At 45.0% G+C, this 60,948-nt stretch overlaps 1 protein-coding gene across 1 annotated transcript; it reads right to left on the bottom strand.

Moving 5' to 3' along the window:
• Positions 1–1,465: 1,465 nt before the first annotated feature.
• CIMIP1 (ciliary microtubule inner protein 1) lies at positions 1,466–18,359 on the bottom strand. The gene is made up of 4 exons (XM_083619288.1): positions 18,175–18,359; positions 13,457–13,538; positions 12,428–12,526; positions 1,466–1,814 (listed from the first exon to the last, which is right to left on the bottom strand). The coding sequence occupies exons 1-4, from the start codon at positions 18,219–18,221 to the stop codon at positions 1,659–1,661; spliced, it is 384 nt and encodes a 127-aa protein (XP_083475414.1). The 5' UTR covers positions 18,222–18,359; the 3' UTR covers positions 1,466–1,658.
• Between the last annotated feature and the right edge of the window lie 42,589 nt (positions 18,360–60,948).

Raw genomic sequence — 60,948 nt, 5'->3', positions numbered from 1 at the left:
CTTTCCAAAGGCTCTGAATCATTTCTCAGTTATTCGGAAAGAATGTTGAGAAGGTCAGTTTGCTTCTGAGGGGTGCGGAACAAGAGATTAAAAGAAAGCGCTTGCAGGCAGGAAGAGGGAAATGGCTCGCTGCAACTTTTCTAGAAGGCTAAAGTCACCAGCAACTGACCCTGCCACTTCCGCCACCATGCAGGAGATTTTCTGCTGGGCTGATAATGCAATAATAACAGCCACAAAGAACCATGGGATTATTGAGAAGGTGCTGCAGAAACAATTCATAACTTGCTTGGTGAGACGCATGGCTCAGTTTCTGTGTGTGCTAGGTCATGTGAGCAAGCTGAATAGAACAGGGGTAAGTATATTGCGTGGGACGCGGGTGGCGCTGTGGGTTAAACCACAGAGCCTAGGACTTGCTGATCAGAAGGTCGGCGGTTGCTCGGTTCCTGCTCCTGCTAACCCAGCAGTTCGAAAGCACATCAAAGTGCAAGTAGATAAATAGGTACCGCTCTGGCGGGAAGGTAAACGGCGTTTCTGTGCACTGCTCTGGTTCTCCAGAAGCGGCTTAGTCATGCTGGCCACATGACCCCGAAGCTGTACGCTGGCTCCCTCGGCCAACAAAGCGAGATGAGCGCCGCAACCCCAGAGTCGGCCACGACTGGACCTAATGGTCAGGGGTTCCTTTACCTTAAGTATATTGCAGGAGCAATTCAAGTGCACACCACAAATTTAGGGGCTCATCCACTTACCCCTCTGCTTTCCACTGGGAAAACCTGCCATTTACCGCTGAATGGGAGCAAACGTCAATTGGGTTTTCTCTGGATTGACATGTGCTCCGATTTAGGGCTAAAAAGTGGGTTTCCAGGAGAAAGCAGCAGGGCAAAGGCAAAACTGCTGGGACCCATGCCTAGATGAAATGGGACCAGTGAGGAACCACTCAGACCCATGCTTTCTAGCCACAGGGCAAAGAGGAAGTGTGTGCAGTTTTTGCAGTTAAATTGGATTAAAGTTCTCTGTTGCTCTAGTGCAACAAATCCACTTAAATGTGTGTGGGGGGTGACTTTCTGCAGTTAGAAAAGTGGAAAGGAAATGCACTGAAAAGCTGGATGAATTAATAATTCCTAGGAAGACACAGAACACTCTACAAGCAATTTGGATGAATGCAGAATGAACTCAGCCTCCCTGAAAGCAAACTGAAACAAGCGCTCAATAAGGACCTAAAGGTTGAACCACCATGTAAGTTTTGTGGAAGGAAATTGGGATGAATTCTGAATAAACAGGATGGCTGAGCCAGGAATTGCTATTTGTTCTCAGAAGAGGACAGTCAATTCTATTAAACACTGTTTTGAGCTCCTAGATGATTCTTCTTCTTCTTCTTCTTCTTCTTCTTCTTCTTCTTCTTCTTCTTCTTCTTCTTCTTCTCCATCACAAAGAACCACCTGAGTTACAAAAAAGCCCCAAAGAGCACTTGTCTGTTGTATACTGCTGATTTTAATAAAACACCCCTAAGCCATGCATAACCTCATCGTTAACCTTCACTTAAAAGTACTGCTGAAATGGTAGACAAACACATTCTTAATACGTATGTTCTCCTACCGAGTAGGAACCTCTGAAAAGCTGGTGGAAATAAACGTGAGGGAAGCTGACAGAGGTGGACAAAGTCAGTCAGTTGGTTCATTTGGCCACTGCACGTCCTTGTAAAAGGCACCTTTGGTGCTTATGATCTTAGAGTAACGTTCAAGTCCCAGACCTGGAACCGTGGATCTCCAGCCTATGAAGCCTTGTGTCGTCTGAGGGACAGGAGGAGATGGGTGAATCTGAAATGGAGGTAGCATGCAATTTATTTAGTTGGCCATATACATATATATATATATCTGTCCCACCTTTCTTTTTTTATATAAATATTTTTTATTAGATTTTAAAGAGTATAAACAAATAACAAAATACAGTGGTACCTCGAGTTACAAACGCCTCAGGTTACAAATGCTTCAGGTTACAAACTCTGCTAACCTGGAAGAGTTACCTCAAGTTGAGAACTTTGCCCTGGCACGAGAACGGAAATTGTGTGCTGGCGGTGCAGCGGCAGCAAGAGGCTCCATTAGCGAAACACACCTCTAGTTAAGAACAGTTTCAGGCTAAGAACGGACCTCCGGAACGAATTAAGTTCGTAACTAGCGGTACCACTGTAAATTAAGAATCCATATAAAGAGATTACTCTGATTCTCGAGACTCCCCCCCCCCCATCCCCTCCATGGGTCCTAGTGACTGTGTATCTGTTATGTACTGAAGTTCTCACCCTGGGCCAGCAGGGGGATACTGTAGATAGTTTTCACTCAGGTCCACATATGCAAATAAGGAATTGAAAGTGACCTTCAGTGATTGGATAGTTACAGAAAGTTGTTACTGTTGCTTTGTAGTTGAGCTCTCTATAAGCAGGTTGGCTGAACCCTTCAGCCCAGTTCTGTTCTGGGCCTGTGAATAAACAAGAGCTGTTTGAAGAATCGCTGTGTCGTTTGATATGTTCACCCACAACTTAAAAGTATCAGTTCCTTATCCAATTTTTTTTATCCATCTAAATTGCCCATAGTTTTTGTTATTTTCCAAGTGTGTGGTCAAAATCCTGCTAATGTTTTCATCTGTTTACAATGGTCTCCTAAATAAATTATAAATTTATCCCATTCTTTTTTTTTTTTAAAGTTCTTGTCCTCTTGGTTTCTGAGCTTCCCAGTTAAATTTGCCATTTCTGCATAGTCCATCAACTTGGTTTTCCATTCTTCCCTGGTTGGAATTGTTTCTTCCTTCCATCTCTTTGAGTATATATCCCAGCTTCTGCGCTACAAACCGAACTCAAGGCAGTTTCTGAGTGACGATAGGAAGCTCTACAAAATTCAAAATAACCCTAACACTAGGAGAAATTTGATCCCGCACGTAGGGCAATCATTCCATCAGCATAAGCATTTCCACTTGTCAGATGGAACGATTCCCCCCTCACCTCTCCCTGCATGCTATTCTGGGTGTCTTCCCAATCCCCCACCCCACAAAAAAACCCAACTGAGGATGAGTGAGGCTGCACGAGGAGAGGGGGAAGCCCTCTTGGGCTAGTGTAAGCCCTTGTGGGACCTGTTAGCTGAATCCAGCCCTATAAAACAAAACAAACAATGGTAAAACTGATGCATTGGTTTCTTAACTGCCTTTTCCATATGGCCCCAAGGGCAGGTTATGTACATAGATGCAACAGCCTGGTGTGTGTGTGGGGGAAGTATCACCCCACACCAAAGAAGGCCTGCCATAATCAAATGGTCTAAAGAGCAAAGCAAAGAAGGAGACCAGATCAATATCTCTTGGGAGGCGGTTCCCGAGTTTAGACACCGCAACGGCAAAGGCTCTCTATAACACAACGTTATATTCTACATCCACTGCACACTGAGGCTTTTGCTACCTAGACTGTAATGTTATTGGTTTAACCTACTCAGATGCTTTTAAAAGAGGATTAGACAAATTCATGGAGGAGAAGACTAGCCAAGATGGCTTCGCTCTACCTCCAGCAATGCTTCTGAATTCGGGTTGCTGGAAACCACAGACAGGGAGAGGGCTCCTGGGCTCAAGTGTGCTGCTTGCAGACTTCCCACAGGCATCTGGCTGGCTACTGAGAGAACACGATGCTGGACTAGATGAGCCACTGGCCTGATCCAGGAGGCTCTTCTTACATTCTTAATGATTGACAGGTCAGTGGAACCAAACAGTAATTACCGTATTTTTTGCTCCATAACACTCACTTTTTTCCTCCTAGAAAGTAAGGGGAAATGTCTGTGCGTGTTATGGAGCGAATGCCTACGGATGGCAGGGGGATCTGCTGCAGTCGTGAGCAGAGGATCCATGGTTCCCCTTCCTTCCCTCCTCCGTGGCTCGCTTTGCTCGCTTTGAAACAGCAAAGCGGGAGAAGAGCCACTGAGTGGGGAGAAGAGAGGGACAGAGAGCCTGGTTACAAAGCACGGATCCACATAGATCCTCAGGATTTTTGCACTGGGTCACCCCAAATTCACCATCAGATCACATAGCATGTCCATGGCTACAGCTTGCACCAAAAAAATCACGCACCCACTGTTGTCTGGGGCCGCAGTGGTGCAAAAACGTGGTTACAAAGCATGGATCCACATGGATCCTCAGGATTTTTGCATTGGGCTACCCCAAACTCACCGTCAGATCACATGTCTGTGGCCACAGCATGAACCACAAAAATCATACATCCACTTTTCGTTTAGAATATTTTTTTTCTTCTTTTCCTCCTCTAAAAACTATGTGCGTGTTATGGTCGGGTGCGTGTTATAGAGCAAAAAATACGGTAGTTTTATTCAAGCTCTATGCACAACAGGTCTTCCCTCACATCATCTGGTCCTACTGCACATCTTACACCCCTGAAAAGCACTTTTCCACCAACTAGTTTCGTTCTGAACACAAAAGCTCAGGGCAGACTGATTCTGCCTTCTTCCCCAATGTGTCCGTTTGAAAAGGGATGGAGATGGCCCCAACCATGAGGCCTGTGTCCACACCTGCCCAGTGCCATTGTATGTGGGCATAAACCAAGATCACATTTACTGCTTCCTTCTTCATTCGTTCAGGGAGGAAAAGTGTGGAGAAACTAATTGAGGGAAGGGTTCTCAAATGCTTACCACGTCCACCTTTGTGGATGGGAGACTCTGAAGTCTCATGCATGCACGAGTCTGTATTGAGAAAAACGACTTATTTGTGCTACAAATGGGTAAGTGTGTCTACAGCCTCTTGTCCCCCATTCTTGTCCCTGCCAACCACACCTCTGTTGGCAAAGGGACAAGGATGAGCTCAGGACTTGAGTACAAATCTCAAACCACATATTTGGGTAGAACTTTGTCTATTTCTTTGTCCTTACCCCAACTGCAGTGAACTCATTCTTCAAGCGTGGATTTTTCTGCAGCCAAAATGGCGGCTGCTCTCACACAAGATGGTGGGCATCGGCTTGTGGGGAATCTTAAGGTCTGCATTCTTACAAAAAATTATAATGGTGGGGGGGGGGGATATCAAGGGAGGGACAATCCACAGAATAGCCCAAGGAAGATTTGAGCATGTTCAGTGGTTGCAGAAGTCAGACGGATTGCTGAGATGAAGAAAACCAGAAAGCCAGGGGGGAGATGGAATAAAATTCAGCTACCTGAAAAAGACCCAGCTGGTTCTCTGGAACCCTAAATAGAAGCACCCCATGGTACAAAATTTTGCTGCAGTTCCTACTAGTTTATACTCAAAACAAACTGTTCCACATAAATAAAAGAATACTGACAGCCCCCGAAGATTTAAATAAAAGTCCCTACAAAGCAGCTGAGCCTATATTTCTGGCAACGATGGGATTTAATTCTGCAAAGTGCTGAATTAATTGGAAGAGTGTTTAGTTTAATGCCACTTTTACAGAAGACACTTAAATCAATATGGATTTCCCATGTCTGCCTTATGCACACGTTAACACTTAAATGTTCTTGCACTCTTTGGAATATACCATTACAACTATTTTCTTCTGCAAGATGAAAAGATGGATACAGGGTTTTTTGGGGGGCGGGTGGGGGAGTTGGGCAATGTGCACCCACCTCCAGATTATTCATATTTAATTCCTAACATTTCTAGGGGGACCACCATTAGAGTTAACTATGGCTCTTTCACAGGGTATATGCTACATTAAGCAAAATCACAACTCCAAGTTCAAATACTCCCTGTGTGAGGAACAAAAAGGCCTCCTTAGTGCCACTTGTGAGAAGACGACACTTGGAAGCCACACAGTTGCTGAGGAAGAGTCTGTCCCACTGAGGACGGCAGCTGTTTTAAGGAATGCCAAGACGAAAAAAGTTTCTTTCGTAAGAGCGTGAAATGCAACGGGGGCCCCCTGATACAGAAGTCTTGCAAGAACAATATGATGCCTTCTCTTCCGGTCAAAAGAAGTACTAGATTGGGGGGTGGGGGGAAGCATTGAGTTTACCCACAACATGGAGGGAGTGTGTCTGCATGTGACCCCGCAGTTGCCTTGTGGGCATGAAGTTGTAGCCATTAACCCATTGAAAATCTGTTTGTACAAGTCAGTTTTGACCCTCAGGGGGATCAGAACGAGTGCTTAAAGAAGTAGAGAAACAGTAATGCGTTTAACTCTAAAGGTAAATATTTAACTAGTCTATGTATATATGAATAGGTAATGTATAATCCGCTCTTCATGAAGATCAATCCCATAAATATATGTAATACGTAAAAATATAACAATATGAAAAAAAGAAGACCACACCAACAATAAATCAGATTTATATCACAGCACTGCAAAAATGTATGTATGAAGACTAACCTTTCAAAGGTTAAAACATTCTTCCTGACTCTTCAGGACAGCTGTTAACATTTATGTGGAAGCAAGAACATAGTGGCTGCGTCCGCACATTGTGGTAAGCCATGGTTAATTATTTACTGCAAAGAATGGCTTGGTTCCTCTCCCAGCATGTGCAACAAACCACAAACATTGGCTTAGTGTGATGTTTGAACCTGGGATTATGGTTTCTCCCTGGACAAACTACACCAGAAGCTAAGAGAATAATATAAAAACACACAAATAGCCTAGCTGAAAGAGGTCAGTGGCCCATCTAGGCCAGCATCCTGTTCTCACAGTGGTCCACCAGATGCCCATAGAAAGCCCACAAGCAGGATCTCAGCACAACAACACTGTTCCCTCCTAGGATTTCCAGCAAGTGCCTCTAACCATAGAGAAGGAGTAAAGCAAGGCTTGTTCTTCTATATGCTTGGCTATTTTATCTTTAATAATACTTTCCACCAATTTTCCCAGGGTAGATGACAAGCCAAGTGGCCTGAAATTTCCAGGATCCCCTTTCAAATATTGGTGTTACATTGGCCACTTTCCTGTCCTCAGGTATGGAGGCTGGTTTCAGAGACAAGTCATATAATATATCTTTTTAAAAGAAGATCAGCAAACTTCACATTTGAGTTCTTCAAGAACTCTTGGGTGGAGGCCATTCAGACCCAGCAATTTGTCAGTTTCTGTTTTGTCTATCGGGACGCGTGGTTAAACCACAGAGCCTAGGACTTGCCGATCAGAAGGTTGACGGTTTGAATCCCCGTGACGGGGTGAGCTCCCGTTGCTCGGTCCCTGCTCCTGCCAACCTAGCAGTTCTAAAGCACATCAAAGTGCAAGTAGATAAATAGGTACCGCTCCAGTGGGAAGGTAAACGGCGTTTCCGTGCGCTGCTCTGGTTTGCCAGAAGCGGCTTAGTCATGCTGGCCACATGACCTGGAAGCTGTCGGCCAATAAAGCGAGATGAGCGCCGCAACCCCAGAGTCGGCCATGACTGGACCTAATAGTCAGGGGTCCCTTTACCTTTACCTATTTTGTCTATTAGGTCTAAAACTTCATCTCTCACCATCACTGTCCGCCTCAGTTCCTCAGACTCCTGCCCTGCGAAAGTTAGTTTAGGCTCAGACATATGCACTTTGATGCCCTCCAACATTCCACTGTTGAAAATCGGGATGCGTGTTTTTGTGTGCTGCGTTCTTGCGTGAGCGACTTGCACGTGTGTCGTCGGGTGCTGTGCTCTTGTGGGAGCTAGCTGAGTCACATGCTAACACAACATTACAGCAAGCGCCAACAAGTGCTGTCTCATCCTCCTCTCTGAGCTCAGCAGTGGTGGTGCTGGAGGGGGGAAATAGGACATTCTGGGATCAAATCAGAAGCCGGGATAGCTTCTGTAGTTTCAGGATGTCCTGGGAAATCAGGACACTTGACACAAGGATATGCTGTGAAGACAGATGCAAATAATTCATCCAACTTCTCTGCAAGATCCTTATCCTTCTTTAGCACACTTTTGACTCCCTTGGCATCCAAGAGGAGCAAGAAAATATTCTCTGGAAACATTAGTAGCAGGAAACTGGCTACAGAGGTTCAAATCTGTGTGTGCATATGCAGAAGACGTGCAGTCTTCCAAGGGTTGGCTAACCATCAATGTAGCCCCTGGGCTAAAAAAAGATTATCCACCTCTCTATTAAACACACATTATGTACATTGGGCTGGAGGAGGGGAAGAGTTTTCAGGACAAATGTAAGAAATATTAGTGACCAGGGTTTTTTTTTTTTTTGCAGAAAGAAACTTTTTGTAAAAGCTTTCAATCTGTAATAAATAAAAAACTGTCCAGTAGCACCTTAGAGACCAACTAAGTTTGTTCTGGGTACAGTGGTACCTCGGGTTACATATGCTTCAGGTTACAGACACTTCAGGTTACAGACTCCGCTAACCCACAAATAGTACCTCAGGTTAAGAACTTTGCTTCAGGATGAAAACGGAAATTGCGCAGCGGCGGCGCAGCAGCAGTGGGAGGCCCCATTAGCTAAAGTGGTACCTCAGGTTAAGAACAGTTTCAGGTTCAGAACAGACCTCTAGAACAAATTAAGTTCTTAACCCGAGGTAACACTCTATAAGCTTTTGTGTGCATGCACACTTTTTCAGCTTATACCCAGAACAAACTTAGTTGGTCTCTAAGGTGCTACTGAACAATTTTTTATTTATTTCAGCTGCGTCACACCAACACCTGAATCTTTCAATCTGTAGTTGCTATAAATGAACCTGGTTAATAAGGAACTAATCTAGCTAGGGGAGGGGAAGGAAAAGACTGAAGCGCCGTATCAGCCTTGGCTTCTGCGCTTGCTTTGACTAAACCACCTCCAAAAGGCACATCGAAAGAGCCTTCCATGTATCCCTTTAACATCTGGGGGCTTATCCATTGGAGAAACGCACAGCGAGAAAGCAACGTTTCTCTTTCTGTTCTGTTGCCAGAGCCCTTTTGCTTTGTTCCTCAGCCAAGACTGGGAAACGTTTGTGATATCTAGGCGGAGGACATCCTTTGAACCGACTGCCTCTTCTTTCTTTCCTTTCTTTCACGGCCATACGCACCACCCACAGAGCCAAACAAAGGAGGCAATTATATCCTCTCGCTTCCATGCTGCATGACAGACACACAGAGGGAGTCGGAAGGGCCTGGTCAAGGATTCCTTGCCCAACCCATTGAGAATAATAGATAAGACACTCCGCTTTTTCCGGAGGGGCTGCACTGTGGGAGGAGTTCCGGGGCCTCAGTTACCCGCAGAGGGATGCTGCCCATGTCACCAGGACGCCCAGTTGCGTCACGGCCCTCGACTGATCAATTGGGTTAGCGGGGGGGGGGGGGGGCTGGCTACTTGCCATTTCAACCACAGTGCGGCTGGCGGGTAGCTACCTTTGGTCTACTTCAGTGGATCTCCCAGGCCGCCCACCCTCTTTCTTGCGTTGCTTGACTATGGCCTTGCTATGACTAATGTTGGTCGCCTGGTTGTGGCCAGGTAGGAATATTTCCACTTGGCAAATTGGCTCCAGCCATTTGGTTTTCACCTACCTAGTAGCAATCGTCACAATAGGCATTGAGTAAGCCTTGTTATGGGAGGGGAGGTTGTTGCCTCTGCCTGCCCCTCTAAGCTAACGGTATCCCGTTAAAGGGATCCGGGGGTGTGGTTCCTGTCCGAAGCCTGGGCGTGGGCTGGGGCCATGCCACGACCCCATCGGTGACCCTGGGGCAGCTCTTAATTGATGTATATCATAGGGCACCCCCTATCAGTGGTTGACCCTTTCGAGACTTCCTACACATGGGCAGGAGTCAGGATATAGTCATGCTTCACCCAATTGCCTAAGCCAAACCGCTCACATCTGTAACCAATAAAGTTGTGGCCTAATTTATCCCATTAACCCAACACATTTGTGTTTGTATTTTTATTTCTGTGGGAACTGTGGGGCCCGGGGCCTCACCATGCAAGTGGTTTTTCATTTTCAAGTGAGAGAGCAAACTGGAATTTCAAGCCCCAGGTGTTTAAATGCTTGCTTGTTTGCTTATTGATTGATTACCTTTTATCCCTCTTTTCCTCCAAAGTGCTCATACAGGCTCCATATTTTATCCTCACAACCACTCTGTGAGAGAAGTTAGGCTGAGAGGCAGCAATTGGCCCAAGGTCCCCTCAGCAGGCTTTGTGGCTGAGTGGGGATCTGAACCCTGATCTCCCTGGTCCTAATCAGACACTAACTACTTACACCAGAACTGGTTCTCCTCCACATAGTCACCAACTAACTTTTCTCCTGACGGACAAGCCACGACTTGAAAGTAGCACACAGGCCAGGTTTAGTTCCCGACTTCCATATCTGACAGGCCCACAGTTCAGAGGTGCTGTAACGCAGTATGCTTATGGAGCAAAACAGGTTACATATAGAAACTTCCTCTTTTCCAATTTTTCGCAATCAATAGCCTTGCGGCTACTGTTGCATATAAATATAACGTCTTGTCTTCTTCCTTTAGACTTCCTGGTGCTATTCCCAATAGAAAACCTTCTGGTGTTTTCCTAAATGAATATCCAAACATTTTTTTCATTTCGTTATATATTGTTTCCCAAAATTGTTTGAAAAGTGGTATTATACAGACAAAAATAGAGTGGCTTGCCAAATTATTGGAGTACTACAATATATCCAAAACAATAGGAGAAATTGGAAGGATCTCAAAAGAGAAGATAGACAGGGACTGGAAGGTGTTTAAAGGATACTTGCAAAACCATATTGAAGAATCAGAACTCCTATTAGAATAAACAAGTTCCGTTTTAAATACTGGAATACTAAATAAGATGGATAACAATGTGTAATAGAAAAAGGAGCAAGAAATTAGGTTAAAGGTGTGTGAAAGAAAGTAATAGAAGTGGAAAGAAATTGCAATTGAGTAGATTGGAAGTCTAACACAAAGGTGCGGTGAGGGGTGGTGGATGGTGATGGGAAAAGGAATTATCTGTGGGATTGAGTGTAGGTATGTTTGAACATTTTTAAGGATTGTATGAAATGTATGTTTGTATATTAGCAATATGTGTGTATTAATGCTGAATTATTTTAACAATAAAAACTTTTCCAAAAAAAAAAAAAAAAGAAACTTCCTGCACCACTGACTCAGCGATCTTTCAAGTTTGAGTCCTCGGACATTGTTGGGCTACGTTTCCAATCATCCCCAGTCAGCTTAGCCAATGGCCAGCGATGGTGTCCTCCATCTGCAGATCCAAGACTGAAGAACACTGGGCTGGATGATTTAGCCACCTGTGCACATTTCTCTTGTCCCATGAACGATGCAGTCATGAAGATGGAGATCATCAACCCATTCATGCGCTATAGTACAGTCAATTTAATTAACAACTGGGGATTCACAAACATATATGCAGCACATGGCGGCTTGGACATTAGAAAGGGCATTGCATACAGACCCAAAGAGATGCCATGTTAATGTGTAGACTCTCTCACAACATCTGAATTATTATTATTTTTTCTTGCCAATCCAAATTCCTTTACCCAAACTAATTTGGTAGGAAGCTTACAGAGACTACATGAAATTGTTCGCTGGTCCGCATCAAGATTCTAAGACCGCCCGTTTGCTACCCTTGCCTCAGAATAATGTACCATCTGGATTCCCCTGCTACTGAAAGGGTCTAGCTTTTATTAGAAAACTGTAAGTATGTCTTCTCAAGATCATAAATCTTATGTGGTTGGCCTGATATCCGTATGGAAAAGCGGGGCATTCAAAGTTTAAACATCTCTCATGAAAGTGGTTTTTGTGTGCTCCTGGAACATAAGATAATTCTGGATTTTGATCTGTGCATTGAACACTTGCAGAGATGAGATAACTAACCTGATACATAACTTTCCTGTCCTGCAGCAGGGCCACTGTATTGCAAGACAACGAAACATTTGCTCAGCAGAACATCCAAAAAGACATCCTGTCTTAAGTTGTCCTTTCAAAGTAGCCCTCAGGATTCCAGCACCATTTACTCTCATCTTTATTGAAAGACCAACCATTGTAGAAGGCAAAGGCAAAAGACCGCTGGACAGTTAAGTCCAGCCAAAGGCGACTATGGGGTTGCGCCGCTCATCTCGCTTTCAGGCCAAGGGAGCCGCCATTTGTCCACAGACAGCTTTCAGGGTCATGTGGCCAGCATGACGAAACCACTTCTGGTGCAATGGGACACCGTGATGGAAGCCAGAGCGCACGGAAACACCATTTACCTTCCTGCCACCGCGGTACCTATGTATATCCTTGCACTGGTGTGCTTTCGAACTGCTAGGTTGGCAGGAGCTGGGACAGAGCAACGGGAGCTCACACCACCATCTAGGGGATTCGAACCGCCAACCTTCTGATCAGCAAGCCCAAGAGGCTCAGTGGTTTAGACCACAGTGCCGGCCGCATCCCGAGTCATTGTAGAACAACTGATGAGGAACGTTCAAGGCTATCTACCACCAGAGGTATTTCTTTCTTTCTTTCAAAATAAATGTTTTGAAATTGTGGTGCCATTTAAGACTGTGCGACTATTGCCTAACCTTAATATATGTTTCCACCGGTGTCACAGGACGGATTTGTAAGTGTTCTGGAAGTGGGATCTTGGGTTTGGCAGGTGGCTTCTTTTCATCTTTTAACAACTAAAAATAGAAGAAAAATGCAATACAATTAATGGGTACTTCACACTGAGCCATGCATTGGGATAGCATTGTAACAACTCATATCTATCTAGATATTTATGCTGTTTCCATCATAGCAGTAGCTAATGACCTTGTACTTGACTTCAGATATAAGCCTATTTATTTATTATATAGCTTTGGATGCTTTTGAAATCCATTGTTCCATATGGGGAACTAATTGTCATTTTAAGGCTAGCAACTGAATCTGAAGGACGGATAAGTGCTCTCAACTTATGGCAATCCTTTCCGAGAACAAATAATCAACAGCACTCCAGTCATTTGTTATGGACTGGAAATTTATTGTGGATTTTTTTGCGAAAAAGAGAAAAGTAACTTGAAATATCTGGATTTGAAGACTGAAAAAAATGCTGGTTTGTAGAAGGGAGAATGGTTGGATGTTAAGGAATGAATATCATATGTAGCTGCAGGACAAAGAGCTGGAAATCCTTTTATTTTTTTCCTTCTCTATTTTATTTTTTAGTTTCTTTCTTTTCCTTTTCTCTCGCTTTCTCTTTCTTTAGGTTTCTCCTTTCCTTGTCTTTTCTTCCTTCTGGCTTTGTTCTCTTTTAGACTAAGTAGTTGATTGATCTCAGTACATTTTGTAGTGGGTATGCATTTTTGTATATCTTTGAATACACACACACACACACACACACACACACACACACACACATTTAAACTGTCCTCCCAACAACAGATAATTGATGGTTAGGGTTTCTTTCTAGGGCCATAAGGAGAGATGTAGATGTTTTTGTGAAACAAGACCATATCCTCATGTTTCTGCAAGAAGGTGATTCTTGTTCAATGCAGGTCATGAAGTGGGATTAAGAACTGAAACAAAACTGCCCTTCATGGATAAATGTCACACACACACAAACAATTTTTTTTTACCTCTTCCACTGGTGTTAACATAAACCCCCACCGTTGGGGCCATCTCCTTGCAGCTATGTTTTCAGTTTCAACATGATCCTTCCTGATGTAGATACAAAAGAAATGGTTTAAAAGGCTTTACGAAACAGTCTTAAGCTCATCCACACTTCTGTTTTCTTCCGCTTGCCCTGTGATTTCTAGGCATGGGTTTGAGAGGTTTTTCATTTGTCCCACTGCTTTTCACAGGAAAATCTGTGGTTTTTACCACTGAATTGGAACAAACACTAACCCACAGATCAGCAAACAGCGGAGCTTCCTGGGGAAAGGGGTGGGACAAAAGAAAAACCTCCTGGACCCATGCCTAAAAACCATGGGACAAATCGAAGTGTGTGTAAGCCCTTAACATAAAAAAATCCTTTGTCTTCCTGCATAAGGAAAGCCACTGGCAAAAATATTTTGAATGGGTCTTAAAAGCGCCCTAAACGGCCTCGGCCCTGTATACCCGAAGAAGTGTCTCCACCTCCATCGTTCAGCCTGGACACTGAGGTCCCGCTCCGAGGGCCTTCTGGTGGTTCCCTCCCTGCGAGGTTACAGGGAACCAGGCAGAGGGCCTTCTCGGTAGTGGCGCCCGCCCTGTGGAATGCCCTCCCATCAGGTGTCAAGAACATAAGTAACTATACAGCCTTTAGAAGACATCTGAAGGCAGCCCTGTAGAGGGAAGTGTATTATATTTAATGTTTTATTGTGCTTTTTGTATATGCTGGAAGCCACCCAGAGTGGCTTGGGAAACCCTGTCAGCATATTATTAGTATTATTAAATTAATCACAGTCTCTGAAAAGCAGTGGTAGCATCACAAAAATATTCCAGGGGGAAGGGTGTCACAGAAGAGGGAAGAATATTTGTAGGTGGATGAGAAAGAAAACTAACAGCCTGTGCTTATGACGGGAGTGCAGAAATTGAGATAGTAGGGGGGAAACTCCTTATTTGTGGTGGGGCTACTACTTGCCCTTCTGCCCTCCTTCAGCACCTTCTAGATCTGTTTGTTTAAAAATAGCCAATTCCCACCACATTCTAGCATGCCCAAAAGACTGAATCTAAGAGGGAAGCTATATTCACATTCACCCTGTGCTATACCAGCTGCACTGGCTTCCGGTGGAGTACAGGATCAGGTTTAAGGTGCTGGTTTTAACCTTTAAAGCCCTATATGGCCTAGGACCCTCGTACCTACAGGACCGCCTCTCCTGGCATGTCCCACGGAGGACCTTACGGTCTTCAAACAAAAACACCTTGGAGGTCCCGGGCCACAGGGAGGTTAGGCTGGCCTCAACCAGAGCCAGGGCTTTTTTGGCTGTGGCCCCGATCTGGTGGAACGCTCTATCACAAGAGACTAGGGCCCTGTGGGACTTGACATCTTTCCGCAGGGCCTGCAAGACAGAGCTGTTCTACCAGGCCTTTGGCCGAGGCACAGTCTGACCCCCTCCTTTGGTAATCCTCACAGAACTCTAGCCCAATGGTTGCCATTAATTTGATTTTGAATTGATTTTAGGATGAATTGATTTTAGAATGCTGTATTACTTTTATTGTTGTTAGCCACTCTGAGCCCGGCTTCGGCTGGGGAGGGCGGGATATAAATAAAATTTTATTATTATTATTATTATTATTATTATTATTATTATTATTATATGGTTATTTATTTTATTTATTGAGAAAGATTTATAGACCGCTGAATCAGAAAACTCTCAAACCAGTGTACATAATAAAACTATCAATAGAACACAAATAAAATCAGCAAGAAGTTCAGAAGCACAGAGCTGTGTTCAGCTAAATTGTCACACTGCACGCACCTTTCCCCAGTCCCCAAATCTGCTCCAAAGAGTTGAGGGAACCCCTAAAATAGATGGACTGTTTGAGGGGATGAGAGGGGGGAGATTGTTCAATTGCGCAAGGAGAAATCCTTGTGCCATCTGAATAATGTGCATAACGCGATGCTGAATACAGCTCATATCTACATAACTAAATCACTTGTCTGGGTACGCTTGCCGAAATGATCATTGGTGGGTTTGAGGAAGGGTGCAGTTAGGACCAGAGAGAAAATACAGCCCCGGTCTATTTGTGCCCCTTGGGGCTCTCCTTGACTCTCCTCCATAATCCTGCCATTCGTCCCCATGGAGAGAAGTAAAATACTGAATAGGTAAAGGTAAAGGGACCCCTAAGCATTAGGTCCAGTCATGTGGCCAGCATGACTAAGCCACTTCTGGCGAACCAGAGCAGCGCACGGAAACGCCGTTTACCTTCCCACCAGAGCGGTACCTATTTATCTACTTGCACTTTGAAGTGCTTTCGAACTGCTAGGTTGGCAGGAGCAGGGACCGAGCAATAGGAGCTCACCCCGTTGCGGGGATTCAAACCACCGACCTTCTGATCAGCAAGTCCTAGGCTCTGTGGTTTAACCCACAGCGCCAGTGGAGAGTAAAACCTGCCCCACACTTCTAACCTTAGGTGGACAAAGGAACACAGTGTGTTTCTCTGCACAGAGCCAGGTTGCCAGCTGGGACCTTGAAATGCATAAGCTTTTTTCTCTGTGCACACTCATCTCCACCCAACAGAATGATGCATTTTGCTAGTTGAAGGAATAATGAACGAGTTGGCTTATTTTACTGAGTAAGTAAAATAGGACTTCTCAAGGACTTTTTTTTAAAAAAATAAAATAAATAGAACAACTAAACCCTGCAGCAACCCACAACTTTATTTACTCTACAGTAATTATATCAAGCCGTTGTTTTGGAATAAGTGATCTGCAGATTGTAACCTTGTCCTCTTAAGTTGTTAACAGCGTGACCCACGAGGCAGTTAAGATAAAGTACTTGGAGTGAGACTGTTGCCTTTAATGTACTTTGATTTCACTGAGCGGTGGACTGTACCGTAGAAGGAGCTTAGACTGCACTTTTAAGAGCCTTGTTATGAAGCAATTCTGATCATCTGTGGAATGCAACACCTTGTTCTGCTATTCCTTTGTTCAGTTTAGGATTACATTTTAGTTTTTGCCTTTCACACCCGAGAGAACATAAACGATATTGAACAAATAGAAGGGGCTGACCGCTTAATGGCTACCACTCTGCTTGTAAGCCAGTCTATAAACACATTGATTCTATCCCTTACTCTGTTTTGCCCGTCCGTTTGTGGTAAAGGACTGGCTTCCAGATGGTTAAAAAAAAGAAGTAGCCTGTTTTTTATCCTTAGTTAAAATCCTTACTTTAAAACAGCTCTGATCCAGCACCCATGTATTGGATTGTGGTGGTGCTATAGCCAATGTCACACAACTTTTGCATGAGATGGACAGGATGGGCACTTTGTTTATGTTTTTGCTCTGTCAACAGGGCCATCAAAAAATGTTTTTAAAAATGTTCCTGAAGGAGGTAGGATGGCAGTAGTAGCTTTGTTTAAGAAACAAAACGAAAGCACAATGGACTAAATACTGTAGAATAGGGGAAATAGGACATTAAAAGTTCACAAAAATGGCACACCTGAGGTGTTGGGTCATGTCACCATGACTTAAAATACAACCAGCAGGTGCCCATTAACACTTGTGCAACCACATTCCATGCAGAAATCACAACTGCAATAAGAGACACAAGCTGGAGGCTAGGGAGGAGGAAATATCACATTTCCTGAGGTATGAACTATTATAGGACGGCGGCGGCAGGCCTATTGTTGAGTGCATATTGGCGAAATCACATCCCACCATTATAACAAGAAAATGGCTCTAGTGATTGATTTGAAATTCGGCACTGTGGGGCAGAAAAGTTTGTACGATAGCCTCAGTTGCCTAGACTCTGTTTGTCTACTCCAGGGGGACAGACAAACGTGGGTCTACCACTTCGCAACTGACAACCACCCAACTCAAAGTTGGTCAGAGTGTGGTGCTGATAATGCCAAGGTTGCAGGTTTGATCCCCATATGGGACAACTGCATTTTCCTGGATTCTAGGGGGTTGGAGTAGGGACGCGGGTGGCGCTGTGGGTTAAACCACAGAGCCTAGGACTTGCTGATCAGAAGGTCGGCGGTTCGAATCCCCGCGATGGGGTGAGCTCCCGTTGCTCAGTCCTTGCTCCTGCCAACCTAGCAGTTTGAAAGCACACCAAAAAAGGCAAGTAGATAAATAAGTACCGCTCTGGTGGAAAGGTAAACGGCGTTTCCGTGCGCTGCTCTGTCAGCTTAGTCATGCTGGCCACATGACCCGGAAATTGTACGCAGGCTCCCTTGGCCAATAAAGCAAGATGAGCGCCGCGACCCCAGAGTCAGTCACGACTGGACCTAATGGTCAGGGGTCCCTTTACCTTTTTGGGGGGGTTAGACTAGAAGATTCTCAGACTCCCTTCCAACTCTGTGATTCTATGACTCCTCTCTCTCTCTCTCTCTCTCTATCTCTATCTCTATCTCTATCTCTCATTACAGCAATTGACAGTCGGGGTGATGGAAGGGTCTTGCAAAGCAAACAGGTGCCATTATTATTATTATTATTATTATTATTATTATTATTATTATGAAAGCCTGTAACTGGGTCCTCTGTGTGTGTGTGTGTGTGTGTGTGTGTGAGCTTTCAGCATTAGGAGCTAGACTTCAGAGAGGTCATGTTGTTGGCTATCCCAGGCAGGCTGTACCCCCGGCAGGAGGAATGGTTGGGGGTGGGGTGGGAAGAGATGGTCGGTGGGGTAAGGCGAAGAAGCAAGGACTGTACCAGATCTGGTTTTCAGCCACGAAGTTGAGTTTGCTCTTCTGCGTCATCCCGGACTAGCTCCCCCCGTCTAGGGCCCCCTGGCGGCTGGGCAGAGGGCGGGCGCTGCTAGCAGCCGGGCTCCAGCCAGCGAGCCACCTCCGAGCCGGAGATAACCCCGCTTGCTGCTGCTGCTGCTGCATCGCGTTGCTAGGAGACGGCTGAGGAATGCCGCGGGAGGGGCGGAGGGAGGAGGCGCTGCATCCGCCTGCCAGGGCAGAGATGGATGGTTTGCGCGCTCGGCCACCAAACAGAGGTGGAGACAGGATCGCGCGGAGTGCAAGAACGCTGAAACTCACAGCCAACATTATATTGCCCAGCGCTAAGGATGCCAGGCGGAGTACCCTTCACATTATGATAAGCTTTGCTCTCTCTCTATATTTTCTGCAGGGGCCCACATACATGGGCATAGCTAGGATTTATGGCAGGGGAGGGCAAGACACCCATCTCTGTTTAGCTCTGTCTAGCAGATTCGGAATGAAATGTCTCAGCTGCAGTTGTTTTAAATTATTTTCTTTTGACCCCACCCAGAAAAACCTGTCGAAATCTTTCTACAATTCCTGCTTCTAGTTAAGTATTTATTTTTTTTAAAAAAAGTTTATTGTTTCTGTACTGTACAATGTACATAGCGTATCCCACTTAGAGAGTCTTAAAACACTGAGTGGTTTAGAAATGCTTTTTTTTAAAAAACCCATATATAAATAAGTTTTCCTAATTCAGATTACTAGTCTCTTTAGATCAGGGATGGTCCAAGCAAAGCAACAATTTTCTGTAGGGGTCGGGGGCAGTTTTTGGCAGACACTGTTATTTTAAGGTACAGGATTGCGCATATAGTGCATTTGTGCTGTTTGTGGACATTTCCGCAATCGATTGCCCCCTTAAGCTAATTCGCAGTCGCAGTACGGAATGCAGGAAAAAACTGCTTTAGTGCTGTGTGTGAAAACACCCCTGTGCTTTGAGACTTTTAACATCCTTCAGGTTTCAAAATCTTCCAGTGAACATTGATATCTGAAAGTATATGGTGTACAGTACAGTGGTACCTCGGGTTACATACGCTTCGGTTACATACACTTCAGGTTACAGACTCCACTAACCCAGAAATAGTGCTTCAGGTTAAGAACTTTGCTTCAGGATGAGAACAGAAATCGTACTCCGGCAGCGCGGCAGCAGCAGGAGGCCCCATTAGCTAAAGTGGTGCTTCTGGTTAAGAACAGTTTCAGGTTAAGTACGGACCTCCAGAACGAATTAAGTACTTAACCCGAGGTAACACTGTACTGGTTGCTTGGTCACAGGAAATTGCAGGTTCAGATCCTTCCTTAGTGGTGAACCTCAGTAGACAGCCATATGTCCAAATAACTATTTCTCAAATCACCTGGAAGTTTTGCCGCTTAAACTCCTAAGCGAAGAGCAATATTCAAATATAACACATAACAGTATCTTACAAGATGGTTTGTGGAGAAGGATGGGCTGTGTGTTAATTCACTTCTTCTAGATGATGTAGGAGAGAAAAACTGAACACACTTCCTGGCTATATTTGAGAGCTTGAGAAAATATTTACAGCATGCAAAAAGTTCACTGTGTTCTAGTATATTAATATTTTTGGACTTCTGTCAACTTTCCAGTACATTTCCCCCCCTTCTTCTTGCAGTGGCTTCATAAAACATTTCAACAACAAATGAAGCCAACTGTCTCTTTCACTTAAACGGTCCCTTCTTCAGCTGAGATGGCTCAGTCGGCAGAGCATGAGACTCTTAATCTCAGGGTTGTGGGCTGGAACCCCCACAGGGCAAAATATTCCTGCACTACATGGGGTTGGACTAGATGACCCTCGTGGTCCCTTCCAACTCTATGATTCTATGAGAGACATGCTCTCTTGCCTTGCCCCCCACAAGGCATCTGGTTGGCCACTGTTAAAACAGGATGTTGGACTAGATTCCTGATCCAGCAGGGCTCTCCTTATTTCTTAAAACCGCCCGCCCATATCTGTGAAGCCATAATAAGTGCAAGCTTTAAAATGTTTGATTTTTGCTCAAGGTTTGTTGTAAACACATATTGCAGTGTCTAAGGTGTTTTTTTTCCCCATTTAAGAAAAACCGTAGGTATTTTTATCCACACTTGAGCCATCATAAATCCTCTGCTTCTTATCTGTATTTTACCTTCACTGTCAGAGGCGATATACTTTCTGGGTAACAGAAAGAAGATTTCTGGAAGTGCCTGTGTGGTTTAAGGTTAAACACTGCAGTATACCTTTGACTATTACTTCCAATACACAGTAGAATTTATTTATAGCAAAATAATACGACTGTTTCCCACAGCTGAATAAGTGATAGAATTGTTATTTCACAGTTTCACAATACTTCTGACCACTCAGAAATCCAAGAGAATACTGTATCCTAAAACCACCAGATTATAAATGGAGTTTTTTATACATTCATTTGAGGTCACAATAATATTTACCAAAGGTTATCCACTGTCCTGTTTAATTAACTCCTGCTGCTCACACACTCTTTATGTCTCCTTAATACACCCTGCCACATCGTATGGGAGGGAAATGATCATTTAATGAAGGCAACCAAAATCAGAGTTACAGTGGCAGCTCCTTAAGTGTTTTTAATTCCCTTTGATAGGGAATAAATCTTTGCACTGAGTTGGGGAAACAGGCATTATAAATATGTAACTCCATCTGCATGCTATAATTGATATAGTAGGTATGTAAAACTCAAATACCTTAACCAGGAAACGTTCTTGGGTCACACACAGCATCCCCTGATCCCATGTCACTCCTACTTGGATTTGGAATTCATTTGTTTGCAGCTCTTCCAGCATCTTTTCCTGCCTTGTCCAAATATCCCCTTGCTCCGTCCTTTCCCTTACAATGGTGACATTATTTATGTTTGGTCCCAAACATATGTATTCATATGCTTTTGCTTATGAGAGAGCCAGTGTGGTGTAGTGGTTAAGAGCAGTGGATTCATAATCTGGTGAACCGGGTTCGATTCCCTACTCCTCCACATGCAGCTGCTGGGTGACCTTGGGCTACTCACACTTCTCTGAAGTGTCTCAGCCTCACTCACCTCACAGAGTGTTTGTTGTGGGGGAGGAAGGGAAAAGAGAATGTTAGCCGTTTTGAGACTCCTTCGGGTAGTGATAAAGCGGGATATCAAATCCAAACTCTTCTTCTTCTTCTTCTTCTTCTTCTTCTTCTTCTTCTTCTTCTTCTTCTTCTTGCTTTTGCAGATCTAGTGCTTTGGTTATTTCCTCTGAGCTCCTTTGAGAGAAAGGGTGGGGTGTAAATTTAATAAATAAAATAATGATTCTGTATACATTTCTCCATAAACGTGCCTTGGGTATATTAACGATGCATTCATCATCTGATCCCATGGAAAGGAGACTCTCAATACATTCTATCAATATATCACCGTATCTACGCTGCAGAGCAGCAGTTCTGTTCACAACTGCTGTTGTGTGCACAGTTGCCATTTAAAAATTATCCTGTACCAGACGATGTACTGACTGTTGTGTTTACCTTTTTTGCTATGAACTTATTCAGAAGACAAACACATATGATCAAGTTATGTCCTACAATCTCTTTTTCAATGCCTATGATCTTAATCTACGTTTGGAAGAACAGAGATAAGCTTTGGTAAACCTCTTATTCTAATATGGTGGCCAGATGCAAAGGAGGGAAGCTGAACCTTCAACAGTTGGGTAGGAGAAGACATTTTGGACAAAGAGGTCATCAACACCAAGCCCATTTCACAAGAGCAACTCCTTGGATGAAAACTCCATGAAACAAACCTTCCCCGGTTGTAATCTGCACCACTAGATTGAGTAGCAGCCCGACAGTCTATCTTCTAGAGCAGTGGTGAACAAACTTGGCCCTCCAGCTGTTTTGGGACTATAATTCCCATCATCCCTGACCACTGGTCCTGTTAGCTAGGGATGATGGGAGCTGTAGTCCCCAAACAGCTGGAGGACCAAGTTTGGCCATGCCTGTTCTAGAGTGATGATCTCAAAGGAACAGGAGGAGTCCATCAGCATGGCTGGTAACAGTTTGCTACAGCTGCAAATAATGTCATCTGCTCTATTGCAGGTTTTTACACTGGAATATTCATGACCATCATAGTTTCACAATAATACTAGGCATCCGCAGAGCTCTTTTAGAGTGTTCTGAACACATGCCATAGATTAACCGAGGAACACAACTTGTACAATAGGTCGGTAGTAACACAATCCCCACATTGTAGAGGAGAAAGTGGCTTGTGTAATGAGTTCATGATAGAGAACTGATGTTGTGGTTTACAGCATAGCCTCTTTGCCACTGTACAACATTACTTGTTGTCAACAGGACCCAATGGAACCAAAATTGCCATAACTCTTGAGTGTCAGAAATTTGGTGAATCCCAACTAGTCGATGGAAATTTGGGGAATGCCCCAAACCTCAAGACATACTGCACCTGTGCAAGACTGCCAGCATTCCCCAGAGAATGTTTAACCAGTGAGGACATACAACAGCAAATCCTGTCATTCACAACATTCCTCTGTGATGGTTGGGATTCACATAATGCTGATGGGATTAGGCCATAAGAGTTTACATTGCCACTTTGCTAATGGGCCGGCGGTGTTTTGATTATAATTTCCATCATTGTTGCAACGGAGACTTTTTTTGAAAGAGGCTACCGATGCAAGAAATTCAAAGAAAGGATTCTCTTACCAAATTTTGAAAAGAAACATGCACAGTCCCAGCATCTTCCAGTTAGATGCCTTTGCTTCGCATTTGGGAGAGTTCCTTCATTCCACCATATGCTTCAGCACCTCAACAAACAGCATGAATTAAATATGCTTTTGGAAAACTTAACTTCCGATTTCATGGCTCCAACGAGTTGGAGTCAAACTCTTAATGCCATTCTAAAGTAGTTTTTCGTGTCTCATACAGCATGCATTTCAAATCAGCAGAGAGATGCTTTTTCCCTCTTCTTTTGATGAAAAGCAGGAGGTCTAAGACATTTTAATGGCTTTCATACTTTACTTTCCAAATATATTATTGCAGCACAATAGTTTCTTTGCATGAGAATTGCTTAAATGATTCAAAATGGATTGGAAAAAAAATATTTCTAGTTTTAATTTTATGCGTGGAACATTAATGAGCAGTGCCCCTCAGAGGCTTGCTGTCAGTTTAACATATTCACAATAATCTCAACACAGATGTTATTCCATCTAAATCCTTTTAGAGGAAAGGGAACGGTAATCTTTTTTCCTTGGGAGATGTTAGAAAATATATTGTTGAAATTTCAGTTTGACTCCAGTATGCTATCTAAATATTTCCTGTAAAAATGAAGCCAAGTGTTTTTGTACAAATCTGAACCTTCGTAAGCTTAACAACAAACTATATTTTAATAGTTTCATGCTTGGCTATTCACCACATCTATAGTTGCAAGCAGTGAAGGGCATCATTGGGCTTTTAGGGGTCTCTCCATTAAAACTTCAAATATCAAGTTCTAAACAACTGTACCATGATGAAACCATTGTCATTATCCATAGAGAAGTAGCCATACCTGAATAGGGATGTCAGAAAATTCCAGCAGAAACTGAAATGAGATAGGAAATTGCCAATGCTCCCTTACTCATCCCATGTCCAGAATGGAGCTCTATCCAGCAATGACCGCTCCCCACATTAAATGGGGGGCGCCCTTTGCATGGTCATGCGCAGCCCCCTGGACCCTATGCAGCACCATTAGCACAGGCTTGGCTTTGCCTTCTCAAGGTGGGATACCTGGAGGTCTCCGCCTACCTCAGCCAGTTGCCCAATCCCACCTGGGGAGGTGTTGCCAAGGTGATCAGGCCAGGTAGGGGGAGGGACCACCTGCCCACACAATAGGGAGAGGATCTTACCTGGGAATCGTCAGTTGGCTCCAGAGCTTCTCCCACCCTACCCACCCTCAGTTAAGACTTCTTTTGCAGGTTAACCTTTTCTCCACTGGTACGCGGGCGCTGCTACGTCAAGGTCGCTGTTGAAGGGCCAGAAAGGAATTCTCCTGCATTGGCAGGTTTGCGTTTCCCGTGGCAAAATTTCACAGCTTTGGCAGTATCAGGCCTTGGGCGGAAGCTTTTAGTCTACCTTCTCTAAATGGGGGTGGGCGTGTAGTGGTGACCCACGCCCCCTTCCTCTTTGCAACGGCGATACCAGGGTTCCCTGTTAAAGGGGTTGTTTTGAGGGGAGGCTTTGGCCATACACCTAGAGGTTGTCATTGCTCACCCCTGTGACAGCGGCATAACGGGGGCAGGCTCTCTCTGCTTGAACATATGTTCTCCAGAGCCAGCACATCCCCCCCCCCCACTGGATAACCCTGATGTTCCCTAGATCCCTGGAGGAGGACTGGGAGGGATAAACGTCAAGTGTCTGAGCCAAGGTCTACCCACATCTGAAACATAATAAAGTTGGGGCTAATTTTAATCCTATAGCACATTCCCTTGAGTCGTTATTCCACACGGGGGCTGCCCAGAGTTTGGGGGACTCCGCCTATCCACGCAAAAACAATTGGCTACTGTTTTTAGTCTGCAAAAGATATGTAATTGAAGGCTCCCCTGCCCCCAATTTTGCATCGCAATGAATGACCTTTAACCCCCTTTCTCTTTTTACAGGTCTTTTCTTCTTTCCGACTTTTTAAGACTAAGCAGCCGTCTTATCTTATTATCTTATAAAAATATACTTTGTAATGGGCATGTATGTTAGTATACCTATGAATAAGTATAAATAAGTTAATTAAAAACAGATTACATTCAATTCTGACAGGAAGATGAATGCCGTAGCTTTTTGTCAGAAGCCAAACTGCAGCAGAAGGGAAACAACTCTGCATGGGATGAACAGAAAATCGAGTGGAAATCAATGCCTTCTTTCATCCCTGTACGTGGGCGAGAAGTATATCACAACCAAAAAGAGATGTCCCTAATGTAGATTTAAAATTCTAGTTGATCTTATGAAGGCTGGAAAGATTTCAGATTGGCTTCTTTAGGAAGCCTTTAATTGGTGATGCATTGATGGAAGCTTCAGTTTGCTCACAGTAGGAAGTTGTTGCTACCAAGTCCTGAACATCTCATCAAGAATACCTGGCGCTGAAGAAAGTCCCCCTTGACCCTTTCTCACAGGGAGGCAGAAGCTATGGTAGAGAGCTTTGCCCCACTGGCTGGCCAATAATGGGGTGCGTGGGGTGGAGCAGGGTGGCAATTCATTGTCCCCCATACCCACCACCTGAGACAGTGATCTCAATCTGTCTAATTCCCGGGCTGGCCCTGAGGTTGCTTCTACTGCTCCCTCACAAATGCTGCCTGAGGTGGTCTCCTTACCCTGCCCAATAGGGGAGCCTGTCCTGCCTCCAGCTCAGTCTCTCAGCCACTATTCCATAGCAGCTTCTAAGGTGCTTCCAGATGACTTGTTTGTTGAGCATTCTTCCTGATTTGTTTGAGGGGAGTCTAGACGATGTTGTGTCAAAGCAAGTGAATTTCCCCATCACTTTCCTTCTTGCAAAAGCTCAGATGGGAGAAGCAGGATTATTCTGTAAGGCCTCCCAGTCCACTATAATGGTGAGACTTGGATCTGCCAGAGTGTGAGTCCCACCTGAAGATAGTGACTGCCTGGAAGCACCCCTTTCTTTAGCTGAACCAGTTTGCCATTTTTTTTTGGGGGGGGGGCTTGATTATGCAGTGGGAATTCAGCTACTACCCTTGTAAAAAAAAAGGAGTTACAAACCAAAGTTTACTGTCCAATTTAACAGAGTTAATATAGAAGCAACAGAATGCATTTTTTTTAAAAAATCAGAGGAATCTATTTAAAGAGAGAAAGGGGGAAAGGTTATTTCTATCTTTCTTTCATGCTTGTTTAGAAATACATACCTTATTTTAAAATCATATATACTAAAGAAATGCACAAAGGTGGCTGGCCAGATGTAGGCAGTAGCTCCATGCAAAATACTTTTCCTTTAACATTTAGGTGTTTCCGAGTTCTGCTCAAATTTGTATAATCCAGCCACTAAATTTTTCAAACCTCTGATGAATGTTTTATTATTTGAACTTGTAAATGTAATATTTTGACATGTGGTTAAATATTTAGAGAAATTTGTTCTAGATACTCAAGTATAAAATATTCCTTTGCATTTCATAAGGGGGAGAAGTGCGTAATAACCCACAAGTTCCATGCAAGGTGCTTTTGAGAGTGTTCTGTTGACCCGCAGGATCGACAGACACGTCTGAAGCGTAAGGCTGTCAAATCGACTTCTGAGCTTGCGAGGTGCTGTTGTTTGCATCCTCCGATCTTGCTGTTTATATGAACTTTAAAGCATGCCATTAGAAAGATTTGCAGATCCCAAAGAAAGTTGGAAATGAATTATGAAGCACAGCCAGTTGTCCGTGAAGTTGATTTTTTATTCATGGCAGCGAACATACACTCAGCAACACTTTCAGTGGGTCTTGCCCTATGGAACAGTTGCCAGGACTGACGGTCCCTGCCTTCTACCTCCAAGGCTCATCCTCTTCCAGATGTTTCCCAAGCAGTCTCAAACTGTGTCTGGGCATCTTTAATCTTTGTTCTATGCACCACTCTGCACATCCTTGGAGATAAGTGGGGAGGGGAGCTTGTTGCAATAGGAGAGCCAGGCCCCCTATATTCTTCTGCAGCCTCCTTCCCCCCACCCTCCTCTGCTTCAGCCTCTGAGTTGGAACTGCTCCCTGTCACAGGCTCTCCCTGCTCACTAAATCCTGTTGCCCCTTCAGCATCCAACAACTTCTCCCTCTCTTCTCCCTCTGACCTCTCCTTGGTGTCCCACCACCAGTCCCCTGGCTCTGAGCCTTCTTCCTCTGGGGTTCCCCTTGGGGGTTCCCCGGCTGGTGCCTCTAATCCATCCAGTCTCTGACACCTGGCAAACTTAGTCTTGGAGCTTGGCAGCATTGTCCTCACCCAGCTTTGTGTGGCTCGCATTGTCTGGGTAGCTGGTAAACACCCAAAGAGGGCATTTTGTGCCAGTGCAAAGACTGGATTGGGGCTTAAAGTCTTTCTTTTTAGTTCAAAGGGACAGGGCTCCTTTATTCTGCCACAATGTCAAGGAAAGTGCATCAGTAATCATAATACGTAACAAAATCGGAAGTGCACAACTGCAAGCCAATTAGAACAAAGTTCTCATTTTCCAAAAATGATGTTTCCCTTTTGAGAAGCACTGTTGAAAAATCATCATCAGAAATTATTATACAACACCTAACAGGAATACTGATTAGGAGGAACGAGCTATGAACGAAAGCAAAGTGAGCAGCTAGAAGTTCAATAAATTTTTGTACAAAAAACACGGGGGGTTGGGGGTTGGGATTGGAAATAATATCCTGATGCTTTAAGCCTTGATGGCAAGAGATGTATTGGCTTAATATCTCTTCCAGCACATGTTACAAGAAGGTGTGGTTCTTCACTTAAAAACAAAATGGAGGACTGTTTTCTTCCCAACAATTGTCTAATCTGTATGACGTTTAAGCAGGTTGTGATTGAACAATGAAAGGATTAAAACAGCATATAATTAAAAATCATATAATATATTCTGAAACCGAGATGAAGGGAAGTCAATTAATGTTGTGTGTTATTTAGTTATTTAGTTAATGTAAGTTAATTAGTTGGTGTTTTATGTTAGGAGATGTTTTTTCTTTTTTTATTATTATTATTTCTTTTATTTATGTACGCCTTTTTTGTATGTATGTGTTATGTATGTTTATTTTTTCACCTGTTTTAATGTTGGATGTAGCAAAATGAATTAAAATCAATAAAAAAAAAGAAAGGATTAAAACAAATGTGATTTTTTTATTATTGTTATTGTTATTATATTTGTATATTGCTGTTCATTCAAAGATCTCAGGGTGGTTTACAGCATAAAACACAAGATAAAAAATATATAATAAACACAAAATCTAAACAATATCCCCTTCCCACAAACATATTTAAAATGGGTTTAAGATGTTAATAAGCCAAAGGCCTGGCTGAAGAGGAATGTTTTCGCTTGGTGCCTAAAAGCATATAACGTGGCAGCTGAACCTCCTTGGAGAGAGCATTCCACAAATGGGGAGCCACTGCAGAAAAGGCCCCGTTCTTGTGTTGCCACCCTCCAGACCTCTCATGGAGGAGGCACACAATGAAAGGCTGAAAATCAAACACCCTCTATTCTCCATCCAGACACACAAGAGTCCTTAATTGAGTTCAAGGACAAATTCCAGCTGGGCAAAAACATGCAAGGAGGATATAAAGCAAGATTGATGTGGGGTATCGCCTGGAGAAATAGGTTGTGCCTAGGGAGAGACCCCCAAAGGGCAGAATAATGTCCCCCATCTTGGATTTAAGGTTCCAGGTAGGGTGTCCCATGCATAAGGGACAGCAAATCACACATTTTGAAGGACTTTCACCAATGTACAGAGTGATCCATATAGTACAAGCTATATGGTTTTCCCACGTATGATGTACAAGGCAAAACTAGCAGGCCATGCATCAAATAAAAGTGCATTGCAGTGCCTCTTTGCTCACCATCAGCAATAAAGTGTCAAGACATTACTTTCGTTTTGTCAGTTCTATGCTCCAGCAGCAGAATATATTCCACATTGCACACAGAGCGTAAGTATTATTAATGGTTTCATATTGTTGTTTGGAGGTGGAGCCCAACCACCTAGCAATAAGGAAGGGGAAAGATTTCGTGACGGAACCAGACTGGCTGTTCCATGCGGCACTGAGGACATGCAAAAGGTTACATAAATTCCAACGGGTTTCGATAGGCATTTCCCATCCTGGCAATTTCTGAAAATAAAAGAGAACAGTGCAGAGGCATTGGGGTGTGTGTGTGGCAGTGGCAGCAGGGGCTGTCACCCCTGGTGCAAATTCTGAAGTGCAGCTGGGCTGCAGAAGTCCTGAAAGTTGGAGGAAGGTGACTTCCTTTTCTGGCCAGGCAGCATAGCTGTCAACTTACAGATTTGAAAATAAGGGACCAGCAGCCAAAATAAGGGATTTTCAGAGCTCAGGTATGTTCAACTTCTGAGCCCCTCCGAGCCAAAGGCAGAAGGCCCAGCCAGCAGCCAAACAAAGCCTCAATCGGTGGTTCCCACAGCGCAGCAACCCAGCAAAGGGGATGCAGCAAGGAAAACCACCGTCACCTCTCCGCTGCGAAGCGCTGAGCAAAGGCGAGTCCCCAGGCAACGCGGCCGATTTGATCGGCACAAGGCCTGCAAGCTACACCCCCCAGTCATTCTTAGATTCCTTATTGGGTGAGCAACGCAGCCAAGCAACACCGTTGGAGCCTCCCTCCTCCCTGGCCAGCAGGCAGGCAGGGAGAGGAGCTGCTTCCTTTGAAACCCGGGAAATTTAAGGGACATCATCAATAAGGGACAGCAGCGGGACACAGCGCTGAGATAAGGGACTTTCCCGCCAAATAAGGGACGGTTGACAGCTATTCCAGGCAGTGCATGGCACACACATCTAATGGGTGCCTGGTGGGCTGTGAGTGGGCAAGCTCCAGGCTTGAGGGGGTTCTGGGCAAAGTGGCTTTTGGCAGTTCCTACCCTCTGCCTGTGGGCCTTGGTGGGTTGACCCAATGGTGGTGATGATGGTGGTATCTGCAACAGGAGGCAGTAAAAGAGCTGCCATCGGTACTGGCTGGCAATGGTTCTTCAAGGTTCTAGAACCCTCGTACCTACGGGACCGCCTCTCCCAGTATGCCCCATGGAGGACCTTAAGGTCCACAAGTAGCAACACCCTGGAGGTCCTGGGCCCTAAGGAAGCTAGATTAGCCTCAACCAGAGCCAGGGCTTTTTCAACACTGGCTCCAGCCTGGTGGAACGCTCTGCCTCATGAGACCAGGGCCCTGCAGGATCTGATTTCTTTCCACAGGACCTGTAAGACAGAGCTGTTCCGCCTGGCCTTTGGCTTGGAGTCAATCTGATTCCCTCCCCCTCTTCCCCCCCTTTCTCCTCCTGTGATGAGGCTGCATATTAATGTTTCAGTGTTTTAATGTTGTATTTTAATCTTGTTTTTAAGTTGTATTCATTCAACTTGTTTTTATTATTGCTTGTTAGCCGCCCTGAGCCCGGCCTTGCCTGGGAAGGGCGGGGTATAAATAAAATTTATTATTATTATTATTAGAAAAGAGTCTTTTCTCAACCCTACCTGGAGATGCTGGGGAATCAAACTTTTGCATGCAAGGCACATGTTCTAAAACAGAGCTACAGCCTTATCCCTGATTTCATTGTGCACATGACAGGAAGCTGAATATCATCATCACGTGCAGCTGATGGAATTTAACTGCACTGACTGACAGAAGAAGCTCCAAGGGAAAAACCAGGATGTTAAAGACGTCATGTATTAGCATGCTATTAAGCAGTCAAAAGGGGGTGATTAATCTTCATTATCTTACAGAAATATCTTTGCAAATAAACAAAGGCAGGATTTTTTTTTTAGCAACTCATTTATAATCCTCAATTTGTTTTGTGTGATGCCCCATTGTTGCTCTCATTTCCTCTCCCTTGTGCAGAAGCCAGAGTGTTACATAGATAATTTGGGAGAATATCTGGACTCTGATCATGCACCGAGGAAACAAATGGGCATCCTGTCATTAGCACCAATTAGACCCAGATCAGAGTTTTAATGACTGCAGGATAATGTGCAACTATTTGGGGCACATGAGCCAAAAACTGCTTTCCATTCAAAGGATCAAACCTGATTGATTTCCTCCAAAATTATTATGTATGTGCGTGTTTGGGAAAAGCACCATACACTTCAGCGTACTTAATGAAAAACCCTGTTCAAATCAAGGAACCAAGTCACATTCGGCTTTTCCTAGGCAGCCAAGGACAGAAAAGCTTTAGGAATGTTGAATCCTAGACACATAACCAAATTTGGGGCTAACAGGAAGGAAGGAAACTCTGTCAAGGGGGTCAGACTGAGGAGCAAAGCTGACTTTAGCACAAACAGACTTTAACTTTATATTTGGTCCCTGTGTTTGGGAGGTCAGGTACTTGCAATACTACCTTTTGACCATCTATAGTGGTGGCGTGAAGGGCAGTTGATCCTTCCCCATCAAGTCTCAACACCTCTAGTCAGCCTGACTAACAATCTCTCTCTCTCTCTCTCTCTCTCTCTCTCTCTCTCTCTCTCTCTCTCTCTGCTCAAGGGAGGTGGTGAAAGGGTCGTAGACGAAAAGCATTTTTAAAAAAATAATGATAATGTGGGGATGTTTGAGGAGGCAGGAGAGGATATATTATTTTATGATATCCTTCCTAACTTGCGCCAGCAAGTTCCGTAACTTAGCAGAGTTGTTAAACAATCCCCCTTTTAAAATACACAGCGGTTAGCTAGTTGCAGGCTTGTCTGAGCCTCACTATTTAGGATTCCTGGTAAGATCCCTTTTTATATCCCTCCTAAAAGAATAGACACAACCATCTGATTAAAGTTAACATAAACTAGTTTACTTACAATCATCCAGTTCACAATCAGATCCCTGAAGGCAGATTTAATTTACAGAACAACATATAACTAGGCAAACTATCCCATAAGGGAAATAGTCTCAAGTGACTGTGACTCAGCAGTCACATAAAAACACACCCTATTATTCATGTAAAGTGTTAAGTTGTGGGTGAACATATCAGACGACACAGCGATTCTTCAAACAGCTCTTGTTTATTCACAGGCCCAGAATAGAAGTGGGCTGAAGGGTTCAGCCAACCTGCTTATATAGAGCTCCAGTACAACGTTACTGTAACAGCTTTCTAAAACTATCCAATCACTGAACGTCACTTTCGATCCCTTATTTGCATAACTATCTACAGTATCCCCCTGCTGGCCCAGGGTGAGAACTTCAGTACATAACATAAAGTATGGAAACCATGCTGTATTTCAGGCCACAGTAATTAAAATCGGAAACATCGTTGTATTTTTGGCCAGGGATGGGGAACCTCAGATAAGGCCCCCTTGGGACTCCCTCCAGACCTTGCCTCTTCTCTGGGCCACAGACCTCATTGACCCTAGCTGCTCTGTGCCTTGCTGAGTGTTTTTGATTACCTGGAATGTAGGAGATTGTAGAAAAATGATTCGTATCTATTGTTGCACACATTTGTGCCTCTGACTCAGCTCACCACCTTCATGTGGCCTCCGAAAGGTTCGCCATGAGGGAATGTGGCCCTTGGGCTAAAAAGCTTCCCTACTTTTGGATTTTGGCCGCTGAATATATAAATATCATTTATTTACATATAAGTAAGTAATTAGCAGAGCCGGGAGATCGGAAGAGATAAGCCTAGCTGGCAAGCATCTTGGATGTGTACGAGCAAGAGACACTCAGAATTCATCAAAGCGAGAGTCTAACACAGGGAAGACAGAAATTATTAAAGTTTTCAAATCCTCATTTCTTTGGCCTTTTCTTCACCCCTGTCTCCTCTCGCTCCCCCCTCCCTTTAAAAGACATTATGTGTTAGGAGAGCAAAGCAGCCTGGGGAGGTGATATTTTACCATCGTCTGCGCTATTAATGCAGCTAAAAAATCCTCAGACTGGAAAAAATCAGACAGCTGCATCTTCCAGGTTCACATGTGCCAACTCCATCTGTTAAATCATTAAAACACAGGCTTGGCAGATTCAGGAGAAAAACACATTTGTTTTCACTCTAAAGAGGAAGAGTAAACTTTACCCCCTCCCATGCTTATAGGTCTCTCCATTCCTCCTCTTTCTATTCTCAATGATTTCGAAGTGAAAACTGCCAGGATAAAGGTAACGTTGAAGGCATCATGAAGAATAAGTGGAAAGCTGTCATTAAACGGGTTCAAACGTAAGTTCGGGTGTACAATGCATGAGTCAGACGAGTTAAAATCTACTTAATGCATTAGCATTAAGAACCAGAATACATCTCTTTGTCGAGACCGCACGTCGATCTCATAACAAAGCGATAATGCAAACATCCCATGAAACCATGAAAATGATCAGATGTCATTAAAAACAGCTTAACGCATGCACAGTTAAAAAGCTTTGTCACACAAAGCTTCCCCCCGACACACAAAGACACAAGTGGCAAACCTTTTCATCTCTGTTGCCTAGCAAAAATAAAGTAATATAAAAAAAATATATATTTATTTTGCTGGTTTGACTGTTGCTGAAATACACTTTGGCCTAGTTCAGATATAATGAGGATGCTTGACAAATGATGGTGTCTTTCAGCATGAACAAGGGAGATCTCCTCACTGTCCTTCTCTCCATCTCCTGCACACCGGGCTCACAGAGGAATCATAGAGTTGGAAGGGACCACAAAGGTCATCTAGCCCAACCAATCTAGCCCAATGCAGGGACATTTTCTGACCAACGTGGGGCTCGAACCTCATGCTCTACTGACTGAGCCACCTCAGAGGCTTCCTGGTTTCTTAAACCACAGTTTCCTGTTCCATTTGACTTGTGGAACTGCACTAAAGGGCTCCCTGTGAACTGGGAGCAATCTCATTGCCATTGCAAAGACTCAGGAGCAAGCAAGGCTCGAAATATAAGCTGGGAAACATAGCTGTCATTTTATACTGCCCCAGTCTTAAGTTTTTGCTGAAGGTTTGTTTATTTATTTATGGTCTTACGTAGCTCACAGTGAACAATGCATCTAGGCCAGGGGGCCCTCCAGATATTGCTGGACTACATCTCCCATGAGTGCCAGGCAACATGGCCAGTGGTCAAGAATGATGGGAATTGTAGTCAAGGCAGTGAATGGTGCACAACCATGTTGTTGTTGTTGTTGTTGTTGTTGTTGTTGTTGTTGTTGTTGTTGTCGTTGTCATCTGTCTGTCTCAAGAGACAATGGAGTACACCTCTGGGGGTGAAGTCAAATTGCAAGCCTGAGCGATGTGTATGGAGATCCTGGGCTACCCAGACAACACAACCCCCCTCTCAGATGCTCCAAGTGTCCTTATTTTCCAGGGACATCCCTGATTTCGAGAAGCCATCCCAGTTTCTGATTTGAACCTGGAATGTCCCACTTTTCCTTAGGATGTCCCATTTTCGTTGGAGAAATGTTGGAGGGTATGGAGTTATCTGACCCTCGAGCCACCTGATGGCAATTTTTTAAATGTTTAATGTTTTATTATGTTTTTATATATGTTGGAAGCTGCCTAGAGTGGCTGGGGCAACCCAGTAAGATGTGTGTGGTACAAATAACAGAATTATCATTATGGAATGGGACATCCCTATTTTCATCGGAGAAATGTTGGCGGGTATGCCCTCATGGCCTCACTGATGTGGTTCAGAGGAAAGCAGAGCAGTATGTTTGACAACAGCTTGCCTGAAGGAGTTGCCGGAAGGAGGCATACAAGGCACCATCCAACTGTCTTAGGGGCTCCATTCTGGATTTGTGTAGGGTTTAACCGTTTCTTCTCCCAAAGCTATCCGTACAGCCATGTAACAGCAGAATACTACTTAGCATTAACATCTGGACAGTGGTGCACCATAACTGATGGTTGAGCTTTACACCTGTGATCTCTGTCTTGTCAAAGAAAGGTGAGCATCGTGTAGCCCTCTTTATAGTGCCTCTCCAGCTGAATCTACTTCTGAGGAGGCATGTACTGTAACAGACTGAGCTGTGAACAAGGAAGTCCTCAGTTCACATCTCACTTTTCTTTTGAACATCCTAAGTGTCTTAGGTGAGTTAGCTCAGCTCCTCTTCAGTCAGAGTGGGATCTCCTCCCTCATAACTAACCTATGTTATTGGTTGTTTAAGGACTGAGTGAGATAATGTGAACGGAATGCTCTGAGCGTTTTAAAGCACAATATAAATGTTCAGCATTACTATTAATTATTTAGCTCAATTCACATTTTCCTCAAAATGTACAAGGAAACCCTCTCACAACGATCCCCGTACAATCGGGATCAAAATTATTTCAAGGATAGTCCTGCAGACAATGGGAGTTAAAAATAAAGGTAGCTTGGCTGGAGGGAACAGTTCGTTATTGCAGAAGGAAACCACCTATTAAAATGTCAGCACCGGCTGATGGGTTTTCAATGTGAAATCATAATAACAAACGCGAGTTGCCAAATCCAAATGTTAAGGAGAGGCGGGAGCGTAATTTCCACTTCTGCCTTGCCCTGTGAGAAAGGACAGGCTAAGGATTTACCTCGCATGGGCTGTATCGGCAGCAACACACGGGTTCTCCTGAGACCAAAAAGTTGGCGTTCTTGCAGCCACACACTGTGGGAGCACATAAGCGAAAGCTATTGCGCCATGGTAAACTCCTGGACTGGAAATTGAGCATTGTGCATTGTGCTTTCAGTTGCTACATGAGGAACATGTTTGACCTCCGCTGTCAGATGCATTAACTCCCTGAACACCATTCGCTGGGAACTGCAGGTGAAGAAAGTGCTGCAGGCACGGATCCTGCTTTGTGGGCTCCCTGTGGGCATCTGGCTGTCCACTGTAAGAACAAGATGCAGGATGAGGTGGACCAATACATACCCTCCAACTTTTCTCTGATGAAAATAAAGGTAAAGGTAAAGGTACCCCTGCCCATACGGGCCAGTCGTGTCCGACTCTAGGGTTGTGCGCCCATCTCACTTAAGAGGCCGGGGGCCAGCGCTGTCCGGAGACACTTCCGGGTCACGTGGCCAGCGTGACAAAGCTGCTCTGGTGAGCCGGCACCAGCACAGCACACGGAAACGCCGTTTACCTTCCCGCTAGAAAGCGGTCCCTATTTATCTACTTGCACTTAAGAGTGCTTTCGAACTGCTAGGTGGGCAGGAGCTGGGACCGAACGACGGGAGCTCACCCCGCCATGGGGATTCGAACCGCCGACCATGCGATCGGCAAGCCCTAGGCGCTGAGGTTTTACCCACAGCGCCACCCGCATCCCTGTGATGAAAATAGGGATGTCCTATTCTCAATAAAGCAGAGACATCACCTTGCCAACAAAGGTCCGTATAGTTAAAGCTATGGTTTCCCCAGTAGTGATGTATGGAAGTGAGAGCTGGACCATAAAGAAGGCTGATCGCCGAAGAATTGATGCTTTTGAATTATGGTGCTGGAGGAGACTCTTGAGAGTCCCATGGACTGCAAGAAGATCAAACCTATCCATTCTTAAGTAAACCAGCCCTGAGTGCTCACTGGAAGGACAGATCCTGAAGCTGAGGCTCCAATACTTTGGCCACATCATGAGAAGAGAAGACTCCCTGGAAAAGACCCTGATGATGGGAAAGATGGAGGGCAGAAGGGGATGACAGAGGACGAGATGGTTGGACAGTGTTCTCGAAGCTACTAACATGAGTTTGACCAAGCTGCGGGAGGCAGTGGAAGACAGAGGTGCCTGGCGTGGTTTGGTCCATGGGGTCACGAAGAGTCGGACACGACTAAACGACTAAACAACAAATTCGTAATAATAATAATAATAATAATAATAATAATAATAATAATAATAATTTCATTATTTATATTCTGCCCATCTGACTGTGTTGCCGCAACCACTCTGGGTGGCTTTCAACATATATAAAAACATAATACAACATTAAAAAACTTCCATATACAGAGCTGCCTTCAGATGTCTTTTAAAGGTTGTATAATTACTTATTTCCTTGGCTCGGGGGGGGTCACATGACTCCATACCTTCCAACATTTCTCTGATGAAAATAGGGACGCACCAAGGAAAAGTGGGACATTCCGGGATCAAATCAGAAACCGGGACAGTTTCTGTAAATCCAGGACTGTCCCTGGAAAATAGGGACACTTGGAGGGTCTGCCAATAGCCTGATTCAGCTGGGCTTTTCTTACGATTTTATATCCCCACTATTCTCCAATCTATTTTATGATACTCATATCTTCCAGGCCTTTTTAGAGGATGACAAGGAGTCTCTTTAACTAATTTATTCATGTGTGGTACATATCCCATGTGGAAAAGAGCAGCCTTGAAATGCATTGATGGAAACGGCATGCTATTTGGGATTCAAAGCTGTCTAATTAGCGAGAGAATTCCAGTTCTCTGAGACATGCTTTAACTAATCTAAGAAGAAATTCTTCCATTGCAGTGTGTGTGTGTGTGTGCTTTTTAATAAAAAAAAAAAAATCCTACAGTGAATGGGCAATGATCTTTAGTCAAAACTGAAATGATTATTTATTCTTTGGGGTACTAGCCAAAGCACTGTTAATTAGACTGATGTCTCCAAGAAAATGTAAGAGACTGATTCAGCCTCTCAATTCTATCCTCAGAAATTCTAAACATATATGAAGAGAATGCTGCACATGCTGAACTGGATAAGATCTCCCCTTCAGCAATGCATAAAGGAAAAAGCCACATTCTTCTTCTTCTTTTAATGGAAAAGGAAAGGAGGTATTTGCAATTCTGCTTTATTCCTAAGCTGTTCTTTGGGTTAAAAAACTGGATGGTCCTTTGCTGAGCTAGGATCCAGTATGAGAGAGCTGTTGGAGAATGGGAATCGGATGTGTGTGTGGGAACTCAGGTTCAATCTCTGCTGAGCTAAAAACTCACTGAGGACGCGATACTGGAGATTTATTACAGGTTCTCCTAATTTGTGTTTCTTTCATTAACAACAACCACGTGGGCCCCTAGTTTTGATTAGGGCCCCAGAGAGGGAAAGTTAATTCTGCAATATGGGGGCCTGCCTTCCCTTGCATGTGTGAACACACACAGGCATCAAGCAAAGTCTGCTTCACTCTGTGCTTATTTACAAAAGCAAAGTCATGGGTTATTATCTCAGGGGTGAGATAAACTGAAATTGACAGGTTTGCCTATTCCTTACGTGACAGACGGGAGGCGCTGTCAATTTAAGTTTCTCTTTTTTTGAGTCTAGAGTTCTCTGTTCATCCTGCCTAAGTGTACAACCTTACATTTTTCCCTATTGACATTCACTTTGTTTGCTTGGGCACCGTTTTCCAATCTGTTAAGGTCATCTTGAATCCTGATTCTGTCTTCTGCAGCATTAGCTACCCCTCCCAGGTTGGTGTCACCCGCAAATTGGATGGACATCTCCTCAATACCTTCAATCTAGTCCATGGGTAGGCAACCTAGGGCCCAGGGGCCGGATCCGGCCCAGTCGCCTCCTAAATCCAGCCCGTGGACAGTCCGGGTATCAGCGTGTTTTTACATGAGTAGAATGTGTCCTTTTATTTTAAGTGTGTCTCTGGGTTATTTGTGGGGCCTGCCTGGTGTTTTCACATGAGTAGAATGTGTCCTTTTATTTAAAATGCATCTCTGGGTTATTTGTGGGGCATAGGAATTCATTCATTTCTCTCTCTCCAAAATATAGTCCGGCCCCCCACAAGGTCTGAGGGACAGTGGACCAGCCCTCTGCTGAAAAAGTTTGCTGACCCCTGCTCTAGTCATTTATAAATATGTTGAACAACAACAGGCTCAGGACAGAATCCTGCGGTCCCCCACTTGTCACTTTCCCCCCAGGATGACGAGGAACCATTAATGAGCACTATTTGGGCTTTTGTTATTTTTTAGTCGTTTAGTCGTGTCCGACTCTTCGTGACCCCATGGACCAGAGCACGCCAGGCACTCCCGTCTTCCACTGCCTCCCGCAGTTTGGTCAAACTCGTGCTGGTAGCTTCGACAACACTGTCCAACCATCTCATCCTCTGTCTTCCCCTTCTCCTTGTGCCCTCCATCTTTCCCAACATCAGGGTCTTTTCTCTTCTCATGAGGTGGCCAAAGTATTGGAGCCTCAGCTTCAGGATCTGTCCTTCCAGTGAGCACTCAGGGCTGATTTCCTTCAGAATGGAGAGGTTTGATCTTCTTGCAGTCCATGGGACTCTCAAGAGTCTCCTCCAGCACCATAATTCAAAAGCATCAATTCTTTGGCAATTAGCCTTCTTTATGGTCCAGCTCTCACTTCCATACATTACTACTGGGAAAACCATAGCTTTAACTATATGGGCCTTTGTTGGCAAGGTGATGTCTCTGCTTTTTAAGATGCTGTCTAAATCCACCTAACATTTTTTGGATGGCAGGATCCACGATGGCAGAAGAACTGTCCTCCAAGGAATGCATCGCCCACCGCTGCAGCCGCTGTGGCAGATCTGCCGCCTGCTTGGCAGCCCCTGCCACTTCTGCCTCTACAGTGGCTAGACTTCTCCCACCCCAGCGAAAAAATGGCAGGTGCTGCCCTCTGGGGTCTCCTGGGCTCTGCGCCTTCCGGTGCAATTCGGACCGGGCTCCTTTTCCTCCTCTGTTCCCGATGCAAACACCTCCACATAGTGTTAGATTTCTGTTTATGCCAATGTGCAGTTTTTGGAGTCACAAGACTCTGTTTACATTCTAAACTGTTGGAAGTCAGACGGGAGACGGATGTTGATGTTACTGGTTTCCTGTTTCTTTGTCCAGTTGGTTCACTGACTCTCACAGAGAGCAGATGCTATTCTTTTCTGTCCTGCGTAGTTAGAAATAAAACGTAGTGATGTAGCTCATATTTCTCATCCTTCTGCTGCTGTCTGGCTACTCTGCGTAATGGAGACGTGCCTGAAGCCTCATCGAAGGCTTAGGTCGTTAATCACCGTTGGAGGGGATTCCGAAGGCTCAACCGGAGGAGTAGCTCAGTCGAACGGAGTTCCAACACATAGAAGGGCCAACTCTTCTTTTTGTAAGCAGCTTGGAGGTATTTTATGATGATCAAGTGTCTACAAGTTGCCCGTGGAGAGGGAGAAATCCTTTTTAATCCTCCTGCAAAACCTCCTGAGGGCCAACCTCCCTCACAGGGTTGCTGTGAGGATGAAATGGGGAGGAGAACCATGGACACCACCTTGAGCTCTTCCGAAGGGAAAGATGGTATAGAAATGTAATGAAGGAATAAAGAAAGCCATACATTTCTTGGAGCGAGGCCCTTGGGAGGCTGCCTGTAGTCTTGGAAAGTCCTTGAGCAGAGAGGCTGGGAGGCAGCGCTCTGAAGGGAACCATTTTGAGCCGGGGAGGAAAGGGGCGGGAAAATGCCTCAGCCGGAGGGCAGCTGCCATGTCTGTACCTGGCTTGGTCTCTTCCCTGCCTGTTCTGAGGAGAAAAATGTCTCTGCTCCTCACAGAAGCCGCCAAAGGCAGGAAGAAAGGAAAACTAGACCCTGCAGCCAGGGACTCGGGTGAGGGAAACTCCTGGAGGACAAGCCAGGGACGGGGAAGGGCAATCCGGGGTCTCCTCTTCGAAGGACTCGGAGGCCCAGCAATACCAGTAAAAAAGCTAAATATGAAAGGAGAGTGGGCCACATGTAGAGATTTATTGACAGAGGTAGGAAGTCAGTGAAAATTAAAAACATTTGAAGAAATAAAAGACTTACTGACGGATTGGTTGCAATTGTTGTTTAGTCGTTTAGTCGTGTCCGACTCTTCATGACCCCATGGACCAGAGCACGCCAGGCACTCCTGTCTTCCACTGCCTCCCGCAATTTGGTCAGACTCATGTTTGTAGCTTTGAGAACACACTCGTCCTCTGTCATCCCCTTCTCCTTGTGCCCTCCATCTTTCCCAACATCAGGGTCTTTTCCAGGGAGTCTTCTCTTCTCATGAGGTGGCCAAAGTATTAGAGCCTCAGCTTCACAATCTGTCCTTCCAGTGAGCACTCAGGGCTGATTTCCTTCAGGATGGAGAGGTTTGATCTTCTTGCAGTCCGTGGGACTCTCAAGAGTCTCCTCCAGCACCATAATTCAAAATTGGTTTTGAATAATTGGTTGCAATACCACCAGGTAAATGATGTGTTTAAGGAAGAAAAAAAGATCTTTCTTCTCTCCTTGTTGCTGATTTAGATCTTCACCCAACCCTTCTTCCCTGGGGGGGGGGAGGCACCATTTTGTAGTTCGCCTCAGGTGTCAAAATGCCTCGGCCCTACCACCAAGAGTCACATTTGGCTCCTGCCCCTGAGGTTCCCCCATTCCTGCTCTATACCATTCTTAGCCTCTGCACCATTCTCAGCTCTGTCCTATTTCTCTTGTGCCAGCAGGAAGTCCTCAAGCAGAGCTGTGTTAGCATCTTTTTTTGCTGGCCACTGAACACTCATTAGTTTTGTGTGGGTTTTTCTGATCTCCTCTGCCCCCGGCTCTGGGATATTAAAGAGGGATAATGAGCATATAAGTCTACAAGAGTCCCTTGCTAAGGGGCCATTATTGCTTTCTTTGCTTCTGTATCTGCAGTAGCAGGTAAACTCAGAAACGGAAGAAAGATCCTAATAAGTTATCATATCAAAATTCTATACAGTAACTCATCCCAGCTGTAAACTACAAGGACTTTCCTGTATTTAATTATTAAATACCAATAATTTGAGCATTCATATTTTATGTCTTAATTCTGAAGTCTTATAATTGAGTTTAGTGTGTGCATAAGCATGCAGATGATGGATATTTTTGTGTTTTCCAAAAGCATCTGTTCACTAATCCTTGTCGCAGGGAAATTGTGTATGCAACTGATGGTCCAAGACCACCTTTTCTCTAATGCAGGGGTATCTCTTGGGGCTGTCTTACATGGGCACCAATAAATAGTACATGGCCTGTTCTGCCATAGGATTTTCATGCAAATTGGATGCAGTTCTGGGGCACCGCCCCTCTAAAGAAAGACATCTCTGATTCACTTTCAGCTCCAGTATTTATTTCACTTAACCATGCATAACTTGCCCTATCTTACGCTCTTCCCATATTAAATTAAGGCAATAATACAGTTTAAATTAAGACAATAATTGCAGACCAACAAAGACTAAGGCCCCATCTGCACTATATATGTAAAGCAGTACCACACCACTTTAACCAGATGTGGTTCCCCCAGAGAATCCTGGGAACTGTAGCTTTTTAAGGGTGATGAGATTTGACAGGAGACTCCTACAGTGGTACCTCAGGTTAAGTATTGAATTCGTTCCGGAGGTCCGTACTTAACCTGAAACTGTTCTTAACCTGAAGCACCACTTTAGCTAATGGGGCCTCCCGCTGCTGCTGCATGATTTCTGTTCTCATCCTGAAGCAAAGTTCTTAACCTGAAGCACTATTTCTGGGTTAGCGGAGTCTGTAACCTGAAGCGTATGTAACCTGAAGCGTATGTAACCTGAGGTACCACTGTATTTCCCTCATGGAGCTACAATTCACAGAATGGTTTAACGCTCAATCCATCTTCCCAGGGAACTCTGGCAACTGTAGCTCTGTAAGGGGGGGAGGTAATGGTCTCCTAATAACTCTACAGTGCTCAGGAACCTTTGAGGGAAGCTGTGACTGTTAAAAGTTGCATAACAGTGCTAAAAATGTAGCGTGTGGCCTATATCTCTCAAAAAAGAGAAAACATTGACACGCATTGAGGAGAATAATGACCGCTCCCCGCTTAAAACGGGGGGCGCCCTTTGCGTGGACGCGTGCAGCCCCTAGATCTGGAGCGGCTCCATCAGCATAGGCTTGGCTTTGCCTTCCCTCAGGTGGGATACCTGGAGGTCTCCGCCTACCTCAGTCAGTTGTCCAATCCCACCTGGGGGAAGCGTTGCCAAGGAGACCAGGCCAGGTAGGGGAGGGATTACCTGCCCACACAATAGAGGGAGGATCTTACCTGGGAATCCTCACTTGGCTCCAGAGCTTCTCCCACCCTACCCACCCTCAGTTAATGTCTTATTTTGTAGGTTAACTTTTCTTCACAGGTTTTGCAGGTTAACTTTTCTTCACAGGTATGCAGGCGCTGCTACGTTAAGGTCGCTGTTAAAGGGCCGGAAAGGAATTTCCCTGCATTGGCAGGTTTCGCCTTTCCCGTAGCAAAACGTCACAACTTTGGCGGTATCAGGCCTTGGGCGGAATCCTTTTGTCCATCTTCCTCTTTGCGGCGGCGATACCAGGGTTCCCTGTTAAAGGGGTTTTCTGAAGGGAGGCTTTGACCGTACGCCGAAAGGTCGTCATTGCTCTCCCCTGCGGCGGCGGCGTTACGGGGGCAGCTATCTCTGCTTGAACATATGTTCTCCAGAGCCGGCCCACCCCCCCCACACACACTGGATAACCCTGATGCTCCCTAGGTTCCCGGCGGGGGACTGGGGAGGGAGAACGCCCAATGCCTGAGCCAAGGTCTACCCACATTTGAAATTTAATAAAGTTGTGGCCAATTTAATCCCATAGCACGTTGTCTTGAGTCGTTATTCCACATGACGGGGGGACCGCGCGGGATCTGGGGACTCCGCCTGTCCACGCAAAGCACACAGCCTTTTTCTATAGAGCTGGTTCTTTCGTCAGCCAGAGACCTCTTGCTAACCTAGGGAATGGATCCAAGTGATTTCATGAATATTCGAGAGGAAAAACTGGGAGCTCAGACGTCACTGTAGTAGGCAGGGCCAGCCAAAGGCATTTTGCTTCCTGAGGCAAAGGGCAAGATGGCGCTCCGCCTGACCTGTTCCATGTACAGTTGCTGATCAGAATGGCGGTTGACTCTTACTTCAACACTGGCAACACTCAGGAGAGCATCCTCTACCACACCTACGGGCAGCTTAGGGGTGCTTAAGGGTGTATGGCAGGCTGCATAAGGCATGCCCAGCTCTGTCCTCCATCATCTCAGCAGGGGTGAATGAAGGCGTCATGACACCCAGGGTGGGGCGTCGCTACGTAGGGCACATGTGTGGCATCACTATGTACGACGCATGCAGCGTACGTAGCGACAACGCACATGCACTGTACATAGCGGTTTGCCGGCGGCAGCACTCCAGCGCCGTATGGATGGTGCTGGCATCCTCTGCTTGTGGCTGCGGCCACAATCGGAGGATCCTCTGTTTGTGGCTGTAGCGGCAACGGAGGGATCCCACCGCCGTCCGTATGGCACTCAAGCGGCACCAGTGGCAAAGCGCTATGTACAGCGCATGTGTGGCGTTGCTCAAATGCGCTGTATATAGTGGTTTGCTGGAGCAGCCACTCCAGCTCCATACAGACGGTGCCAGGATCCCTCTGTCGCTGCTACAGCTGCGAAGGAGCATCCTCTACATGCGGCTGTTGCGGCGATGGAGGGATCCCACCATTGCCCATACGGCGCTTGAGCATCTGCGACGTCGTTACATACAGCGCATGCGTGCCACACCGCACATGCGCTGTACATAGCAGTTTGCCACTGTGGCGTTTGCCCTCCTAGGTGACATCATGCTGGGTCATAAGGAAAGGGTTAAATGAGTGTTTGGCCAGTGAGAACCCAAGGGGAGGAGTTAGAGTTAGAGTTCTAGAGAAGTCAGTCGGGTGTTAGAGAAGAGAGAGGGAGGATAAGTCTGTGGGTTGGGATGGTTTGATGTGAGAGAGTGAGAGAATCTGTTAAGAGGAGTCAGATAGACAGTTGGGATAATCAGTTTGAAGTTATTAGGAAGGTATAGGCCAGTAAAGAAACTAAGATTAAGAAACTGACAAGAAAAATTATCTGAAACCATAAACATGTTAATGCTTATAAAATAAACTTCTTTATTTGGTTTAATGTTAACAACTGTCTGGAATCCGTGTGTACCCGAAACGGGTTGGTGGCAGCGGGGAAGCAATCACAGTGGTGGCAGAGGGATCAATAGACTGTCAAGCGTCCAGGGACCCTGTGTGATCGCCACAGCCACCGGCGCCGGGATCCTCTGCTTGCGGCTGCAGCTGCGAACGGAGGATCGTCCACATGCAACTGCGGCAGCGCGATGGCTGCTGGCGCTGCCGTGAGCCCCCACGGGGTGCCTTGGCACCCCCCCAGACATGGCACCCAGGGCGCACCAGCGCACTGCCCCCATTGCGACGCCACTGCATCTCGGCTGCCTCACTCTGCCTTATGGTAGGGGCGTTCCTGGCTGGAGAGCCTACCTCTGTCAGCAGCCCAAATCTTTCTTCTTTTTCCAAACCCAGGTGAGCAGATTGTTCTCACAGGGATGCACCAAGAACGTTGTTTACCTTATTACAAGCTTCACTCATTATATGTAGAATGTTCACACACAGATGCGCCAATAACTTTGTTTACCTTATTACAAGCTTCACTCATATGCCTCCTTCTTTAAAGCACATTAGTTTTTGATTTTGTTTATTAAGGCTGTTGTTCTAAACAAAACTACTACTACTAGTGAGCCCCAGTGAACACTATACCCTCCAACTTCTGGGTGTTCAAAATGAGGACACTCGGTTTTTTGGACCCAAACACTTGCGGGAGACCCAAAAAAATGAACGTCTTTTGGTCCAGTGCTCTGGTGCAAGCCAACTGACTAACACCAGAGTGCAGGACCCAAAAACGACATGCCAGCCTCCAATCAGAAGCTGGGAATGGCTTCTGTAATTCTGGGGTGTCCCACTTAAATCGGGATGGTTGAGTGGTTTGGAACACCGTGGAATTTACTTTTGAGTAAGCGTGCATAAGTTTGCACTATAACATGGTATTTGCTTTTATTACTCACATTCAGCTTGTGAGTGCTTTTCTTTTTAACTTCCTCCTGATGAATACCATTTTACACCCCTCTCCCAATCTTTGAATGTTTCATTATTCTGGGGTATTTGGGGGGCGGGGAGTGACCATCACAATAAAATGGTGGCTCCCACTAATGTCCACCATTTGTGTGTGTGAAAGCTGCATTTCCCCTTCTCTCTCCCATTAAGATTTGGTAGGGCTGCTAGGGATCAGGAGATTCTCCCAGGAGCAGAATCAGCCTGGAGGTTGCAGCCTGGTCATCCCTGTTCCATGATATTACACTGGCCAGACCTATGCAGTAGTACCTTGGTTCTCTAACTTAATCTGTTCCAAAATCAAGGTGCGCTTTCCCATAGAATGTAATGCAAAGCGAATTAATCCGTTCCAGACTATTAAAAACAACCCTTAAAACAGCAATTTAACATGAATTTTACTATCTAACGAGACCATTGATTCATAAAATGAAAGCAATAATCAATGTACTGTACTATAAAATAAATAAGACAGTATTGTTGATGAAAAAAAAATTATTATTTTTTCTTACCTGCACTGATGATAGTCATTGTTTGGATGGGGGGGGGGGGGCTTTTATCCATTTCCACAGTCACACAATCAATCAGTAGCTGAACTGGGTTCCACACAGTAACAAAAACAAATTAACCGAAAAAGCCTCAAAAATGCAAAATAAATAGCAAAAACAAAAGCACCGTTTGACTTCCGAAATGTTCAAAAACCAAGGCACAGCTTCTGATTGGTGCAGGCGCCCCAGAAACAATAGCTGACAGCCGCATTGGATGTTCGGCTTCCAAAAAACGTTTGAAAACCAGAACACTTCCGGGTTTTGGGCGTTTGGGAACCAAGGCATTTGAGTAGCAAGGCATTTGAGAACCAAGGTACCACTGTATAAGGTAGATGGGAAGTTAGAGACACAACATTCAGTCTGGTAGCTAGGAAAATCAGCAGGGAGTCATGATTGCCATGTCAACAGGAGGTTTGTCAGATCAGGCTTTTAAAACCCTGGAACCCATAAGGTAACCTTTGACCCATCCCAGTTTCCCAGCCTCAGTTCCCCTTTGGTAAAGTGAGACAAAGTTAGCAGAGCACTTTGCAAATGTAAAGTGTGTACGAATGATTGATTTGTCTTTATGCAACAGCCCTGTCCTTGTCAGAATCCAATGTGTATTCCATTATGAATCGTCCTCTTTAACAGAACGAGCTGTTATTACTCTGTGGTTTGCTTTGAAAACAGCCACATCTCACTCTTTCATGAGGGAGAATGAACCAAAAGGGGCTTGTATAGAAAGAAATCCACTTGAAGGTTAAAGCCGTATCTGAAGCTTAATTTTGTTTCCATATTTCTTTGTTTTGTGCCTTCAGTATCTTGTGCAGTTCACATATTAAACAGAAACATCTCCTATTAAAGAGGCATGGCAAAAAGCCACCAAAATACAATTATTCCTCAAGTGTTCAACCTGATCGATGCAGAAGTACGAAGAGCAAACAAGTACCATGTGGGTGACAAAGATATCCTTGAAACTTTTGTGGCTAAAAAAGAAGAAAGAAAAGATCTTACAGCACAACGGGACAAAAGCATGCAAGGAACAAAACTGGATAGCATGGACTAGGCACCTGCTTTCTGTATGTTTTCATGAAGAGCAGAGCACCGTGCTATGTTGGTAAATTTCCCTGATAGCAAGATGAGAGAGAAAGCTAAGCCTTCAGCAATTGCTACTGCAATAATAACAACATAACTAGAAACAAGAGGCTGACCTTTTATGAAAAGCAAAGTGGAAGGTTTGTTTGCAAACTTGAGTTTGGAAATTGCAAAGTTCAAAAGATGCTTCCAATTAAGTTGGAACAGCTGGCGAGAAAACTCAAATGGAGGACTGTTTCAAATGTTATAGGCCCTCCAACTTTTCTCTGATCAAAACAGAGACATCTTATTCTATCACTGTTGTTGTTGTTGTTATATTGTTTATACCCCACCCATCTGCCTGGGTTGCCCCAGCCACTCTGGGCGGCTTCCGACATAAAACATAATAAAACATTCAACATTAAAAACTTCCCTTTCCGTGGCTGCCTTCAGATGTCTTCTAAAGGTTGTATAGTTACTTATCTCCTTGGCTCGGGAGTTGCATAACCCATACCCTCCAACATTTCTCTGATGAGAATAGGGACACCCTAAGGAAAAGCGGGACATTCCACAATCAGATCAGAAACTGGGATGGCTTTTGTAAATCCGGCACTGTACCTGGAAAATAGGGACACTTGGAGGGTCTTCTGATGTGGAGGCAGCAACAAACTACTTCTGTGCAGCATCAATCCATGCCAGGCTTGTAGATGAGTTTAAACAAGGACAGGCAATAAAACCAGCAGGCCAGCAATCATAGCTGGTGGTTGCATACCTTGCCAGAAAGAGCACTTGGAAGAGCATGTCTCCCTATACTGTCCTGCCCATGTGCTGAGATCTGTCGGAGACGCCCTCTTAGTAGTAACATTACTCATAGAGACTTGGTTGAGTGGGACCTGTAACAGGGTTCTCACTAATTCTGCTGCTGGTGATGGCTGTGCCCAGTTGCCTCATCCCAGGCTGAAAAACCCACCATGCTTGAGATTTCGCCCCCACCCCCTGCCCCATGTGTGCCCAGATGGATGTGTGTGAACAGGACCTAAGAGACTGTTTGACCTAGTTCATCGGATTCTGGCTTTTTAAACAGTCTTGTTAGTTAAAAAATGTATCTATGAATAGAACAATTTGTACAGTTTGTGCGAAAGTAGAGAAAGGGGGAGAGAAAAGAAAAGGTTATTCAGTTAACAACGTGCACAAACAGATTGGGAGCCAATGGGAAACTGAATATCCAACTTCTGTTATTTTACCAACCAAATCAAGCTTCTGCCTGTGAAGTACTTGACAAAACACAGCTAATAAATTGAGGACAAGAATGCCCGGTACTTATTTTTTTCCTCCTTATGGGCTGAGGTGATAAGTCATACCCTTTTTTGGGGGGGGGGATGAATAAATGACATAAAGCACATGAAATGACAGTATTTATCAGATTCCATCTCCTTGAAGTGGTTCTGTTTCATTGAATATACTAATGGACTTGAGGGGCTCCACACCAGAACTCCACATTTTCCAGTTGGTTCCATATTTTCCCATTGGCTGCAAGAGTTGAATGGGAATATTTGAAGCAAGAATGATCCCATCCCATGTGAAATATACTTGGAGTTGAGAGTGGATTTCATGCTCTTTATTCAGCTCATAGTGGTGAGGAGGAATTGAAGTTCCCCCAGAATGTCTGCTTTATATACAGATGTCAGGGGCTCAGGAGCAGGAGCACAGGGGAGAGAGGAAATGGAGAGCGAAGGGGAAGAATCCGAGGGCAGCGTAGGGGAGTATGACAGTGGCCCGAGAGATTCCATGAGCTTCTCCAGCGAATCAGAAGATTCCCAGAAGGGGGCGCCGACGGTCAGGGCAAGGGGGGTCCCGGGGGGACGCACCAGAAACAAGGAGCCAGCGGGGAACCCCAAAGCAGCAGCGGGGGATCAGGACCAGTTTCCCCACCAGAGCGTAGTGGGGGGGGGCGAAGAGTCACATGTGTCAGGGCCAGCGTCTCCTCCAGCGGGGAGAGAAAGTGAGTCAGGGCTGACCACGCCTCCAACGGAGGGGAGGTCAGTTGCAGCTAGCCCCCCCAGAGGGGGAAGCAGTGACAGCAGCAGTGAAACGGTCAGGAGGAAAGTTGCTGGCTGGGCGCGCGTGCCAAGTTCAAATGTACAGGCGTGGGGGACAGCAGGAGACCCGGATGGGGAACCAGCTCCTAAAGCCCGCCGGAGGGAGGGGGAAGGCTCAGGGGATTCAGCGTCAGAAGAGTCTAGAAAGGGCGAGACCCCAACGGACAGGCGGAACCAGAAGTGGAAAGAACAGAGGAAGAGGTGGAGTAAGGCTAGAGTCTTAAACTGGTGTCTGGGGGGAGGAGACTCAGACGGAGCAGCAGCGGTCTGAGAGTTGAGACGTAGAGCCGCACGCTGCGGCTCTGGAAGTGAAACTGAACTTCAATAAAGACTTTTGTACTTAACAACGAAGCAGCGTTGGTCCTTTGTGAGCTGGGACCTCGGGCGGCTCTGACAACATTATTTACATAATGGGCCCCACATGATTGGCTAATTCCGGGATTCTCCTGTAGGGATTCTCACTTCAACCTGGAGCTGGATTGGGTGGCTCCTGTGGACCAAACAGACTGCTGCATTCTGAATCCTATTGTTCTAGGACCAATCAGACGGCTGCATTCTGAATCCTATTGTTCTAGGACCAATCAGATGGCTGCATTCTGAATCCTATTGTTCTAGGACCAATCAGACTGCTGCCTTTTGGATCCTATTCAGCTCAGTACATAACACCATGATTGGCCAACATACAGACATCAGCCTGACCAGCCCCTGCTGTTGCATAGTTTTCAGAGAATTCTTGGGATTATAGTTTTAATATTGCTGGGCTCTCTGAGGGTGTGTATAGATTCATGGAGGATAGGTAGCAACAATCCATAATAGTTAAATATCATCTCCAAATGATTGGTCCCAGGGACCTGAAGGTGTCGCTTCTTCATGTATCCAGAACCCAGGCCATTTGGGGCTTTATAGTAAAATTAAAATCATTAAAGTGCAAAGGTGAAAGGCCTAACAAATTCAGTGTCTTCTGCATTCACAAACCAGGACTGTCCACAAATCAGCTCCCTGCAGAGAGGCAGTGTGTCTGCACATGACATGGGATAAATGACTTTGTCAATATTGCTTTCTTGCTTAAATCTAGTTCTTCCATCAGTCTGATGAAGACCAACATCCTGGGGCAGGATTTCACCACCACTCCCTGCATCAGGACATCTCCCTTCTGTTTCTGAAATAACCAGAGTAGAAACTTATGATTGCTGTTGTTTTCAAATGACAGCTAAGAATCAGGGTCAGATAATGCACTAAATGGGCATGGAACGGCATGCCTATATTTTATTAAGGTGATTTCAGTTAAAAGAAATAAAGTAATACAGAAAAAAAGAAGGAAAAGCGGGGGGGGGGGGGCACGGACAACAACAACAAAGATACATATAAAAGTGAAAATTTGCAACAACAACAAAAGCAGTATATGATATTCCCATACATTCTTGTATAAATTGGTATAGTGTTATTGGCCCAGTGCTTGTGTAAATGTTAGTAGCCTACTACATTTTGTATAAACTCATTCCAAATGTTATCGTATCTACCGTATTTTTTGCTCTATAAGACGCACATTTCCCCTCCTAAAAAGTAAGAGGAAATGTGTGTGCGTCTTATGAAGCGAATGCAGGCTGCGCAGCTTTCGCTGAAGCCAGGAGAGCAAGAGGGATCGGTGTGCACCGAGCCCTCTTGCTCTCCTGGCTTCAGGGATAGCCGCCCGAAGCCTCCTGAGTGCAGCAGGGGTGCTCCCGCTGCTCTCAGGAGGCTTTGCGTTGCTTTCGTTGAAGCCAGGAGAGCAAGAGAGGGAGAGCTGTGCAGCACCCCTTCAGCGAAGCGGGAGGAGAAATGGAAGGGGCTCCCTTTTTCCTGCCGCTTCGCTGAAGGGGCGCTGTGCAGAGAGGGAGAACTGTGCAGCACCTCTTCAGTGCTGAAGAGGTGCTGCGCAGAGAGGGAAAGATGCACAGTGCCCCTTCAGCGTAAAGGAGTCCAATAACCTCTAAAGTCTAAGGAGTCCAATAAACTCTAAAGAGTCACCTGATATTTCAAATATTTGGATCCTTGTATTGTTTAAGCAACCAAAGGTGTTAGGTACATATATTCTATGTAGGGTTGCCCACATCGGAAAATTAGGGCCAACAGTGGGATTCCAATCTTTAGTACTTGACAGTAGGTAAGCATAGTGATATCATTCCAAATTTGAGATTCTGAAACTGCCTTCTTTAATTTGCAGCTGCATTCTCTTCAAGGATATGATTGGTGTTGCTGAGCCCCAAAGGCATTTCTTAAAAAATGAGTTTATCCTTTGGAAAATATGACCCAGATATAAAATATACAAAAATATGACCCAGATATACTCCTGTCTTCCACTGCCTCCCGCAGTTTGGTTAAACTCATGCTGGTAGCTTCGATAACATTGTGCCCTCCATCTTTCCCAGCACCAGGGTCTTTTCCAGGGAGTCTTCTCTTCTCATGAGGTGGCCAAAGTATTGGAGCCTCAGCTTCATGATCTGTCCTTCCAGTGAGCACTCAGGGCTGATTTCCTTAAGAATGGATAGGTTTGATCTTCTTGCAGTCCATGGGACTCTCAAGAGTCTCCTCCAGCAAGTATACCATCTGCAAATAAAACTAACTTATGTTCAATTGAATTATGAACTGCTCCGTGAATCTTGCGATGTTGTCCAATAGGACTCTAAATAAATATTAAAAAAACAAAGGTGAGAGTGGACATCCTTGTTGGGTTTCTCAGTCCAACAGAAAGGTGGAAGACATAATACCATTCACTTTGACTCTAGATGTGGGTGCCTCGTACGTTACTTTGATCCATTTTATAAACTCCAAGGGAAATCCAAATTTAATTAAACCTAACTCCATATACCGCTTATAAATTTTATCAAAGGCCTTTTCAGCATCTAATAATATGATTACAAGCTGATCTTTATTTTTATTTAAGTCAACCAAATCTACCACTAATCTAATGTGATCTGCAGCCTGTCTTGTTTTTATAAAGCCCCTTTCAACATGACAACGTTGACTTCCTCCTCCACTGAGATTGCAAAGAAGGAAAGGGTGGGGGGTTGTGGTTTTTTGCAGTGCAAAATGTGACTGAATGCCTTGCAGGGCTGCAGAGTGCTAAATGACCTTTGATCATTTAAAACACTTTGGGATTTTTTAAAAATGAAGGTCATAAGACTAGAAAAATATCACTGCAGACAGTACGAGCAGGTGGTACGTCCCCAACCGTTCCGTGCTTTTCCAGGCAGAAGAGTTCCTAAAAATGTTCTTTATGGCCACTGGCTTCTATCCTTCTTTTTATAGCCTAGCTTTACCTTTTACTGTGCAAGAGTAGCAGCAGCATGAGCCGACTGAACCCATGGATGTTAAATGATCAAGACTGGAGTTTTCTTTTAATGCATGCCGCAAGGAAAGGACATAATTTTTTTGCCTATATTATGTAGCCCCATTGAATCATGACCTTGAAGCTACTCTTAGTACATTAAAAAGAAGCCATTGTCAGATTTACTGGTGCTTTTAAAGGTTGCCCGTGTCCTTCAGAAGAAATGCAACCAAAAGGCAATGAATGCTGAAGTGTTATGAAGCAGCAGGGCATGACTTTTATTCAAAGGTGAAAAGGTCAACAACATTGCTGCAATATTGGAATATTCTTGCTGTAGGCAAGAGATCATCTCCTTCCAGGCCTTGCACAGAACTGTCACTTATTTTCCTACAGCATACCCAGCAAAGATCTCCTTAAGACAGCGGGGAGGCTTCTCTTGGAGACAAATTGCATGTTTTTCTTGGAAGATCAGCCATTTCCCATTTGAATTTTTAAAGAATACTTGCGTGGACACAATCTGTATGCAGTGAGGGTCCACAAAGCCTAGATAGGACTGCTATATGTTTGAAATTTCCTGGACGTAGATGGAATACAGCAGACGGAAACAGTGTCCAGGCAGAAATTGCTGAAATGTCTGGGAAATGGCAGCCCTTGTTGGAAGTCTAGATTTTGGTGAATTTCCTTAAAAATAGCCCCAAAATGTCATTTTTTATTTTAGATTTTGCAACAACGTTTGTGTCTGCATTTTCACTTTTTGAAATATGGCAACTCTAGCCTAGAACTTCATCTCCTGCCACATCTATCTGCCTCACTGCCTTTCCTGAGAAAGTTAGTTTAGGCACTGGGATGTACCATACATCTTCTCCTGTGAAGACAGGTGCAAAGGATTCATTCAGCTTCTCATTGCGTGGACAGGCGGAGTCCCCAGATCCCGCGCGGTCCCCCCGTCATGTGGAACAACGACTCAAGACAACGTGCTATGGGATTAAATTGGCCACAACTTTATTAAATTTCAAATGTGGGTAGACCTTGGCTCAGGCATTGGGCGTTCTCCCTCCCCAGTCCCCCGCCGGGGACCTAGGGAGCATCAGGGTTATCCAGTGTGTGTGGGGGGGATGGGCCGGCTCTGGAGAACATATGTTCAAGCAGAGATAGCCACCCCCGTAACGCCGCCGCTGCAGGGGAGAGCAATGACGACCTTTTGGCGTACGGTCAAAGCCTCCCTTCAGAAAACCCCTTTAACGGGGAACCCTGGTATCGCCGCCGCAAAGAGAAAGATGGACAAAAGGATTCCTCCCAAGGCCTGATACCGCCAAAGTTGTGACGTTTTGCTACGGGAAAGGCGAAACCTGCCAATGCAGGGAAATTCCTTTCCGGCCCTTTAACAGCGACCTTAACGTAGCAGCGCCCGCATACCTGTGAAGAAAAGTTAACCTGCAAAACCTGTGAAGAAAAGTTAACCTGCAAAATAAGACATTAACTGAGGGTGGGTAGGGTGGGAGAAGCTCTGGAGCCAAGTGAGGATTCCCAGGTAAGATCCTCCCTCTATTGTGTGGGCAGGTAATCCCTCCCCTACCTGGCCTGGTCTCCTTGGCAACGCTTCCCCCAGGTGGGATTGGACAACTGACTGAAGTAGGTGGAGACCTCCAGGTATCCCACCTGAGGGAAGGCAAAGCCAAGCCTATGCTGATGGAGCCGCTCCAGATCTAGGGGCTGCACGCGTCCACGCAAAGGGCGCCCCCCGTTTTAAGCGGGGAGCGGTCATTTCCCTTTTTTAAGGCTCTGTGAGGTGTAAGACACAGCTTCCTAGGCCCTCTGAGGCCTTGGGTGGGACCTGGAAATCACATCCAAGGCCCTGTGGAGTGGGTGCTGAGCACCCACAGCAATTTTTGTGGGTGCCCGGGCCCCCACAATGTTTGATACACGTGAAAAACCTTCAGTCTTCGGTCATTTGAACCCTGGCCATCATCCAACAAGAGGGTTTTGCCATTTTCTTTCCTTTTCTTTTGGCTAGGTTCAAAAACATTCCCTGCCTTAGAGAAAAGAAAGACAGAGCTGTCTCTGTTTGTTATTTCTTTACGTGTTCGGCAGGGAGCCGACGGTTTGTTATTCAGATGCAGCGCATTGTTATGCTATATGATGCAATGCGATGAAGTGATCGGTCTTAAAAGATGAAAATGTGTCTCCCTGGGACAATCACTCTCAGAAGTGTTCATCTATCAGTTTGCCTGGTGGCTTTCCGAGCCAAATCAGAGCTGCCGAAAAACTCAACATCTGTGTCGCCTGCTCTTACTTTTCACAAATCAAATATAAACATAAACAGTGGGAGGCTGGTTCCTAGGATGAAATGTATAAAAGTCTTGTGATGATGCCATTAATATTCCGTGCTTCCCAGCACATTTCTAACTGGCGTCGTCTGGCACCTCGAGATCCTGCCTTGTAGGGGGTTCTTGAAAACATTTCCTCTGGGCTCTCATTGCTTTGGGGTTTTTCTCCCATTCCTGCTAGTGTGGGCCGGTCCATTAGGGCAAATGAGGAATTGCCACAATAACCTTAGCCTTGTTTCAGCCAGGCTTTCCTGTCTACTTACTTACAACCACTCCAGAAGGAGGCCTGGAGTAACTGCTTTCTCCTCCGTTTTTCCCTTGTAGAAATCAGCAGGGAGTAGGATGGGGGCAATTGTAGAATGAGTTGGCTCTTCCTTCCATTGGCTCTGGCTCCACCTGCTGCCACCAGGCACCACGGATCCCTGCCCCATTCCTCTACCAACAGAGGAATGTGAACCCATGGTGAAACAAACATTCTCTTCTGGGCTTGGCATCAAGCAATCAGGCAGAACTGTCATATGAAATGTGCATACTCAGTTGCCATTAAATACCAGGGGCAGTATCAATGGGATGAAGAAGGGGACCCTTTGGCCCTCTAGATGTTGGAGCCCAATTGTTAGAGCCAGCCCCTCCTCCTGATCCTGAATCTTCCCAGGAGCAGGAGGACAGTATAGATTTGGAACAGTGGTTTGCAGAGGGGCATACTTCAGAAGGCAGAAGTTGGGAAATACTGGATGGGGAACAGTTGGGAGAAGAAACACTGGAAGAGAGAGAGAGTTAACAGATTCACAGTCTCTGGAGAGTATCTACCCCCCCTTCCCCAAAGTCACGGAGAGCTCAGAAAGTGGCAGAACAGAAAACACACCGGCTCCAAGCTCGGATTACAAGAAGTAGGAGTGAGGTAGATTTAATAGGGATGGAGGGAGGAGTGAACTTAATTGGGAGCATCGCCATTTCTAGGTGATGTGTTCTTTGTTCTCTCGCTGTGATTATTAAAGTTTCTAAGTGGTAAGAAGACTCATTTCTTTTGTTCTGCTTATCTACTGCCTTGGTGGGGGCGGGGCGGGGAAGGAAGCTGATTCCCTGAAGCCTGACACCAGTTCCCATCAGCATCAGTCAGTCCGGCCATTTTCCTCTTACCATTTTCACTGGAAACAGATGCAGAAAGCCGGAGGGCAAAGATTTAAAGCTCTCCTTCCCCTGCTGCTAAGGTTCTGATCTTGCTCAGTTTCCCCACCCCCATTTAGAGATAGATAGATGATAGACAGATAGAAACTTTATTTGCATTAGCCACTAGCCATAGCAATAAGATAAACTATACTGGGGATAGAGCTAAATAGTTAACTATACCAAATACGTCCTGGAGGTTTACATCAATGCAAATGACAGAATTGGACCCCCATGATGTACATTTAATTTACTTTTTTTAAAAAAAATCATTAGAAGCCACCACGCCAAGCCAACCTTTGCTGATAACGCCTCTGGCCACGTGCATGAATGGGCCATGGAGGGTTCACAGAGCCCGTGCCCCAGCTCAGCCCAGGCCACTGGAGCCAATTGGAGCTACGCTGCCCCCTGCCTGCCTGTGCAGGGAGGAGCCTGGCCAACCAACGTGGCCTTTGGTGGGCAAATTTGAGGCAGGTCAGGTTCAGGGGGCTGGGGATGCGGCAGTGAGGCCAGGCCAGGTTCCGGAGCCCAGAGACGCCCAGCACGAGGCAGGGTGTGATGGATATAATAATAGGCACAATAATGTCATCCACTTTTAGTTGTCCCCTGCAGAAGCCCAGCTGGCCTCAGCTGGAAGTCAGACATATTGTGTCACTGGTTGCAGGCTGCAGAACACTCTTCCAGAGAGCCAGTGTGGTGTAGTGGTTAAGAGTGGTAGTCTCGTAATCTGGGGAACCGGGTTCGCGTCTCCGCTCCTCCACATTCAGCTGCTGGGTGACCTTGGGCTGGTCACACTTCTCTGAAGTCTCTCAGCCTCACTCACCTCACAGAGTGCTTGTTATGGGGGAGGAAGGGAAAGGAGAATGTTAGCTGCTTTGAGACTCCTTAGAGTAGTGATAAAGCGGGATATCAAATCCAAACTCCTCCTCCCCCCTCCTCCTCCTCCTCCTCCTCCTCCTCCTCCTCTTCTTCTTCCAGGAGAAATTTGGCTTGCAGTAGTGATTTTGGCTTTCAGGCGTCTCTTGAATACTTTTTTTAGGTTGACAGGCCTCCTCTCTCTTTCTTTCTTTCTTTCTTTCTTTCTTTCTTTCTTTCTTTCTTTCTTTCTTTCTTTCTTTCTTTCTTTCACATAGCCAAGTAAGATTGTCTTCCACGAACATAGTCTTAACTGTGTGTCTGTAAGTGACTGTGGAGGCCAGTTCTGGATCCACACATTCTTCCACGGTGGGGACTTAGGTTTCCAGTGGGGAGTTGGTAACGGTGAAGGTTTGCTCACCATGGCTTCCTCTTAGCTTGTTTCTCCCTTTCATCCCGAATTCATGCTTCTTCAAAGTCCATAAGGCCTTTGGTAGAGGCTATTCTCTAAATGGAGTGCTCACAGGCCGGTGTTTCCCAGTTGTCAGTGTCTATACTACATCTTTTTAGATTTGCCCTGACAGCATCTTTAAACCTCTTTTGTTGTCTACCACAGTTGTTGAAATATACTTGGAGTCGAGAGTGGATTTCATGCTCTTTATTCAGCTCATAGTGGTGAGGAGGAATGGAAGTTCCCCCAGAATGTCTGCTTTATATACATTATTTACACATGGGCCCCACATGATTGGCTAATTCCGGGAGTCTCCTGTAGGCCAATCAGGTTGCGGATTCACTTTCACCTGGAGCTGGATTGGGTAGCTCCTGTGGACCAATCAGACTGCTGCATTCTGGGTCCTATTGTTCTAGGACCAATCAGACTGCTGCATTCTGGGTCCTATTGTTCTAGGACCAATCAGACTGCTGCATTCTGGGTCCTATTGTTCTAGGACCAATCAGACTGCTACATTCTGAATCCCATTGTTCTAGGACCAATCAGACTGCTGCCTTTCGGATCCTATTCAACTCGGTACATAACATTTGTTTACTTGAGTAGTCCGTCCATTCACCGATTGTTTTGCACTACTTTTAATGGTTTTAAATGTTTTTATATTGCTGTACATCACCTTGATATTTATGAGAGAGCTGTATATAAATACTTTCATAAATAAATGTGATCTCCTCCACCTACAGTCAAGTGCACCTTCAGATTTCCACTGCTTGAATTGCAGCTGTCAACCTTCCTCTTCATTATCCATAGTTCCCTGGAAGACCACCTTTCATCCATTGACACCAGAGCAAAGGTTGGCAGGTGCCAAGCTCATTGGATGTAATTTTTTATTTACTATAACCAGGGCTCCCCCCACCCCAGCCATTCTTCACAGAAGCTCAGCTCTGGTACATCTCAGGTGCCATTGCCATTCTAAGAGAACAAGGGAGAAGTTCATGGTGAGCTCTTTTTTTCTAGAAAAATAGCACTGCATATAACCTTGACACCAGCCAATCAGAACCTGATGCAAAATGATGGCAGAAGCTGTGCACACGCTTAGCCCAAGAATTTTTTCCCCTGAACTGATCTTACAGTCCTTCAATATACAAATTTATTCCTAACTTGCCAAACCGCCTTTCTTTTGTTTCAGCAACCTTATTTAGGAAAATGGTGCTTTGTTTTTTTTTGCTGCTGTTAAATTGAATTCAAAAATTCTTGCTGCAAATCACCCCAAGATCTAGCAATAAATCTCAATCAACCTGCGATCCTTGCTTCACACACCAGCTTTTCAAGTTTTCCCCATCAGGCTTCAAATTGGGGTAAAATGAAGAAAATGCCATAGAATAGAAGGATCCCCATGTAGGTTTGATATCCTGGTTTTAAGAGTTCCCTTGATCGTTCTCTTGCTGATAGCGGCAGGGCTCCTAATGTTCAGACCACTGTACTCAGCTCTAGGCTCTGCTTTTAATGCTGACAAGCTGGAAAGGGTCCAGTTATGCTCTGCGCGTGAATTTTACAATGGAGCTCTTAAACAATTGCAAGTGGTTTGCATGTGGAAAATGGATTTCTGGCAGAGAGAGATGGATTAGCCTGTGGGGAAGGCTGCCATCTGTAATGTAATGAACTTGGCTGCTAATACGGCTGTTCATGCCACTATTTTGGTGATGCTCCAGACGCTGAGGGCACGAATCTCCACATCGTCAGCTAAGAAGTTCAATGTAACAGAACATACTTGCATAATGACTCAAATACGGTGTGTGTAAATTGGCATGGTCCAGGTTTTCAGAGCTAGATTCTACATAGATACAGGTTGGATACAGGTAAATTGGCAGAGTGTGTGTGTGCTGACATCAAACTTGTTGGATGTACTTGTTTTCTCCTGCTCTGGAGGGTAGGACACCTACCAATGACTTCAAGTTACAAAAAAAAGGAGATTCCAGGTAAAAATCAGGACAAATTTTATGACAGTAAGTGTTTTGTGACAGTGGAATGGTCTCATGGAAGGTTGTGGACTCTCTGTCCTTGGAGGTTTTGAAGCAGAGGTTGGATGGCCATGTGACATGGATGCTTTAGTTGAGATTCCTGCATTGCAGGGGGTTGGACTAGATGACCCTTGAGGGTCCCTTCTGACTATGATTCTACTTTTTGAAGGAAGATGCCAAGGTCTAACAACCAGAGGTGGGTTTTGGTGCAAAAGACATGCCATTAGAATTTTAGAACAGGGTAAAGAGAAGGATGGAGATTTTTACCATATGTGGTGGATATGTGAGAAAACAAAACAGTTTGGGGAATTGATTTATAACGAATTGAAAAAGATGCTCAAGTATACTTTCCCAAAAAAGATGGAAGCTTTTTTGCTGGGCTTGATGGGAAAGGAAATAGAAAAAGCAGATCAAAGGTTATTTATGTACGCTACGACTGCTGCTAGAAGTTTGTTAGCCCCAAAATGGAAAGTACAGTACAGGAATTACCAACAGTGGAGGAGTGGCAGACGAGGATGGTGGATTATGCGGAACTAGCAAAACTGACCTGCAGGATCTGAAACCAGGAGGAAACAAAATTCCAAAGAGATTGGAGTAAATTTATGGATTATATAAATAATAACTAGAAATTTGAAGACACTAGCGGGACTGAAATAATTCTTACGACATGGACTGGATATAATAAGAAATTGCGGAAAGGAAACTGAAATAAGAAAACCTGTTGATGGGAGGGAGGGAAGTCAGTGCTCGGCAGAGTGTTGGGTAAGAAAGTGGGTAGATGATTGCTGAATATCTTGTATCTTGTTTGTTTGAAATGAAAAATCCATAAAAAGCATTTATAAAAAAAATAAAAATTTAAGGACAGGGTGCCTCTGAGCATATTCTGAGCCTACAAACTTGTTTTCCATATAAGAACTGATTTGAATTTACACTCCTTTCACACAAAAGTCCAGTGCAGGTTGGCTTTCTTGCCAGTCTGTGGCAAGTCACCCAGAGATCTACCAGGAGACCCCCTATCTATCACTTTCCCACCACTGCAGTAAACCATGGTAATTTAGCATAACCTGTGTGTATATAAGTCCATCTATGTGGGCAGGATTCCATCTTATCAGTTGAAGCTCTGCACAAGGACTTCCACTTGCACAATGGTGTTTCCTTCTCTCTTCCTCTGCATGCCTCCCACAAATTGGCTCAGCGTGGTTTCAAGAGAACCCCCATGTCAAGTACGGGAGTTCCCCTCTCCCTTCTGGTGGCTCACCGATAAGAATTAGCGAGCATTTGGCCGAATTATAGACTTTTTATTTCAGCATTATGTTACAAGCACAAACAAGCAACCCTCTGCAAGCATAGCAGTTGCCTACTCTGACTCCTCCCCACTTCCGCAGCAAGAAGTGCAACAACAGGAAGTTCCTGCCCCCTGCATCTCCTTTGTTCTCTGACATGCTCGGATGTATCGCCCAGCTGCTCCCTCCCTTCTGGTTGCTTAGCTACTATCTCATAGCTGGGTAGCTCCTCTCT

The sequence above is a fragment of the Podarcis filfolensis genome, assembly GCF_964270895.1.
Source record: "Podarcis filfolensis genome assembly, chromosome: 6".
Classification (NCBI taxonomy): Eukaryota; Metazoa; Chordata; class Lepidosauria; order Squamata; family Lacertidae; genus Podarcis; species Podarcis filfolensis.
This window is presented reverse-complemented; position numbering and strand designations above follow the sequence as displayed.

Bases quoted from the DNA above. Each gene is read 5' to 3' on its own strand.
- CIMIP1 (XM_083619288.1), bottom strand. From the start codon at position 18,221: ATGACGCAGAAGAGCAAACTCAACTTCGTGGCTGAAAACCAGATCTG. The intron at 13,539-18,174 runs GTACAGTCCTTG...TATCTACATCAG, and splicing joins GTGGCTGAAAACCAGATCTG to GAAGGATCATGTTGAAACTG. The intron at 1,815-12,427 runs GTTAGGCAATAG...CCTCCATTTCAG, and splicing joins CGGTGGAAACATATATTAAG to ATTCACCCATCTCCTCCTGT.